This window comes from Perca flavescens, chromosome 2 (assembly GCF_004354835.1).
Source record: "Perca flavescens isolate YP-PL-M2 chromosome 2, PFLA_1.0, whole genome shotgun sequence".
In the NCBI taxonomy this organism is placed as follows: domain Eukaryota; kingdom Metazoa; phylum Chordata; class Actinopteri; order Perciformes; family Percidae; genus Perca; species Perca flavescens.
Window position 1 is genome coordinate 39,680,259 of NC_041332.1, and position 71,360 is coordinate 39,751,618.

The 71,360-nt window shown below is 40.2% G+C and overlaps 5 protein-coding genes across 6 annotated transcripts in view; 1 reads left to right on the forward strand and 4 right to left on the reverse strand.

The window, feature by feature from the left end:
* Window positions 1-4,995: 4,995 nt before the first annotated feature.
* ndufs8a (NADH:ubiquinone oxidoreductase core subunit S8a) lies at window positions 4,996-13,243 on the reverse strand. The gene is made up of 8 exons (XM_028599090.1): window positions 13,123-13,243; window positions 11,697-11,752; window positions 10,725-10,790; window positions 10,349-10,438; window positions 10,119-10,227; window positions 8,512-8,575; window positions 8,076-8,204; window positions 4,996-5,693 (listed from the first exon to the last, which is right to left on the reverse strand). Exons 2-8 carry the CDS (start codon window positions 11,737-11,739, stop codon window positions 5,562-5,564), a joined length of 633 nt encoding a protein of 210 aa, XP_028454891.1. The 5' UTR covers window positions 11,740-11,752; window positions 13,123-13,243; the 3' UTR covers window positions 4,996-5,561.
* A 2,989-nt stretch (window positions 13,244-16,232) lies between these two features.
* On the forward strand, window positions 16,233-28,193 carry LOC114563100 (parapinopsin). Its single transcript, XM_028589898.1, has 7 exons — window positions 16,233-16,343; window positions 16,498-16,561; window positions 16,762-16,887; window positions 26,775-26,913; window positions 26,994-27,158; window positions 27,464-27,548; window positions 27,984-28,193. The coding sequence occupies exons 1-7, from the start codon at window positions 16,233-16,235 to the stop codon at window positions 28,191-28,193; spliced, it is 900 nt and encodes a 299-aa protein (XP_028445699.1).
* A 4,367-nt stretch (window positions 28,194-32,560) lies between these two features.
* tmem187 (transmembrane protein 187) lies at window positions 32,561-34,717 on the reverse strand. The gene has a single exon (XM_028602402.1). The coding sequence runs from the start codon at window positions 34,530-34,532 to the stop codon at window positions 33,747-33,749; it is 786 nt and encodes a 261-aa protein (XP_028458203.1). The 5' UTR covers window positions 34,533-34,717; the 3' UTR covers window positions 32,561-33,746.
* Window positions 34,718-35,525: 808 nt separating this feature from the next.
* Window positions 35,526-43,625, reverse strand: saraf (store-operated calcium entry-associated regulatory factor). Its single transcript, XM_028602390.1, has 7 exons — window positions 43,390-43,625; window positions 41,592-41,770; window positions 39,142-39,340; window positions 38,755-39,048; window positions 38,405-38,558; window positions 36,903-37,000; window positions 35,526-36,305 (listed from the first exon to the last, which is right to left on the reverse strand). The coding sequence occupies exons 1-7, from the start codon at window positions 43,454-43,456 to the stop codon at window positions 36,280-36,282; spliced, it is 1,017 nt and encodes a 338-aa protein (XP_028458191.1). The 5' UTR covers window positions 43,457-43,625; the 3' UTR covers window positions 35,526-36,279.
* An 11,373-nt stretch (window positions 43,626-54,998) lies between these two features.
* Window positions 54,999-71,360, reverse strand: part of galnt7 (UDP-N-acetyl-alpha-D-galactosamine: polypeptide N-acetylgalactosaminyltransferase 7) — a 23,668-nt gene continuing 7,306 nt past the window's right edge. The window contains exons 4-15 of one of the 2 annotated variants that reach the window (XM_028599348.1): window positions 67,743-67,909; window positions 67,526-67,656; window positions 67,261-67,340; window positions 64,855-65,037; window positions 62,858-62,975; window positions 62,608-62,730; window positions 61,680-61,795; window positions 59,559-59,661; window positions 59,358-59,456; window positions 57,719-57,847; window positions 57,587-57,617; window positions 54,999-56,993 (exon numbers count right to left, since the gene is read on the reverse strand). In XM_028599348.1, the coding sequence (XP_028455149.1) occupies window positions 56,887-56,993; window positions 57,587-57,617; window positions 57,719-57,847; window positions 59,358-59,456; window positions 59,559-59,661; window positions 61,680-61,795; window positions 62,608-62,730; window positions 62,858-62,975; window positions 64,855-65,037; window positions 67,261-67,340; window positions 67,526-67,656; window positions 67,743-67,909 (1,387 nt within the window). In that variant the 3' untranslated portion in view covers window positions 54,999-56,886. Of the gene's footprint in view, window positions 56,994-57,586; window positions 57,618-57,718; window positions 57,848-59,357; window positions 59,457-59,558; window positions 59,662-61,679; window positions 61,796-62,607; window positions 62,731-62,857; window positions 62,976-64,854; window positions 65,038-65,295; window positions 65,479-67,260; window positions 67,341-67,525; window positions 67,657-67,742; window positions 67,910-71,360 lie in introns of both variants that reach the window. The other variant, XM_028599339.1, reaches the window with a different exon arrangement.

Genomic DNA, 71,360 nt, shown 5'->3' on the forward strand with positions numbered 1-71,360 from the left:
ATTTTTTCACCCTGGGACCAGGTTTTTATAAAAGTTTTCAGGCAGTGCGTTTACAGGATCCGTTTGGAAGATCGGCCCAAACGATGCAAAACATGTGCGTTTGCATCAAAAAGCGCCTCCGTGTGGATGGCCCCTAAAACTCTTCTCACATTGGTCACACTGGTACGGACCAGTGTGGTCAAGTAGGTGTTTTCTGCTTCTGCTCTAAGGCCCCATCCACACGTACCAAAATCTTTTTTTTACCCGTCTTCCCTGGATTCGTTTCAAGAATAGTTGCGTCCAAACAAATCCACTTGTAAATGACTCAATACGCTACTTCATATGCCAGGCCTATCGGTGGCGCTGTTTCTGCTACAGAAATTCACCAAAAAACGGAGAAGAAGAGCATAGTCACTTCCACTTCCCATCATAACATGAATAGCTAGATTATAATTCTCTCTTAATACGTCCGTGGACTATAATAACTTTCACCACTGCTCATTTTATAAAGGCCGCCGCAAGAAAATGTCTTTGTTTACGTTGTATAATGTGCTGTTGGATTGCTTTTTATTTTGCATGATTGCAGCGCGCTAACGTTAGCGCGCTAACGTTCGCTAGCTCTAACATCGGCAGTCAAACAAACATCAATGATCCATGAATGATGTCTTTTTAATAATCTATACGTTTTTCTTGCAGTAGCCTTTCTACAATAAGCCGGGGTAAAAGTTACTATAATCCGTTTAAGGAGTTGATAAGCAGACAGATTAGCTAGCTAGTTTATAAGTTATCTACTTCCACTTTATAAACAGATAGCTATAGCAGCTAACGTTAAGGTTACGTCAATGGTTACTTCGCTGCTGGAGCGGTCAGCTACTTTAGCGATGTTTAACGTTGGCTACATAACGTTAGCAATATATCTTGTGTAGAATCCAGAGGGAAGGGTCAGGGAGCAGAGACACAGTATTTAGATATAGTGAGCTGGTTTGACCATGGAGATGGGACATGCTCGCTTAGCTTCACCGCAGTTGTGTGCGTCAGCGGCCGTGGGAGAGGGTGTAAAAGAGGGGTGTGGCGATGACATCATTGATACGGATCCGTATTCACCATCCATACGAAGCCAAACGAGAGCCGTTTTTGGATTTTTTCACCCTGAGACCTGGTTTCAAAAAAGTGCGTTTTCAGGCAGTGTGTCTGCAGGATTTGTCTGGACGGTCGGCCCAAACGATGCAAAACATGTGCGTTTGCACAAAAAAACGTTTCCGTGTGGACGACCCCTAAAAGTATCTGGAACTCAGAAACTGCAACACCTACAGACAACAGACTTGACTGACACTTCAGGTGTCTCACTCAGTCAAAAAACCAGATGACTGAATTTCTAAATATGTTGTTGTATCATATGCCTTTGTACATCTTGTAACCAAATGTAAAGATACTGTCTGTTTATGTATGTGTAAGTAAATAAAAACTTCAATGACAAAAGACAAATGACTGACCACATGGTTGTGCAACATGAGGCAATTTTACATTTGGGTCATTAACTTGTGAACTGTACGAACCCAAGAGTTTACGCCCCTGCAACTGGACGAGACAGTGGATCGTAAAGGCTGTTTTATGGTTCTGCGGAGGCTCCACGCAGAGCTTTCACCGTAGCCTACATAAAGTGGCCTGATGTTTATACTTGTGCGCTGGTGTGTGCGTCAAGCTGTATGTGTGTGTGTGTGGGGAGTGTGTGGTAGAGCGAGGGAGAAGTGAGAGAGTGACAGCGATTCACTTCGGAGCGAGTACCGACTCTAGAGTCATAGTGAGAGAAACAAAGTGTCCCCCTGTGCTTTCTGTCCACGGTGGGAAATCTTTAGCAGTGTTGAGTTATGTTACACTATTGTTGCAGCTAATGTTGCATTCGGAGGAAAAGAGACGATAGAGATGAATCATCTTTAGCCGTTCTTGGCATATTTATTTTTGAGCTGCGGAGATCAGTCCCACGGTCAGACAGCTTCCAATTTAACTACGGTAAATCAACTGGAACAAACATAATGATGCAGACGCGTCCTCTATAGACTGCACCTTAGCGCTTCCCTGTGGCATAAACATATACACTATACAGAACAGTACAACATTACATTACATAATATACAACTGAGGACATAATGAACATAATTTAACAAGGAAGAAAAGTTAACCCTCTCCTTGATTTCATGTTGTTTATGGAGAAGGAGAACCAGGGAAATGAGTCGGGGGAAATGCATAGACAGTATATAAGAATGGACCAACAGACCCCGTTGCTCTGGACGGAGACTAGTGAAGGATATTGGAAGCACTTTTCCGGTGAGCGCTGAGCGCAAGACAAGAAGGAGCTGGTTGAGCCATCACTGCAGCAGCGTTAGCACGTAGGCTACTTCCACAATGCATATTCATGACTCAACCAACTCCTTCTTGTCGGTTATTGGCTGGAACACTGTTTGTTATGGTTCGTGGGGCAGGTTGGCGCAGTTTGTTTTTGTTGCCGTTTGTGGAGCCTGGGCTGTCTTCAGAGACCACGTTTTTTTATGGTGTGTTCAGGGGACAGGTAACTAGCGGATAGTGAGGAAATGTTTGCTGTATGTGACAAAAAATGTGTTAGCCAAAAAAACGTGTCACATCACTTAGAGCACCTTAGCAAGTATTATCTCATATTATGATTTTTGGCTTTTTCCCTTTCCTTTATTGTGTTATATATCTTTTTTGTGCATGTTATAGGTTTACAAAGTGAAAAAGCCCAAAGTCCACCCAAAAAGGACTTACCATCTCCAACAGAAAACACTGTTCACAAACTGCTCGTAACAGCTCTATTGTAGTCCAGCCTTTACTTCTTTGTAACACGTTATAATGCTCGCCTAGCTGCTAGCATGGCACGCCTTCGTACTCTGCTTCTGACTGACTAGCAGTCCTTACCTAGGTACTGCTCATGTGCAACTCAGACAGAAGTGAGATGCCTCACTCTGTAGCTAAAACAGAGAGCTCAACACACAGGGTGAAAAGAGGAGCTGCAGCAATGTGCAGTACAACAAAAATATGGTGTTTTCTGAAAATGAATAGTGTCTTGCCCAAGGACACTTTGACATTGGACTGCAGGGCCAAAGATCAAACCACCAACCTTCCAATTGGCAGGCAACCACTCTACCACTGAGCCACAGCTCACAATATATAGGCTTTAATTTAACCAACCTACTAAATGAACGATTACCTTATAAATGAGCATTACAAACCCTGTAGGTCAAAATGGTTTGTAACAGAGAGAAAACCTCAGCACCGTTTACATTTTTTATAAAGTTATTGAGCCCATAAGTATGTGAAAATAAAAATGCAAATTGAATAATTGTCTTTTCATTTTCACTTTTAAAAACACATAAATGTGGAAAATCATAACGCTAATGTGGAATAACATTTTTAAGTGTACATAATCATTTTAATTAAGTCCCCTCTTTGCTTCCATATTATAGACATTGACTATCCCTGAAATAATTAAGCCACTAAGCACAAGACCATACCTGGTCCAGCCATACAGGTTCCAACCTAGATACAGATGATTTGTCACGTTGTTTTGACGTTAAGGCATATTGACGGATAAAAGAATGGGGGGGGGTTAGAGAGAAGCAGATTGGAATCCCTAGTCCGCAGCCAAGCAATTACCGGCTTTAATTCGTTTATCGAAACAAACGTTAATTTTCTTATTTATAAACAAATGATTTATTGCCATGAATATAATGTGCACCCATGAGTTATTAATTATTGATATTACTGCTGCTGTTACAGAAACGAGAATGAATAAAGAAAAGAACTGATGAGTATCAATACAGTACTGCAGCAACAAGTGGCATAAAATCCATGAACTTCATTCCCAAAACCCAATGACTTTATTTATGCACACTAACAATGTTCAACTACATAATGATTGGCATAGGACAAAAAAGCAGGAAAATATATGGCGCACCCATGATGCGGCGACAGCACCCCCCCCACACCTATCCTTTTAGGAAGGCTATATACGGTTTGTTTTTCTTTGAGAGGTTTTCATTTAACGGTGTGGTCATTTAGAAGGCTTACTGAACGCATCTGCCAGACTGTTAGCCTGCATACTAAGCATGCGTTCTTTTCTTTTTAAATATTCCATATTTTAAAGCATCAATCTGATGCATTTTGAGATGCATTTTTTGCCAACCAACAGTGTAATATTTCAGTACGCACTCATTAAAGTTAATTTGACTGGCAAAACAATTAAAGTCCTTCAGACGTTACACAATGACAATGTCAAGGCAGTTTGGGCTTCAGATAGCTTTTACACAGTGGCCATCGTTAATGACAAATCATCACACCGGCACCGCACTCTCACATTTTGGCACAGACCCGCCCTACTTTGCATCTGATTGGCTAGAACTCGTTTCATTGGTAGGTGGAAGTTCGATGATTGGTTAAATCCAGCGCATCAAAACAAATCCCATGTGGACTACATAATTCACGTAGGTCACCTATTTTGGTTTCAAAACGGCAAATTTCGCCGAAAGGTGAGTGATTTTCATGTCTGACTGTTGATGGGTGATTTAGCAAATACAGGCACTTTAGGTTTGATCCTAAGTATTACTGCTACGGGTTTTTTGGTTTTAAATTGGTAACATTAGACCAAGTGACCTAAAATCTGTTTTCAAAATACAAGCAAGAAAGAAGTACATTTAGCCAATGAATGTAGGCAACGCACACACCAACTTTAGTGACATAATGCACACTGTTGAATTACATGTGGGTGGGCATCTTACCTTTTTTACTTATACTTGATTCAATCTTTGACTCGATTTTACACGAGACAAAACATCCCTCTTAACTCGAGGTCCACCTGCTAGCTTTTTTTTCAAGAGCTTTCAACCACATCTCAAGGGGGTCACAGTCTTCATTAATAGATGGAGTCTGTCCAGTTTGGTGACCTGGAGATGATGTTTTAAATTCTTCATCTAAAGTAAACATGGAACCTTCACATTCAACACATTTAGTCTTTATCCCAGAATTTTATTTCTTGAGTCAGGGTGGAAACAGCACAAAGACCATCATACTCTGCACTAGTCATCCAATATAACAACAATAATCTATGTATACTTGTGTAGGCCATCAGAAGGCTGCAATATGCCATCAGTGTACAGCACTGATACTGCCACAACATGACTCAGTCTGCATGCTTTTTAGTCCAGTGGGACTGTGCAAACAACCACATGGATGACTGGATGATCACTGACTGGACCATGCTGAGGCAGCTGGTGTACACTCATCACAGAATGCCAGTGTAGTAATTATCATTCTACAATAAATATGATATCCAAACAATGACATGGTAAATGAAACATATCAAAGTAATATTCAGTATATCAGAAGGGGATGACACTGACACCAGAGGAAATGTGTTGAAATAAAAGCTGCATCTGCAAACCCAAATCCAATCCTGAAGCACATCCACAGCTGTCTTCTTACAGTATGTACAGTATGGACGTATGTGTGTGTCAGAGGTTATTCTGGTATGTGCTTACTGTACACTGCGTGTGTTTGTGTGTGTGTGTTGTCTATCGGTAGAGGTAATCAGCTTGTATGTTGGCAGCTATCTCTGCCTCCCACTTGTCTCCATTGTTGAGGAGCTTCTCCTTGTTGTAGAGCAGTTCTTCATGGGTTTCAGTGGAAAACTCAAAGTTAGGACCCTGAATAAAGAAGGAAAGAGAGAGGATGGAGAGGGGAATGTAAAAGAGAAAGAAGGGGTCAGAGTAAGCAAATGGCTTTTTCTATGACGTGAACTTTAAAAGCTGTAACTTAAAACGTAGCCATTATCATGGGGGCCCTAAACAGAATTTGGTTTGGACTTACTTTACATGGCACTAAACCAACTTGTGTATTGTAAATATTTAGTTTAGCCATTTTTTCAAATATTTGGGTTGCCTGGTCTCCTTTTGTAATAATGCTTGTATAACCTCAACCCTGTTACGCATAATCAGGGTAAAGACATTTCATTTGTTTCACGACAAACTGGGCTTTCAGGATATGTATGCTGCAGGGATGTCACATGAATGTATAAATTGTGATAGGACTATAAAGAAAAACAACTAAACGGAAATTGAATCTCACAGAGATGTATTGAAATCACACAGAACAATAATGAACACAACTTTAGTTCTTTTGAAAATTGTTCTTTCAAGTCTCAGGGGAAACAAAAATAAACACTGTAACTAACACAAATACAAAACTGTTAAGATTTTTTCCTAGAAAAGTCCACACGGTTTCATCCAAAGAGTTAGTTGTGCCATCTCCAATGAATTTCCTGTCTGCTGTGAGACCGAGAGCCACATTTCTTACGCTGCCAGGGCAGCCTCTGACCCCCTGACCTGTCAGTCAGCATTTAAGGCCCTCCTGCTTGTATCAGGTTATTATCTATTGGCTGCCTTTCTCTTGACATTACTCCCTTGTCAATAAGTCAAATAAAATATGTAAAAACTATGGCTGCAAGATATTTAACAATAAAAAAAGAAAAAGAAATCTCCTGTCTGTCCCACCCGCATGCGCAAAACAACAATAACCAAGACGTCACACACAGCATAAGCAGTCATAAGGAAGTAAACATAGGGGCCACTGAAGTCAGCCGGTGCGTCCAAAATGCACTACATACTCATTATGTGTACTATCATTCAACATTTGTGTGAATAAACAGCAGCTCACTTTTTGTAGCTGGATGCTGGATACACTTTGTGGAACCGAAATGTTCTTCTCTTCCGTGAAGTCAATGACAACGAGTGAATAGAATACAGGAACAGCGCTGTTTAAAATCTTTAAATACCTTTATAACGGCAGTGGTTATGTCAAAGCAAGCGACTTTACGCCTTTTTAGCATTAAATACCTCAGCTAAGTGTATCCACCAGTCTTTCTGACTGAGTAGGCACGACTTGGATTGTTTTTTTATGTTTTTTTCAGGGGCAGATTTAGTGAATTCAGTGCCCCAGGCAAACAGCGTCTTTCTTTTACTTTTCACCCTTCCTCTAACTGGGAATGTTGGTATTGGCAGTTGTAGAAGTAGGCATTGTAAAAAAAAATTTAAAACTTTTAACTATTAGTAAAACTATTAGTACAGCACAGTACAAGTGCTGCATTCAAATGTTAACTTAAAGTGAGGAATGAAAGAGGCATTATCAGCAAAATGTACTTACATTTACTTAACGTCTGTTTAAAGGTGGAGCTTTCAACTCTAATATAATGCTGGATAGTTTAATTAATAATAATGCATCATATTTTAATTGTTGTATTTTGTGAGTGTCAGCAATATACAATTGAGAAGCATATTTGAAGTGCTTTGGGAGGACTCTGTAAGTTATTTCAATGAGTTGGAATAGCAACATATTTAAAAAAGAAATCATATCTAAACATCATAATAAATGTTTAGCTGTTTGAGGCCCTTTTAGTTGGGGGTAAAGTCTGTCTTGGGGTTTTTTCCAGCAAACCAGAGTATTCCACTGTTGTTCTGACTGCGAGTAGCTGCAACTTGGGTGTGTCAAGCAATCGGCCCGTTCCCAACAGGCATGTTTTAAACAAGCACTGAACTAGTTGAAAAAAAACTGACATTGCAATAATTCTTTTCCTGCAATATATATTGCGATATAAAAAAAAAAAAAGCCTACAGGAAGTTTCCCCCTCTAGGGCCGTCCATGGGCATGCTCTCCTGAAGAAAATGTTTAACTTTTTATTGTGCACCCTAAAATGTGGTAGCTCTTGTGTCACACTGAGTGCCATTTGTGCCCTTTTTGTCTTGTTTTGCATCAAACTGCAGTTAGTGATGGGGGAACTAAGCTTTCTGAAGCACTGAACCAGCAGTTGTGCAGTGTTTGATAAGACAAAATGGTGACATCTGGATTTGGTGGATAAATGTTAGACCATGTTGAAACAAAAAGTGAAAGCCAGTTGGAAAACAATGGGACCATTTAAAGAACTTACTGACAATAATGTGATATGGCATCAAAAACTGAATTTACTGTACATCTACGTGTTAAGGACCTGCAGACACCCTGTATGTCAGACATCATCAGGATCATGCACGCACCTCTACAATGGCGTCCACAGGACAAGCCTCCTGACAAAAGCCGCAGTAGATGCATTTGGTCATGTCAATGTCGTAGCGAGTCGTCCTCCTGCTGCCGTCAGCGCGGGTCTCTGCTTCAATGGTGATGGCCTGGACACACATTGTTGGAGATGAAGAGACACACTGACACAGTCCTCTGATCTGCTATCTAGCATTGAGATTGAATATAAATGCCTATATGTATTCACAACTGACAAATTTATATACAATCATACATGTCATGCTTTATGCACAGTAAAGACAGTTACTTATGGTTCAAACATACATATAGCCAAAGTGGTTTTCTCTTGTTCATATTAAAAAAGGCAGACATGATGCAATCAAGCCGTGCGCGTGTGCAGGTGTGTGTGTGTGTGTGTGTGTGTGTGTGTGTGTGTGTGTGTGTGTGTGTGTGTACCTGCGCAGGGCAGATAGCTTCACACAGCTTGCAGGCGATGCAGCGCTCCTCTCCTGAAGGATACCTGGTATACATAATTACAAAGACTTCAGTCACCTTTAACAGATATAACATTGGCCTTTTTCCATTACAAGGTACCTGCTCGACTCGCCTGGACTCTACTCGCCTTTCCATTATGAAAAAAAGTCCCTGGAACCTGCCAACAGGTACTTTTTTTAGTATCGTCTTCGTCGAGGTTCCAAGCGAACTGAGGCGATACGAAAAGGTGACACGAAAACCTGCAGACTACGGATTGGTCGGAGAGAATCGTCACTAATCACTGCGTCGTCATTGCTAGTGACAGACGAGGTGTCCTGAACAAACCCACCATTTATAAATAGTTTAGCCAGCTGAGTTTTTGTGGCTGCCTCCAGCTTCTTTTTGAAAATTCTAATCGTCTCCTGTCAGAATGACCGGTGGAAATAATTCCCTCTGCACAATTTGAATTGTGTTAAAAGATGTTACAGTAATTTCCATATATTTCGTTCTATTAACAACTGTAATGATGTCAAAAACATTTAGAAATGACTGTAGACTGTAGCGATAATGGAAAATATTATGTCTCGTTCTCGCTCTGATTGAATCCAGAAGACTACCGTAGATTTACAACAAACGGCAACAAGCAAGCGGGAAGTCAAAGCCCAAGCCCTGGCGAAACAGGGAAATATTGTGAATTACTTTATAAAATCAAGCAGCGGCCGGGCTAATGTAATTGAAGCCAAGAAATTGTCAGCGAGGACGAGTCGGCACCAGCTACAGCCAGTCTCATTAACGTTAACAACACAGACACACAATGAGATACCATAATATGATTACAGCCGTCTGCGGTTCTTATTGGGATTACGGAGAAATCTATCCAGAGTCGGTCAAACTGGCCAAAGCAGCATGCGTAAAACCCGCCTCCAGTGTGCCAGCAGAGAGAAGCTTCTCCCTGCAGAACTGCATCAAAACAGCGCAGCGGCGTCAGGCAGAGGCTTATGCGCATCGCGAGTTGCAGAGACACTTGTTTACAGTTATTTTGATTCTAGTCGGCACGTTATCATTTTATGAGCCAGTCTGTTTGTACTGTAGTTTGTATTGTTTTATTTCCTCAGCCTAGCGAATGGAAAATAGCCCTATTGTTTTGACCTCTCTGCCTGTAGCAAGTAGCCTACATTTCAAAATTGTATAAATCTTCATCCCTTGATGATCAAATGTTTTTAAGCGCAATAAACACAATATTTGACCAGAACATTTTTCCATTTGACCGGTAAAATGAAATCTTACAGGTCACATGACCGGCACCAATTTGGTGTTAATTACTGTGATTTGTAGTAAAAAATAAATAAATATGTGGAAAAATTAAATAAAAAGATTTGAAATAAAATAGAGCATTGTTTCGTATTGCAAAACAGAATATAATGAATTTAACTTTTTCTAAAATCATACTGTTGTGAAATTTACTTACATTCTAACTTCTGAGTAGTTTTTAATCAATTTGACTAACATTACAATGCATGTTATTTATTTATAAACTCCTGTGACCCACAATCCACTAAGTGGTTGATACTGTACGTGGTTCTCCTCACCTGCGTAGTGCGTGTTCTCCTCTGAAGCGAGGCGACAGCGGCCCCTTCTCAAATGGGTAGTTGATGGTGGCGGGCTCTCTGAACAGATAGCTCATTGTCATGCCCAGACCTGACATCACAACACAATGATTCATGTTTAAGTATTTCTCAAACATTGTACAGATCACATGGAAAAAGAGTAGCCAGACCACCTCCAGTGTTTTTTTTAATATGAGTGATGTTCAGCTGACCTCTGAAGAGCTCTGTCCAGAGCAGCGTCTGAGCAGCTCGGTCTGTGATGGACTTCATATCTGTCGGGATCTCTTGGGCATTGACATACTCTGCACAGAAAAACACAAGGCGAGAGGCCTGTTGAACTTTTATTGCACTTGAGACTACGCTCTGCAAGCCACCAACATCACTGTGTTTGCTGCGTTTGGAGCCCCAAAGCTTCTAATCTTTTTTGGCACAAATGGAAAGAAAGCCCCAAGCTTCATAATGCTCGATTCTCCCATCACTACCATAGTAGCTAGCTAACCCAGTAATCTCACTTTCTGGTACAGGCCCTTGAAAACCCTTCAAGGAGACACAAAATGAGTGTCGTTTATGTGTTGTAGTGGTACTTACTGAATCCTTCCCTTTGTGCGGACACACTGAAGGACCTCACTAGATTCTGGCTGGCCACAATAGTGCCTGAAAGGAAAGATAAATGAATAAGTGCATTGTCATTAAGATATTACATCCCAATAACTATACAAATGAATAATACTATACAGTTATCGGATATGGGCTTAAAGAGTAACTACCATTTTTTCAACCTGGACCCCATTTTTGGTCACATCAGTCTATTAGACAAAAATGCATTTTTGTCTAATAGACTGATGTGACCAAAAATCTTTGAATTTGGTCCAGTATTGAGCGAGATCGCAATGGCGGGCCGGCACGAACCGAGCTACAATGTAACCTAATGGGGGAATTGTGGAGCCTCGCTTTTTGTCCAATAAAAGTGATTTGTTTTGCTACTGACAGGTTCAGATTGTCACTAAAAGTGTCTAACATTATCGATCTCAGGATGTGACTTTTTGTCCGAAGACAGCGGTGTGGAGAGTGAAACACGAGACGATAGAAAGGCGTTCAGGTAGTCTGTTGTTACGGAGTAGGCTACATAAATGATGTAGCCTACTCCTACCTGTTATCTAAAATATTTTCAATGTAATGGCTCAATATTTAAAAGGACAATTCCGCCGCAAAACGAACCTAGGGGTTAATAGCAGATGTGTACCCACTCTGTCGTTCTCTGGGATATGTTTTCATGCTAATCGAATGTGTCTGTAGCTTGAAACAAGCTACCACGGACCACTGATTAGCTTACAACGCTAGTATTTGGGGCACAGGGAAAGTAAAAAGAAATCGCTATTTTATACCACTAAAAAGGCTCAAAATATCACCACACTTCAACGGTAGCATAATGAGGGTCCCTAAATGTTAATAGAAGCACTGAGAACATTGTAAGTGTGCAGACAGTTTATTAAAAAGATAGTTTAGAAAATTAGATTTCAACAATGAGTCAGTTGCACTAAAATGATTAGTATGACTTACCTGGCCTTGACACGGAGTAGAGTAAACGCAATGTTGCAGCCATCACGTCTTAGAAGCTGAAACCAGACAGGATAGAACTTTGATAAACAGTTCAAAAACAGCGACCGCATCAAAACATCATAGTATATTTATTATTTGACGCATAAATTGCTCTCTATTGGTAAACTTTTAGGCCAGGGTCCCCTTAGCGGAAAGGGAGACCGAGTAGGGACCCCCTACCACATATATTGTATACAATTGAGTTGCATATTAAACTGGGCAGAATGGATGAAAAGAAATTATATTATTTATGCATTATGTTTTAATGTCCTTAAGCTTAACTGTATGGCTACCATAGTTACCTATAGTAAGCTTATCTTCAATGTGTAAATATTTTTTTTCCACAAATAGGCAAATTTATCTTTGCTATTAAAATATTGCATTCATATTAATGTATATTTTCAGACTTATTTATTTAATTTAAAAAACTCCCTTTTATTTATTGTTTTTTAACATAATTTACAAAACACTAACTGCACTAACTCTGAGGACAACCTAGGGGTCCCGGACCCCCTGTTGAAGCTCTCTGCCCTAGATTATAACCATTCCAATCTTTTTTCCACTTGCCAAAAAGTGATTATTGTTGTTGTTGTTGTTGTTGTTGTTGATGTTGTTTTTAAAATGCCTCAAAATTACTTGATTTGATTCCTGAGGCTTATAGTTGACAGATTATACCCAACCGCGAACTTTTTACCTGCTGAAATACCTTGAACGAGCCAATACAACCAGTAAGCTTTCCAAGTGCGCTGCGGACATATTTAAACTGGGCGATACAGCTTATCAGGATGCGCACCTTCCCACGGACAGCAATCACTTTCTGGCAAATGGTCACTACTTGGCACGACAGCTGTCCGCACCGCAAAAACAACAGTCACTGAATACTGATAACCATTGCTTGTTCTGCACGATGATGTAACGTTACAGTTTCTCAGCTGCTGACACCAGCCTTATCTGACTATATGTTACAAAGTTGTTAACTGAAGCACATCAAACTAACTTAACTTTGATCTGAACTCTTTAACCGTGAGTTCCTGACCTAAGGTAATATGACGCTAGCACTTAACGTCACTAGCGCAAAATACCCTCGCGACCACTTGACTTCGCAGCACATACTATTCTGTAATCTGTACACAATACATGGTAGAAGAATTTGCCTTTAATTTGTGAAAAGTAAAGGAAGGTCGCTAAGCTAAGATAGCGTTAGCATTGATTAGTAGCCAGGTTAGAGCACATACTGTCAAGGACTTTCGCACTGAGGTAGCTTAAGGTGAATTAAGGGTGATTCAAATTATTTCAAGGTCAGGTATAAATAATAATAAAGTAACTATTTGATGTGACGTAACGGAGCTGTGTAATATGTTATAAATTTAAATGTTTTTAAACTCACCGAAACGTCGCTATTTGGCCTTCTGAACCAGAACAGCGGACGGTTTTGCGGAACGGACAGTGCGTGTGAAAGGAAGTTAACCAACGTGATAGCGTCATGAGCGTATTGTTCTTCTTTTTGCTGCTTGCATCCGCTTGCATCCTTTTGCATTACTGCCATCTTATGGATTAAGCTAAGTTATACAGTGTCCAGTACATAGATATGGTCCAGTAGTCATAGTTTCGGTTTTCCGTCTTGCGGAACTTTCTGTACAGGCCAAAAATAAAGAGTTGCCTGTTTCTATGAAGCAAGGCTTAACATATCTTATTCTTAAACCAAACAGAGATCTTATACATCTTGATTCACTTGATTCGGACTAAAAATTATTTGCTGCACTGTAAGATAAAAGATAAACATTTTGTTTAGGATAAATAATTTCTGCAACACAGTCAGGGTTTATGAAAGGTCGGCATATTTCTAATAATATCCGACTTGCTGACATTTTAGATTCCCCAAAATTTGTGACACTTGATGTTATTTTTGGACTTTTACAAAGCTTTTTTTTTGTAATTTGTTTAGCAGAGGTGAAAGAAGTGACACCTTCTATGTCTGTAAAGGGTGGGTACCCATAGAACCAATTTTCATTCAGATATGAGGTGAGAGGTCAAGGGATCCCTGTCAAAATGGCCAATGTTGCAATTTGCTCTTGTCATATAATAACTTGTTCTTTCACCCTTATCTGTTGCACCACCACCACATTTCCTTTGCCTTCTCCATCTGCACTTCAGTATTACATGTGTACAAGTTTCAATATCCCAAAACTTGCGCACATTTTACTTCTCCAACTTGCTCTCTAATAATTTTTGTTATCTTAAACAGATCCACTTTATTTACTCCCCTCTCCCTCAAATTGTACACTACATAAAGCAACCTTGCCTTTGGGTCCTTCTCTGGCCTCACCCTCTCTTCCCTCACTCTGTTCCACCTGTGCTGGCTTGTCCTTTTTCTTTGTTGAAGGAACAGTGTAAAAATATAAGACCCAATGTCCCCCATAATACTCAATCCTATAACTATAGGTCTCTGCAAATCCAAAGTCAATGTTGTTTAATTTTGTTTAGTCTCTAATCTATCTATCTATCTATCTATCTATCTATCTATCTATCTACTGTAGCTTATTTTCCTTACTGTTGTTGTTATCATCACCTACAGGATAATGATAGTAGTAGTTGCAGAAACTGAATTACAGGCACACCGTGCGTCAGAGCCATTCTAGTTCAGTTAAATGGAGCATGTGCATTTTAATTGAAAATGGTTTTGATGACACAACCAATCTGAGCTCTCCGCTAAAAACACCTAGAAACCACTGTTAAAGGCTGTGGACTGACAGCTCACCGCAAAAGTAAGTGTAGCTTTTTCTTTATTAAATGGATGATGATAATAGATTATGTCAGAATGAGGTTTAATGCTGTGTCTGTCATTATGCATGACTAAACTTTCTTAAACCGTAGAAAAACATCAGAGCTGTAAGATACAGAACAAGGTTGGATATCATTAGGCGGTAACCATCTCACCCTATCTTTTTACTGTAATTTACATGCAGCGGCTAGTACAAGAAGCAACAAGGAGAAAACTGCACTGGTGTCAACTAAAACACATAGTCCTGTGCCAGTGTCTTATGCCTACCAGACACTAGAAGACTCTGAAAAGACTTTGACAATACTGAAGTCTGACACCATCTCACATATAAAGACAATCCGTCGTAATGTCTCTGAGTTTTTGTCACAGACTATAAGATTTTACTACCAAGACTTAAAACTTACAATAATATTAAACACGTTTGATTTTATGACTACCTTACACCAAACGATTGAGACCACGGGAGTGTGCCCCAACTCTTGCAAGACTCTCATGATTTCAATTTCATTCTGATATTGGAAATTTGTCTGCGACAATGGAATTGATAGAAAAGTTGTTGGGTGTGCTATTTGTACAATTATGAAAGAAAATAAAATGATCAAAAGCAATGAATATTTCAATATTCACACGTCATGTACATAAGCTGTACATTTAGACACTTGTTGTCTTTGTTCATATATTCTGTTAAGTATGTTACTGTAACATATTATATTTTTCCAAATACTTCACTGTTTAACAAATAGTATTTTACCTTATTTCCTGCTTTGCTCCAATCATCATACAGCCGCTATAGGCCTACTGTCTAACAATAAACATAAATATGGATGTAAATAAGTTGCTTGTACAAACGAGCTATGGGGTCGTTTTTCGGGGGAAGGACAGTCTTTTCCATTTATATATTTGCATTGTCAGTTGTATTGTGTCTAATACCCAGTTCCTGTAATTTTCATTGCGGTATCCTGTAACTCAGTTTATGCAATCTTACTGTTCTTGTAGCATGAATTAACAGAACAGAAGAGAGAGAGAGAGAGAGAGAGAGAGAGAGAGAGATAAGCAAAACATCTGGAATGATGAGAGAAAGAGAGGCACACAGCTGTGCTTGTGGGACACAAACAAATAGAGGGTTCACTTTCCATTCGTCACAGTTTGACCTTCAGTTAAAAAATGTAATGGTTACTTAATGGTTACTTTTGATGTGCAAAAGGTAAGTAATTACCATAAGAACACCTATCCAAGTTGGTATTAATCCTCAAATTAATTTCATTTATAGTGTCAAATCCTAACAGTAGGTATCTCAGGACACTTGTCAGATAGTTTAGGTCTAGATCACACTCTATAATTTACAGAAACCCAACAATTCCCCCAAAGAGCATGCATATGGTACTGCCACAGCGAGGAAAAACTTCCTTTTAATAGGCAGAAACCTTGGACAGATCCTGGCTCTTGGTAGGCGGCCATCTGCCTCGACCAGTTATAGTAACAGTATAGATAATAGAAAAATTACTAATAATAATTGTAGAAGGAGTGCAGGGCATAGCAGGGCGTTGAGCAGGAGTACGGCAGCTGCTGCAGGTGCCACCAAAATCCAAGACCCAGTCAGCAGTACCAGCTCTGAGTTCCCCTAGCTCCATGCAGGTGGTTACTTTATGATAAACTCTGCTGACCTCTGTATTCTTTAAATTTCAGTGAGTGAGTATTTTAATGGGACTGTGTTCATGGAACGTCCGTGGTCAGAGGCAGAGAGGTGGCTGCTGGTGGCTGTGTTGGGACTAGAGATGGTCATAGGAGTTGTGGGAAACTGTCTTGTTCTGCTGGTCAAAGTCATGGTAAGGTGTTAAGGTTGTTCCTTATATTGGTGTGAAATGTTATTCGTGTTCTTTGTGTTTGTAAGTACAGACCATAATGGACCATAGTTGAAATGAATTGTATGTTTTGGATCTCACCAAATATTTATTTCCTTTTTCTGTTTTTCATTTTCAGTGCAGGGGTCAGTTCAGCTGTCGTTATTGGCTTCCTTTCATCAGTCTCACCTTGTCAGATTTAGGTACAATTCACACTGACACTAATGCTAGTGCATTTCATGATTATATGTTATACAATATTTACTTTTTTTGGCCTATCCAATTATCTCTGAACCCACCCTTAAATTTCATTTGATTCTAGTAATGTAACACATCCGTGTTTGACATGTAATGTCAGTGCAGGAAGTCATCATTTCTAATAATGAACCATTGTGCTGTGAAGGCTGCTCCTTCCTCATCATCTCCAGCTCCCTGTTGGCCATGCTGACAAGAGGTCAGAGGTCACCGTGGTGTGAGGTCGTCAGCCTGCTTAAGTTTGCCTTCATCACCTCCTCCATAGGGAGCAAAGGTACAGCTCAGCTCCAAACATACTGATAGAGACCATGGCATTATGAATAAGATTCTCCTAGAAAAGTCACAGTAACAATCTTACATCAAGGCTTTATTCATTAAGGCTTCACATTCATTCTGATTGATCCATGTTTATGTTTAATTATTTGTTTCATGACTTATCTGTAGTTGACAAATCTAGGATCATTAGTCACCATATTGACTCTCATCGCTGTCGGGTGAACACAATAGCTCTTTCCCAATTCCCAGTTTGTTCATCCCAGGTTCCTCTCCTCGATTCCTCTCCTCGCGTCTTAGTCCCGCCCACAGGAGCTCCGAGCCGAGGAGTCGAGGAAGAGCCTTGATAAGAGAAGAGTCGAGGTATTTAACATCATTGGCTCAGTTGCTTCGGCTGCATCAGCTATTCATTGTTTTGTCATAGCTGTATTTTATGATCTCTGTCAAATGAGAAGAAAAATGTTCATGACAACTTATAGTCCAGGGGTCGGCAACCTTAGGCACGCGTGCCACCATGGGCACGCGGGATCTTAACCAATGGCACGCTGGCAATATGTGTGCAAGAGAGTTATTGATGTGTTGAAATCATGGTTGAAATGCTGAAGCACTCTCTCATCCGCATGCCAAATTCCAACGTTCACAGTTGCCGACCTCATAGGTGCCGATACCGTGGGTGCTACGGAGCTTGAGCACCCACGAAAAATACTGTGCCAGACTGCCAGTTCATTTTTATATTAATTTAATATTAAACATTGCAGGTGGTGCTAAGTGGAGCGTCTGTCATAGTGTGATTGGTCATGTCAGTGGCATTGATTTATAATTTCCCACGAAGCTGATTAAACTTCTCATCTCCAATCCTATCTGTGAGAAGTGGCGCTGTCGGCCGCTGTCCATTTCCTAAAGTTCTGAAATGCAAACATTGTTGACTATTTTTTTTTAAACTGTGTGCGCGTGTGAGCACCCACGGAAGAAAACATAAATCGGCACCTGTGTGCGACCTGTTATTTACGGTAGTTTGATTGACTTATATCTCTGACTGGGAACAATACAAAGAGGATTACCAACGGCCGCTGGGGCAGATGAACTAACGCTAGTCTCGTTACTGTAAGGAGGCTACAATTAAACCTTCGTGAGTTAAAAGTCAATACTTATCAATGCACTCACCTGTGTAGACCGGCATCAACATGTAGAAAGCGATATTTCAATCTGCTCTGTCTGCTCAGTCCACTCTTGTCCACCGCACTGTTTTATGCAAACACAGCTCTACTCTAGTCTGCAAATAGCTAATTTTTACAAAACAAGCTAAAAGAAAAGCTGTCGGTTTGTAGTCTATTTTTCTTAGTTTGCAGGGAATCTTGACATTTGGACAAATTCTTATAAACTTAAGCTGTCTGAAGAAACCATCCTCTCCGCTGGAGCGGTAAATATGGACGCATTATTAGACCAAAACAAATACATGTGGCTACTTAATATGCACGTGAATGACGCAATCGTTATGTTCTTCATTCTTGATAATGATGCTGGTTGTGTTATTATTTTGCCACAGCATCGTTTCATTGAAAATGAGACATACAGGACCTGCTTATCAGTCCATTCATCATTAAAGCTGGGCTTTTCCACAACTTTTCACTTCAGGCTCTTTGACAGTGATATTTTTGTCAGCCCATTTTCCACCAATCAGGACTGCATGCTAAAACCATGTTTCCATAATAATAATATACAATAATAATAATAATAATTACAAGGTCCTGATTATTACAGATTCCCTGGATATTACATTTTGATGTGATGTCATAAAAAAAATTAATGTTAACATGGCACACTAATAAACAAGAAATTTTGAAAAGGGCACTTCATATCAAAAAGGTTGCCGACCCCTGTTATAGTCTATTTAATTTGAATTCAATTCACAACATGGCACAATGTGATAAGAATGTACGGGTGTCGTACATCACATTCATATATTTATATATCCACAGCAAATATACATAGGCTATAGGCTATTATACATATATTATGTATAGGCTATTTTAGTGTAAAACATTACAAGTGTTTGTATGAAAAGAACTATATAAATATATACAGTATGTACACACAAACTGCACTGCAGGCTCATATGACGGTTCCCCTGAATTCCTGTAGCTGTAATAATGGCTATATGGCTGTTATTCATCATGTGTATTATCTTACATCTGAGGGTTGTATGCTAACGTTAGTTAGTAGCACAACATAATAATTACATCTTCTTGGTTCTCCTGATACATCCATTGTTCATTTTGATAGAAGCATTAAACGATGAAAACAATGGAAACACGTTTAACGTCAGTGAATATTTTAGACTATGAACGACGAGTTCTTTTCCACGTATACTTGGACAAGCTGCGTTGCTACGACAACTCAAACAAACTGTCGCTAGTCATAGATATATACACCATATATATCTATGGTCGCTAGTGTGCATGTCCATTGTGATGTCATGGGCCAGTCAACGCGGAAGATCCGGGTATTTTCCTAGGGGGTAAGTCTCTCTCCACAACCTATAACTCCTATGGCGCCATTTTGATGCCAACAAGCCATCACCTGCCGTTAGCATTCCATTGACTGCCATTCCTTTTTACGTCACTTTGACAGCTAATAACTTTATATCTGAAGCGTTTAAAGACTCTATTTGTCCATTGTTTATTTCTAAAGAAACACGACAACGTATAAAAGGCTCCATTACCTTGTGCCTCACATTATGGCTCCGTAGCAGACGTTTTTTGTAAAAATAGGCTAATGATTGTGTCATAACCACTCGACTTACTGTCGCACAGTAGAGAAATTACCGCATACAGGATAAGCTCGCAGGTAGTTTTGACTTACATTAGCTGTTTAAGTTTAATTACTAATGTTAACTAGCATTTTAGTTTGCAATAATTAGCCTGTGCCTATGTTATCTCCTTATATACGCTCTCCGTCTCTGCAAGATTTGGAATGATTGAGATTTCTCTTGGCACAGCTACCAGAGGACTTCCAACTTTCAGACAGGTTGCTCACGTCACATCTACGTCTTCAAGCTCAGTTGAAGGCTGCTCAGTAACACTCAGCCGTCACCGGAAAAATGCTTCTAATAGCCTTCACTGGTCTCCGTCCAGAACAACGGGATCTGTTGGTCCATTTCTCTAACTGTCTATGGTATTTTCGAAGTTGTTTTTATTTTTATTTTTTTATTGACAAAAAACTGTTTTTAGAGCTCCATGACTGATTTATGCGCTTTTGAACAACAGTCATTGGAATGAACGGGGTTTTGTGCCGAACGCTGTATCCAGTTCTCTTAATACATCCATGAAATAACTTTTTTCTTTTCTTTCAAAAAACTTTATTATTCAAGTAAAGGTACAATAACACAATGAATACAGTAAATGCATACAGACATGAATGAAAAGGGGTTTATGAAATAAAAATTAAAAAGGTTGTAAGGCATTATGTTGTGATGTTTAGAGTTCGGAAGGCTTTCTTATTTGTCAGTCCTTTAAAAAAAAATTTTGTCAGTCCTTTAAAAAATTTTAATTGGTAAACATTCTGTTTTTTTCAGACCATTTACATTTATGGATAAAAAAAAAATTCCAAATGAAATTAAAAGATTCAAAATCAAAACATGGCATTTATCCAAATAATTTCCTTCATAGTAAAAAATAATATTTCTAGTTATTAATTTTATCTTGTAATGTTTTATCTAATGTAATGTAATGTTATCTTAGAGCCACACAATACATTAAATACATTTTCAACATCAATCCAAAACAATCTGACATACAGTAAATACATTCACAAAACAAATGTGCAATTGTCCCTGTGAAAACACCTCAAAATAAGCAGGATTCAGAAATATTTCTTTAAAATTTGGTTTGTTGGGTAGATATAATGGACAATTTTAAAATACACTTAATTTACGCAACTGTGGGACAATGTGTCTAAAGTCTAAATTATCTATTATTGCACTTTGCATTTTTAGGCCTTTATTTGACAGGAAAGCTGAAGACATTAAAGGGGAGAGAGAGGGGGAATGACATGCAGCAAAGGGCTGCAGGTCGGAGTCAAACCCAGGCCCACTGTGTCAAGGAGTAAACCTCTATATAGGGGCACCCGCTCTACCAACTGAGCTATCCGGGCGCCCCTATTATTGGACTTTTTATCCTTTATATCAAAGCCATTTCATAAAACTTCTGTTCTAAATATTGACTGGTCATTAGACACATTACTACCCTGCAATAGTCTTACAAAACATGTAGGTACAGCATCAAATGCTATGCTATATTCTCGTGCAATTATTGGAATATTAAACTTCATTAAGAATTCTGAATATGTAAGTAAGTGACTGTTGTCATTAATCAATTGTGAAATCATTGTTTTGGACCCATTTGGGATAACATATTGACTTGTTTTTATACTTTACATTGTTATTATTCCATATCAAATCAAAAGAAGCCATCATGAAAGAATCTGCCTATGAAAGTTAAAGAAGGGAGCTTATCAACTTTAGTAAGAACCACCAACTTTAAAAAGAATACTACAGTTTCTTTATTTTTTGTATAATGTTTAATCCAGTTCACCTTGAAATTTATTAGATATATGGAAATCAAGAACATTCAAACCTCCTTGATTGTATGGATTGCATAAAGTATTTTTATTTAAATAGTGAGGCCTATTTTTCCATATGAAATTGAATAATGTAGAACCTATTTTGTTGATAAAAATGAGAGGTTGGAAATTTGATTTCATCCTTTCTGTTTTTACAATTTTACAAAGGTTAATTTCTAAGTATGTTACTTACTCTTTAACATGAATATCCTCAATTCTGTTGCATGTATATTCATTTCTTTGAGTGGAAAAAGGGTATTTTTTATTTTTATTTAGAGCAAATCCTGAAATTTTAGAGAACACATTAAGACGATCAATAACTTTTTTAACTTGAAATTCATCTTTTAAGAAAATGGTTGTGTCACCAGCTAGCTGGCAACATTTTATTTCTTTTTTATGCCTTGAAAGTTATCATTATAAAATATGTAGGGCCATTTGCATTACTAAAAGAAACAAGAATGGGGCTGCAGGATCTCCTTGTTTTATACCAGGATACGTTGAATTTATGAATTGTTCCTCACCAAAGTTTAACCGAACTATTGTAGTCACTATGCAAAGTTTGTATTGCTCTTTTGAAGTATTGACCAGAACCAAAAAAATCTAATACATCAAATAAAAGAATATGCTTCACAGTATCAAAGGCTTTATCTATGAATAAAGTGTAACTGTTGTATGTTATGTAATCCTTAAAGTCTAGACATACCTTGAGTCTTCATACAAAGATGTGACCGAATCCTTTTGTATCATTATTAATTAGGGTTAGGGGTCTCCAATTATCAAGCATAAGTCTATCTTTATTAGGTTTAGGGATCAAGGTAATTACACCCTGGCACATAGTTTGTGTAAATTTACCAACTTCTATAGCCTCTCTGAAAACAGATATATGATCTTGAAATACCTTGTAAAATTCACCGGTGGGCCCATTATCACCTGAGGCTTTATTATATTTCAGTTTACTTATATTCTTTTTTCATTAATAAAATGACAATGCTTGATCACATACGTCTTTTTGAGTTTGGTCAATACTGTGTGCCTGATTTATTATATAGGAGAAAATTCTGTTGTGTTATGACTCTTATTTTACTCAGAATATATTTTTTTTTATAAAATTCTTCCACAAAATTAGAAATTTCAGGGGGGGATCTTTAGATATCTGCTCTTCAATCTTAAGTTCATGTACAATATAATATAATATAACACTGGCTTTTGTTTTTTTCTAAATTATGAAAATATTTTGTGTTCCTTTCACCATGTTCCATCAATCTCTGTCTAGACCTGATAAAAGCACCTCATACTAAATATTGATGTACATCTTCCAGCTCAGATTGTAATTCAGTTAATTTATTGACATCTGTTTGAGACAGATTGTCTTTTTCATAAATAGAAAACTATATTCTTAAGTATTCCATCTTTTTCATAAATAGAAAACTATATTCTTAAGTATTCTATCTTGTTCAATCTTTTCTCTTTTGCTAATTCTTTAGCCCTTTTAATTGCCATATTCCAAATCTGAAATTTTTAATATTCCTAGTGTTGACCATATATTTTTCTTCTTGAGCTTTCCTCCAATTTTCATTAATAATTTCCTCCGCTTTTCATTTAAAGAGTTTATAATTTAAAAGTGTATTGTTCAATTTCCAGAAATTTGGATTACATCTAATTAACTGGTTCCTTGAATTCAATTCAATTCAATTCAATTTTATTTATAGTATCAAATCATAACAAGAGTTATCTCGAGACACTTTACAGATAGAATAGGTCTAGACCACACTCTATAACTTACAAAGCCCCATGCAATGTTAAAGAGATAATTTTGTGATCAGTGAAGATTGAAGGTTATATTTTGACTTCTTTTTCTTTATCTATTAATTAATTTGATATTATCCAAAAGTCAATCCTGGATCTTTTTGATAAATCTTTGTTGTTTCAAGTGAACTGGATTTGATCTGGATTATTTAATCTTCATATGTCGCAACAATTTAGATGCAAGCATAAATTATTAAATTCTCCAAGGTCTTTGAGGGTGGTACTGACAATCTTTTTTTGATGGTCATCGCTGACCATTGTAATCTCTTCTTTCGTGTCTACTTCTTGGAAAAGTAACTCAGATGTTTTCTTCAGATCCTCAATGGTATCAGTATCTTGTTTATCAGTATTGCAGGTGTACATGACGCTAAGTCATGGAGTGGAGTAACTTCTGAGTTAGCGTTAGCATATGAGTACCTTGGTCTCTTGTTCTTTTATCCGACATCGTTGAGGGAGATGGCTAATCAGACAGCCCATCTCCCAGGCTGTCATCTGTTCTTTTGGCAAATAATTTTCCCTACAGTGGGAGCGGAGCAGAGGCACCAAACCCGAACAGCCTGCTGTGGGCTAGTTAGCTAACGTTAGTTTGCTAATTCTACCCACCCAACATGCCTTCATCATACACTGGTTACTGAAAATTAGCCCGAACAAAATTGTCACTCATCTGGCGATAGCAATGTGCTTTCCTACGATTTGACAAGAGTTTGTGAATAAAACATGAAGTTGTTACATTTTACTTATTTAGAGGTCGGTATTACAATTCTCTAAAAGACGTGTTCTTCGATTTCTGGAGGAGGAAGGAGAGGCTGTGGTCGAATTGAAAGTTAAGCAAAAGGTTTAATGAAACTGCATGAAAACGACAAGACAAAACACAATCAAACATAAAACATAAAACACTGCAGCTGACAGTGGACTGATCTCATGCTTCTCCTTGCGGAGTTACAGAAGAACAGTCATGCGACATGACAAACAATTACACTGTAAACAGCGGACTCCATCTGCTTCCCTTGCGGGTCACAGATTGAAGTGCCGAAATCACCTCAGTTTCCGAATTATATTCCTGTGGAATTGTGGGTGTTTCCCTGAATGGAAACTGTCCCAGGTTAAAGACACACCTCTGATTTTAGGTTTACTCCAGGTCACAGACAAAGGTCGATTCTGTTCAAGTTTACAGAGTTTGCATTTCCTTTGTTCTAATCACGTCTGGCCCTGCAGGGAGTGGCTCTCCAAAACCAGAAACAATAGTTACCTTTCCTGTGGGGACAATAAGTCTTCTTCATATGCTAAATGTCAGACATGACCTGATTAATTCTTTAGAAGCTAGGTTTTGGGTGAGGCAGTCAAATGCTGATTAGTGTAGTTACTTGATTAAATTTAGCTGCAAGCCCCATTAAACATTGTTTTCCAAACAAAGCCTGGCTTTAACTTTTTTAAACCTCTACATCGGACAGCTGGCTAGTAAGCTAGCTTGCTTGCTAGGAGGCTAATTGTTTAGCGGTGCTGAGAGCGCAGAGAGGAAAGTCTTTTACAGTCTTTATATTACATTTTCGGAGTAGGATATTAGTTTATTTAAGATTAGTTTATTTTTTAATGTGTAAGTATTTAGATATATTTTTAAAGACAGTGTTGAAATAAATATACCTACACAAGTAGTTCTATCTCGTTTTTCATTTACGTATGGACATATGCAAAAATAGTTATTTATTCCAATCATTCGAACCTGTGTTTTTATAAGGAACATTCCACCGTAATTTTTGGCCAGTTTTGACAGCTCTTATTGGATTGATCAGATGAGATTAAAAATGAGAAGAGCCTTCTGTGTGCGCTCTCACGGTCGTTTGTTTGCTTTCCTCACCACCGTTTTCAACCTAAACAGCTGACACCGAAAGGCAGACGCGTGGCGACGGTGTGGGACACACCTCACAAACTAGGGCGACAGTCGCTCACTGGTGTCTCCTTGGTGTGTCAGGGCCTTTAAAATCATCCACCCACCTGAATGAAATATTTTCTCAGATTTAGAGACCCGCATGGACATTTACCTGCCCTCTACAGTGGTAGATGCTAGATCAGATCCGCTAGACGTGTCTCCTGGCATGCCTTATTCTGCGTTATTCTCCCTCTGATTGGCCCACCCTGGTATTCTTACCTTACCCACTCCCTCTGCCTAAACCTAACTATGTCGACCATTCTAGCAGATCCAATTAAGGATCTACCCTCCACAGTCCCTGTAGGCTATGTTGCTGTATGTACGTCTATTGTATTAATGTATGAGTGTTTTCTACGTCTCTCTCTCTCTCTCTAAAAGACTTCAGCAGAAGATATATCGGCATATCCTCGATTATAACTCCTCCAGGGAGCCTCTTTGATCCTCATGTGCATTTTAGGAAATTGGACGTCCTTCAACATGGCGCACTAAGAATGATTTCTGGGTCAAAGCCGGAGGATTGAGGAGGCAAGGAGTTGAGGAGGTACAAATTTGGGAATTTGGAAAGGCTAAAACAGCTCATTTGAAAACATTTTATTGAGCTATTTACCTGAGATGAAATCAGACAAAATCGCCTCGTTACTGTATAAATATTTGTAAATCCCACAGACAAAGGGTGACTAATAGCATTGATTTATGAAAATAAATAAATAATGAAACTACAGTTAGTGAAAATTGTAACTTGTGTTATTGTGTTAATAACTTGAATGTCACAGTGTCAGGACCCAAACACAAAAGAAGAGACGAGGAGGTAGCACGGAGAGTTTCAATGATTTAATGACGGAAAACAAAATGTATAGTCCTAGTGAGGCAGAAAATTCAATAAACAGGAAATACCCCCTTGCTCACCTCTCCATTCATCCAGGCTTCCTCGTTGGGGAATGCTTTTCTTTTCTAAGTGATCACCACATCATCACATTTGTTGATGTACAGTACAATGTCACTGTTGATGTAGATTTATGTGGTTCTCCTGGGCGGCGGCATCTCTAAATGTGCCAGTATGTGCACTTCAAACAGTCCTGTAGAACTGCTGTAGCTTCATCTGTCCATACTTGAACTGTTTCTGATGTTTTGACCATTTTAATCTGTTTTAAGACTAAATCCTTATGGTGCAACCCATCTTAAGTATACTGAACATACAGAGAGCATACATACATACAGTATGTACAATGTGAGCTGATGCCACCAGTTCACTTTGCACCCAGAAGATTTGAAGGGAACAATACAGAATTAGAAATGGACAAGCTGCCCTTCACAGAGGCCAAAAAACACAAAAACCTACTCTTACTGAATCAAGCTAAAACTGTAAGCAGCAGCGATCTTTCTTAATAGATCTGTTAACACTAGCCTCTGATGCATCTATCTACTCAAACAGAGCTATTCACCATAGCTATCCTTGCATCAATACTACAGTAGTAGGCATAGTCCCGTGATTCCTTTGATGCTGTCAGTGTCAGGGTTTCTTTTTTCCTTTCCAGCTATCCTCTGTGTGCAGCGAGTGATTGGAAAGGCCTCCACAGAAAGTGCTCTCTTTGTTGTCATGGTGACAGCCCTTTTGGCTTCTTGGGTGACAGGAATGGTGTTTGGGAGCATCCCTGTTGTCTACGCCTGGATCAGGTATGTAGTTAACATAATGCTTGCAGTCCGAGGAAGTTGTTTCTACTCTGTTCATCTCCTTCATGTTGTCTTTACTCCAGGTATGACCCTGCAGAGATGCTGTGTGCTGTCTTCTGGGAGAACAGCTACTCAGACATGTTGGTCTACATTCTCTGTGCTTTCTCAATCTGTTTCTTCCTCCCCTTCCTCCTAATCTTCTTCTGCTCTTTACTAAGTGCCACCAGCTGCTGCTCGAGGTGCAACAGGTAAACTACCTGAGAAAAGATCATTTCTAATGATACCACACAAGCTGGACACAGGTCAGATGATGTTTAGCCATATATACTGTAAATACAGTACAGTACTGATGTTGTTTATGGCAGGTACAATTAAATTGTACCCTTGGATGTAAACAGACCAGACTACAGCAATGACTCCAATAGTCAGAAGTAACTGTTTCAGTCACACTGGTTCCATCTTTTCCTAATTGTGAGGATTTTATGCTTTTTTATTGCTTGTGATATATATGATACGATTTATACTTGCTCTTCTCTCCATCTTGTTTCATCAGTGATGATGTAGCAGATCTTTCTGCAGTCACTCCTCTGCTGGTGGCCTCCTACATGCTCTGCTACACTCCCTTTGTTCTGTCTGAGGTGACACATGCACTCACTCGCTAGAGTTACAATCTGAGCGCACCTTGTGGCTTGGTAGTGAAGTGAAATGAGAATATGGTATCTAATTCTTTTGACTATTTTGTCCTTAGCCACAGCCTAAAGAATCCCCTGCTTTTTTGTCAGTTTGGGATTTATAAAATAAACATCATGCTGTATTAAAGAAGACTTGAAACTAGAAAATGTTTATTGAGGTAATAAATCAAGTAAAAAGTAGGGTCATTTTCTCAATGATATAGAAACTGACTTATTTTTGTAACCAGTGGCTCCCAATGTAACTCGAACCCTGCTCACATGGAAACAACACATGATCTATTGTATCTGCATGTACACAGATGTAAAAGCCACAGATTGAACACATATTTGTCCACTCATAGACTGTCTTTGTTTCTTTCTTTCGATTGACCTCTCCATCAGCTGATCATGCTGGGCAGGATGGACCTGTCACCGTCACCTGATTGGTTAAGGACGCTGTCATCAGTAATGTCATACCTGGACTGTAGTCTAAACCCTCTTATTTACTGCTCCCATCAAGACTTCAGAGAGGCGGGCCTGGCCCTGCTGTGGACCAATAGGAAACCACAATCAGAGCCTGTCCTCACTTCTATCACTAAACATGACGTGTGAAAATGTAATGGGTTCCACATTTATTCCCCAGAAATTTCAAGAACCCAACAATGACACATCTTATAAACAGCTGCATTCATCTGAGGTCACTATGTAATTACTGGCATGTTTTTTGGATTTCAGGGGAATTAAAGCCCCCTTCTTTGTTTCCTTATAATAAACAGCATAATATCAACTAATTTATTTTTTCTCTTTTCTCTTTAACGTGCTGAAAGTAGAGTTTTTGAAATAAGGATGTCTGCAATACATTCTTAATATGGATTGTATTAAGAGCATAATGCCATTTATGTAAGGCAATTACTTACTTAATACTTAATTACTTTGTAGTAGGTAATAATAATCACACACTTTAACTGATTTTTTCACCAAATTTTAGTGAAACATTGAAACCCCAAATTGATGTACCAGTTAGAAAGCAAAATGGTGACAATACTCTTTGCCTGTGACTTATGATGGTCATCCCTCTGGAACACCCTCCCTGCAGATGTATGAAATGCTGACATTTTCTTAAAAACTCCTGAAACACCACCTGTTTACCACAGCCTACAACCTCCTTTAGCTTAGCCACAGTAATTCTGTATAGTGTCCTTGGGTTTCTTGAAAGACACTATATTAAAGTTATTATTATTATTATCATTATTATTATTATTATTATTATTATTATTATTATTATTATTATTATTATTATTATCATCATCAACTCAGTTAAATTACATATTGCAGTCAACCCAGGAGCAATTCAGTTAAGTTGGCCACATATAGTCAATAGTATTAATAGGTGTTATTTTACTCTCTGCTGTTCATGCCAAATATGTTACTATTTGTCTGAATGTCTGAGAGAAGACTGACAAAGTGTTATGTGGTTAACAACAATTCATCAGGGAACTGATGACCAGAAAGGATGTAAGATTTACAGGATCCTATATGGAAGTAAATCTGTTTCATCGGATTTTTCAATTAAAAAGCCATTGAATATCTAGCACTGAATATTTATGCATTGAAATTATGTACCTGAATATTTTGCCTCTGAATTTTACTCTTTAAATTTTCAACAACAAATTTTCACCTTTATTTTTTAAGTTCATAAATTCAGAATCAGAATTTCAACTTAAAAAAATGCAATATACCAAATTCAGATGTAAAATACAATGTATAAAATCCAACTAATATATTTTAAACTTGCTCAAATTCAACAGGCCAAATTCAGCTGCAAAATGTAATGTGTAAAATTCAGTGTTAACATACTGGAACCCAAGGAAAAGCAATTGATTCTAGAATCTAGATCGGTAGTTTGCCATTGTAGCTGCAGCCAACAACTGGAAGCTTTTTACAATTTCCGTCTGCTATTTCACCACTAAATTCACTTTTGAGACATTTTTATGCAAGAAATCAACTGTGTAGAGATCAAATATGGGCAGTTTTACGGAAATTCTTTGCGAATTGCACACTACTATATAAGAAAGCCAACTTGCTGGAATAGAAACGTTTTTTTTATCGACTACAAAGGGCATAAGTAAATTTTATTCTGAGATATTGTTGTACATTGCTCAAATGTGTGATAGATAACAGTGGTGGAAGAAATATTTAGATTCTTTACTTAAGTAAAAGTACTAATACCACACTGTAAAAATACAAGTAAAACCCCTGCAGCATGTAAGTATTATCAGGAAAATGTACTTAAAGTATTAAAAGTACTCAATGCAGAAAAATCCTCACATTTTAGAAACAGGAAAGGATTAAAACCATTCTGTCATTTAAATAAGTATTTAATCAGTTAATTATTTCAGCTGTATCCTACTTGTAGGCCTGGCATATATATTGTTGGATAGTTTAATTTATAATAAAACATTTTATTTTATAAAGTACATGTGTTTTGTGTGCAAACATCTTAATTTGAATAACTAGTAACTAAAGCTGTCAGATTATTGTAGTGTAGTTAAAAGTAAAATATTTCTCTCTAAAATGTAACGGAGTAGAAGTAGAAAGTGGCATGAAAAGACTCAAGTAAAGTACAATTACCTTAAATGTCCCATATGGTGAAAATGGGTTTTTATGAGATTCTGTGTGTCATATAGGCTCGGGGGTGTAAATTAAAAGCTGTGAAAATGTGAAATCGCTCACTGCTACCATTTCTCCAACCCCCACAAAACTAGTACTTGAGTAAATGGACTTAGTTACATCCCACAACTGATGGATAATGATGTGTGGGATGAGATCCTGTGTGTGTGTGTGTGTGTGTGTGTGTGTGTGTGTGTGTGTGTGTGTGTGTTTTACTCAAGTAAAAGTGTAAAAGTACTGGTTTCAAAACTACTTAAAGTATAAAAGTAAAAGTAATGTAAGAGGAAAAAATGCCATTAAGGACAAAAGCTTAGGCCACGCCACAGGGGCCTATAGTGCACTACCCCACCTCCACAAAAAAAGGAAGCACCTTGTTCCATTGTATTTGTCTGTTCTGTATGTTCAAAAATATAAAAGAATAAAAAGTTGATCTAAAAAAAAAAAAAAAAAAAAAAAGGAGCACAAGGCGACATTAAAGAACGGCTTGTATATTGCTATGGCCACAAGGTCAAATTTAAATGATTTATTAAAAATGTAATAACAATAACATAACAATAACTTATTTCAGGCTGAGTCTGTGTTGTTTTTCAGACGGCAGGTATAGTCTGGTGTTAGAATCCTCTCCAGTGAAATACAGACACACTTTTACACCGTTTAGCTGTCAGCATTTTAACCGTGTTTACTCCAGCTGCTAGCTAACGGTAGGCTAACGTTACCTGCTGTCGAGTGTTAACTAGCGTCCTGTGCGGCAATGTTTCAGTTCCCTCTAACGTCCGTTTTTGGAGCATCAGAGAGAAGCGCAGGCATTTAAGAGGCACCGAACTCTATCCGGATGGCGCAATTTATCTGAATAGGGGTTTTTTGTGTGTGTTTTTTTAAACGATGACTAGTGTTAGAATATATTTTGTGAAAGTGTGAAAGAGGTTTTAGAGTTCATGAAGCTGACCTTCTTGTCTCCACTTCTCTGGGTTATGAGAGGCCATCTGGTTTTAAAGTGATAAGACATTATAAAGGGAGTGTGAGATATTGCCTGAAAAAAGGTCTTCTCTGATCGGGGGAAATGGAGGCAACAATCGAGCAATGTTTTGCAAGCGCGGGATTTGTAACACAGAGTATGGAAATGACCTTGGCTCTCATGAAACTCCTTAAGTTTGCAGAAGATTAAAAACACACAGGTGTTCAAATCCAACAATAGCGACTTGTCTCTGTTGACCTGAGAATAGGGGAAGCCGAGGTCATGTTTTTCATGCAGTGTGTTACAAATCGTTAGGAGCCGGCTGGAGCCAGAAGATCTGGACTGTATCCAAACTGATGACAGCACCACCCGGTAGGGGACAGAATTGAATAAATAGACAGTATTTTAACTTAGCGGGATCAGATGCAGGGGGAATCTTTGTCTGATGGATAGGTGAAAGATAGACCTGTATTGTATCTGATCCGTGTACACGTAATTATGGATTGCAATATCATTCTTCACTAAAGCTTGTTATTAACTTTAAAGGTCCAATATGTAATATTTGTACTGTAATAAATCCAAAAATGACACCAATGCCTCATCAGATATTAAGGAAACATGTTAAACTGAAATACTATCTTTTCTGACAACAATGCTAATGTCAGTATTTTTTCTTTTTGAAATTTACATTCCGTGACGGAATTTATGTTTATGTTTTGATCTGTGTGTTGTTATCAACGGCCCAGTTTGACAGGCAGGCCGGGTTGCCAGATATACCTGTAAAAACGTAAACCCAGCGCGCTACAGCTGTAACGGTAGTACAGCCATGAAAGCAGCAAACAAACAAACAAACAGGATCAACGGAGATAGATTCTACATGACATAAAAAAAAGAAAACAGCATGTTTCTAACAGTTGCGTGACCAGAGACGTAACAACCCCCTGGTAAATAGTCAGATTAAGTCTGGCCTTTTTAGGGCCAGACCGATCATTGGTCACATTTTTAGAATAAATGCCTACACAAGCCGGAATGAAAACAAGCCAAACTGAAATAGGAGTAACGAAGCTATTTTTAAAATGTAAGGAGTAGAAAGTACAGATAATTGCGTGAAAATGTAAGGAGTAGAAGTAAAAAGTCTGCTGTAAAATAATTACTCCAGTAAAGTACAGATACCCAAAATGTCTACTTAAGTAAGGTAACAAAGTATTTGTACTTCGTTACTTGACACCTCTGGCAAAAGATATAAATAGACTGCATCTATATAGCATTTTTTCTAGTTTTAACGACTACTCAAAGCGCTTTACACTACGGGCACCATTCATCCCATTCACACGCACATTCATTTAACACTCTATTTAACAATGTAAGGAAGTGGTTTAATCACTTATTATGCTGTCAAGGAAAGCCATCATGGTGAAGTGGGTCATGGAATTCTTTTTATGCAGACATGTATTATTATTTTTTTGTCCAAAAAGCAAATGTGTGAATTTTACACATGTCAAATGGTTCTTCACAACAGAGGAATGTGAACATGCTCCATCTCTGTGGTCTGTCACGTGAGATTCACAGAAACATCAAAACATTTAGTACATGACATGAGCAGCATTTGCTACAGTGAATGTGAAAGTCACTTTTTATAGATCAGACACAAATTCAAACTCAGATGCAGCAGATGAGATGTAGTTTTACCAGTATCATGTACTTTCTATCAGTATGGTCTTTCTAAGCAACAGCAGTCGTGTTTGTACAATTTGTAAGATTGGACAAAATAAGTTTTAATACATTGATTACAAAAAAATAACTAATTTAAATATAAAACATTCTTAATCATGGTTTATGGTTACATGTATAAATGCCTAAATGGCCAGGCACCAGAATATTTACATGGGTTTGAGTGTATAAATGAGGCAGAGTCAAAAAATATTTCTTTTGGATCTAAATCCTTTCAGTGTGTGGGGGCCAACATTTGGAAGTGTATACCTGTTGATGTCAAATACTCTGAATCTTGTAGGTGCAAACATTTTTTTATAGAAAATGGAAAGAGGAGAGATGGGTGAATGTATTTCATATTTTAATAAATTTGCATATTGAGTAATATATAACTATTAACTACTATCTATTATGTCTGCACATTGATTAGAGTTTGTACTGTATAAATTTAGTGGTCTGTTTCTTTATTTGGGTTTGTAAGGACTACTGTGGAAGTAACTCATTTGAACTTTTTTTATCCTGTTCCTCAGTTGTATGCAAAACTCCTTGGTCATTAGTTTGTACTTTTCTCTTCATGTGTCTGTGTCCCATGTTGGATTGAATCAGTATTTTTTTGTTTTATTTTGCTTTCTCGCTATGTCATTATTTGGACAAGGCTGTGTGTATCAAATCCAACCCGATGGAGAATTAGTTGGTGGTAGGCTATGATAGCCCACTAAACTGCTATCTGCCAGGCCTGATAGTCAAAACATTCTGTATCTGAGATTAACGTAAAATGTCTCTTGACGTTTCTTCTTCTCCAACACCACCAGGGCTCCTCTCGTTGTTTCTCACTCTTGCTGTGCTGCAGTCTTTCCCTGTGCCCTCTGTGTCAGTGTGGTCAGGAAACAGAAGCTGAAGTGGAACTGCAGCACGTCGCACACTTTGGACCAGAAGTGTCCGGTGAGCCGCTGAAAGAGCCGGTACCGAGCGAGCCAGTGATCCAGCAGCTTTAGCACCACGAACCCTGCACATGACAGCACCGCCAACAGCAGATAGCCCCGCGTGCGACCGTCCCCGTGCGCCAGCTGCACGCGAACTCCCTTGTACACCGCGATGATGACGTGACAGCCCAGAGCCAAATCGAAACCCCGCTCGTGCGCCAGCGCGAGGCCGTAACTGAGAATGGACAACAGTGCATGCGCTGCCGCGTGCATTGCGCGCCACTTCTCTGGCCCGCGTTCTACGAAGCTGATCCACACAGGAACCCAAGCAAAAATCGGTAGGGTGAACCACTGGTCGAGCACGGCGGGAGCACGCCGTAGCAGCGCCAGGCGTGTCCACTGCACAGGTCCGTACAACACAGCCATGAAGGCGAACACCTCTCTCATGTACCGGCCCTGGTACGTTTCTTGGACGCCTCTGTGCCACAAAAGCCAGTACAGTCCCATGTAGATATAAGTCAGATTAACCAGACAGTTACAGGGCATGGCCAAGAAACCGGGCAGAGAATCAACCGTTTTCTCTGCATAATGGTCAGAAGACAAGTCCACATCAACTTCGTCGAACAGGCTGGTGTTCGCCAAGGCGACACAGACCACAAAAGGCACCGATACGTGAAGCAGAGCCGACTTCATTACAGATTATTATTTAACATATTCTAAAGTAAAGCTATTGTGCAATGACCTGGAATCGCAGGGATAGTTTATACAGAGACTGGGATCAAAAGTCCGAACTGCTGTTGTTTTTCCGGATTTTAACATCACATGATTTAAAATGGAGAGTTTGGATTGGCTGCTCGCCCTAAACACACACACACACACACACACACATTACATTATTGTGCAGCTCAGTTGAAAACAGGGTGAGACAGTTGAAACTAAGATTAACGAGAAAGATTTTGTATAAGAATGAGCCAAGGTATTTTAAAGATTATTTCAAGTTTATTAGAAACTCTCATAGCTACTCAACTAGAGGTAGTGCCACAGCCATAGTTCCGTGTAGATTTAAGACCTGTTCTGGGCAAAATACTTTTTTTGTACATGGCGGCAATGGAATGGAACAAACTCCCAGTTGAGATTAAGTTAAGCCAGTCAGATCGTTGTTTTAATCGAGCATGTGGTTGTTGAATGTTAATTAGATTCGATTTTATTTATTATTCCAATGTATATATTTGTATTTGGATATGGTTGAGTGTACACAAGGTACCTTTTAGTCAGCTGTAGCTTGCCTGGACATCTTTATCAGACTACAACGAGGACCACAATGGAAATAAGTTTGTAACTTTCTTGTGTAATCCTCGACAGTTCTGTTAAATGTGCAATGTCACTGTGATGGCATCTTGTTATGCATTTATTTCTGTTACTGTCTAATAAATCAAATCAAAAAAAAAAATAAGACTGCACCGGTCTTATGAAGATTTCGCCTTCAGACAACAGGACCAACCAGTTTTGGTCACAAAGACTGTAGCTTTTATGCTTTAGTTTGTGGACAGCAAAGGGTGGCAGACAGAGCTGCTCTTTATTCTGCTCTCACTGATATCTATTGAAATCCAACCAACTGTTTGTCAAATACAATATGTGTTTCTACTTTTGGGGATTAGAGAGAAAAAAAAAAAAAAAAAAAAAAGACACTTTTTGGGTTCTCTTTTTATTAGCTAGTTACCAAAATAACACCCACCATGTGCTCAAAAACAAATATGCCCTATTAATAAAAGACTTCAAAGCTTTAAACACATTTTAAACTTCATTAAATAAGGGAAGAAAAGGTATGAGGGCTAGCACGTAATAGCAAATTTAGATAAGAATGATGAATGTACAAAATTTTTTTTCTTCCTATAAGCCTTTACTGATTTCGCACTTCTAATTATTTTTGTCATGATTCTTGCCTCCGTTGTGTGCATATTTTCTCCATATCTGCCTTTTGCTTTATGTGAATGCAAAAGTGATATCTCAATGTATCTGTAAACCCTAGATCGCTATTTCCTCAACAAGACCACATGAATAAACTGTATTTATTAAAAAGTGGATTCCTATTGAAATATGCCATCTTGCCTACAGAATGCTGATCAAATCAGTGAACTGCAAGATCATCTTCTAAAACCACATACAAGTAATGCCATGCTCTTTTAAGGAACACTGAAGCTCAAACCAGGCATTCATAGAAAAATACAGTGCTTCCTGTCAGTAGCTGACATTATAGTGACCTCTCCAGAGGAAGATAGAACTAAGTAAAATATTACTATGTTGTTGGACAAGTTCATCTCTGCATGAAGAGAGTGTCTTCTCATGGTGCTTTCATCATGTTTGACCTTTCCCCAGCCAACACTGAGCTTGTCTTTTATTCTTCTCAGTGCCATCCATCATCTGTCCACCTCCACAGCTTCTATCTTCTCTTGGTTCCTCCAAAACCTGACAAACAAAGATGGTAATCAGCTGTACCTACAGCATGTCTTTGGATGCTGGTGAACTGTTCAGACAATAATTGTGAACACACTGCATTCACCAAAGAACCAAATTGAAGGCATTACCGTGTAATTATAAACTATTAGATATGGATCTAATTTGCTTTTATTTCCTCCTTGGTTTGAAACACTTGGAAATATAAATGTCACTGAGTAATGTGGGTGGTATTCTTATCAGTGAGGTAGTCTTTTCTTTAAGTAACCAATTAAATGTCCTGATGACATAATGCTGTCATGTACATACGGGTGGTTGATATGTTGAGAGATGTGAAATAAAAAGCGTGAATGCTAAGGAAATAATAAAAAGCAGTATTCTCTACGCATTGTTGCCGAAGATTTTATGCGCTTGACGCAAAAGCCCTATTCTCATGGAATAAAGCCCTATTTGCACAAAATAAAATTTGATTTGAATGAGAATGTCTGCTATACTCTCATTCTATTTCTATGGCATTTTTCATCAACATATTTATATCAGAGGTGGTAAAAGGTTGATGATATGTGCAAACTGCATGTGGCTCCGTTAGCTAACATGCAGTCCTTCTACCTGAAGCAGTGCGTGTCCCAGAGGAAGAGGTGGAGTCTCCAGCAGGAGGACGTCTGCTGTCAGTGTAAGCCGATTGGTTATAATTGTAGGGCTGGCTTCTGCAAGGCAAACATACAGCACAAATATCCAGAATGGAGTGGTAGTGGAAGAATTTCGGCTTCTACAATATAAGGCATATAGTCTCTATTAGGGGTGGTACGGTTCATGAAAAAACATTCGAATCCTTCGGTCCGCTTGTCTCGGTTCGGAACGTGTGTGTGCCGCACGGTTCGACGCATGCACAATGTAGCCTCGCCTACAGCGAAAGACCGTGCAAAACATTTCAGGCCGTCATGCCAACCTGTAAACATTTTAATATCAATGTACGCTGGAACGTTTTTTCACTCGCTGAAGCGGCTGCCGTTTAGATCCTGTCGGGTCTCTGCAGCGGGCGGGGCTGCTCAGTTCTCCTGACGACACACACACACACACACACACACACACACACACACACACACACACACACACACACACACACACACACACACACACACACACACACACACACACACACACACACACACACACACACACACACACACACACACACACACACACACACACACACACACACACACACACACACACACACGGTGGATGCAGGGAGGGCCTGACAGCTACGGTCGTTATTGTAAGTCCAATAAGTACTTTTCAAACCGTATGTGTGTCCCAGCCCAGGATAGGAAATGAACTAACAATGTAAACTGTTTTTATGTTTAACGTATTCTGACTTATTCAAAAGACGGAGCTTTAAGAGTTCCTCTCTTTTTCTTTTAAAGGATACATTTTTGTAACAGCTACACTGAAGTTGGCAGTTTGATAAATGCAAGTTATTTCAATTGATATTCTGTAATATTTCAATCTTCAGGTGCAAAAAAAGGCACATTAAGTTCCTGTAGATGGCAATACACATTCTCCTTTTTTTTTGCCAAATAAATGAAAAGCTTGTTGAAATCACGACAATGTCTTCCCTCTTGCTGTATCAAAATCTCAGCTAGCTTTCCTCAGAGATGGTCTTAATAATGTTGAAAAAAATCAGATAACGAGATTGTTTTTCGTTTTTTAATATCAAAACAAAAAACGAATAATGGGTTGTTTTCCGTTTTTTGTTTTCCTATTTACTAATGGTAATTGGGAAACTGGCCGTTTTTCGTTTTTGTTTTTTTCCTTTCAAAACCAAAATCCGTTGGCTGCCAAGGTGCTTAAAGTCAAGTCAAATTCAGTTGGTGCATGATTAGGCTACATGATATAACTATATCATTATTTAATACTGTACCCTATATTGTGGATAATTAAGCTATATACCGTATGCTGAAGTATATTTCTGGAGTGTTAAAGATTAAAAGAAAAAATATAGAACCGTACAGAACCGAAAACCGTGACCCTAAAACATTGATACGAACCGAACCGTGGGTTTTGTGAACCGTACCACCCCTAGTCTCTATTTTTATTTCTTTACTGACCTCTGACGGCCAAAGAGATATCCCAGCACCCCTCCTGTTCCCATGCCGGTCCAGAAGCCTCCGCCTGTGCCAGGAGGAACTTGGCCTCGTGGGTACTGTTGTCCATGAGTGTAGTCACTGTGGAAACCGTAGCCTGGGTTTGCACCAAAATTGCCTTAACACAAAACAAGAACAGATTTAAGATTTCAGCAAGGTAGTTTTAATCTTATTTCATACTACAGTGTTTATTTTGCAATCGGGCACATCCTTAATAACAAAAGGTGATGTATTTCTTTAAGGACGTGTTTTTCAGGGAGAATCCAAACCAGACAGGCTATTGCTATTGTGCTTAATCATTCTGCATCAGCTACCTGTGAAGTCAGGTTTAAATCCTGGGGGTGGTGGTCCTGCGGTCGAGCCATAGTGATTATCTCTGGGGTAACCCGCCTGTCTGCTGTCCTGCCCCGACTGGGCTGTGTTCCCGCTGAGGAACAGCTTGTAGACGCCGTAGGCTAAGACCAGAAGTACAGCGACCAGCAGCAGGCCTCCTGAGTCCTCGCTACCTGAGGGGTACGAGCTCTGGTGGCTATGCTGGCTGTGCTGGTGACGTTGATGCTTGTTTCCAGAGAAACCGCTGAAGAAACTGGAGGCAAAGCCCCCGAGATCTGAGACAAAGAAACAGAAAAATGATCTCTCTTAATATCTACGTAGTCCTTTTAAAATGAAGCCTCATACATTTTACAACTCTATCCTCCTACCTCCAAATCCTTTGAATCCACTGTCGGAACCCCTGCTGCCTTGTTTCGTCCTCTGGCCCTCTGTGGTCAGTTCCATTGTGTACTCCAGCCCACAGGAGCCCTTTAGTACGTAGGCATCAGCAGGGTGACTATAGCCCTCACAGCTCACCTCAATGCGACCAAATCGGTAGGCATTGTCCATATCAGTCTTACACTCCCACTGAGAAGGGGTGACCACATCATTCAAAACCTTATTCTCATATTCAAACACACCAAGGATTAGGGTTCGTCACACAATTACACAAACACACTTTTTTTCTGTGGTATATAGAGATGCACAGATTATAAAATTATGATTATAAAATTATAAAATAAAATGATTTTGTGGTTTGTGCTCTTCACCTGCTAGCTAGGTTGCAGGTGGCTGTTGATTCGATATAATGGCGATTGCTGAACTCACGTTTGTATTTTATGTGCATTATTTACATGCTACAGTAGTTACACTGCATTAAAAGTCCCATGACATGGTGCTCTTTGGATGCTTTTATGTAGGCCTTAGTGGTCCTCTAATACTGTATCTGAAGTCTCTTTTATATAGGCCTTAGTGGTCCCTTAATACTGTATCTGAAGTCTCTTTTATATAGACCTTAGTGGTCCCCTAATACTGTATCTGAAGTCTCTTTTATATAGACCTTAGTGGTCCCCTAATACTGTATCTGAAGTCTCTTTTATATAGACCTTAGTGGTCCCCTAATACTGTATCTGAAGTCTCTTTTATATAGACCTTAGTGGTCCCCTAATACAGTATCTGAAGTCTCTTTCCAGAAATTCAGCCTTGGTGCAGAATTACAGCCACTAGAGCCAGTCCCACAATGAGCTTTCCTTAGGATGTGCCATTTCTGTGTCTGTAGATATTGAGGAGGAGAGAGGGGGGTGTGGCCTTGACCAACTGCCACTTTGCTCGTTTGAAAGCCATGATGTCTCTCTCTCATGGGTGGGCCAAATTCTCTGGGCGGGCAAAGCAGAGAAAGGGGAGGTAACCTTGCTCCTTATGAGCTCATAAGGAGTAAGATTCCACATCGGCCCATCTGAGCTTTCATTTTCTCAAAGGCAGAGCAGGATACCCAGGGCTCGGTTTACACCTATCACCATTTCTAGCCACTGGGGGACCTTAGGCAGGCTGGGGAACTAATTAATGTTAAAAAACCTCATAAAGCGACATTTTCATGCCATGGGACCTTTAAGATAATGTAATTAATAGTGGGTTTATTGTTATTATTTGCTAGCCTATATGTAATTCCTATGCATTGTGTATGGTAGCCTTTACAATGTTATTTATTTACGTACAGCATTTGACCAGCATAAAATCGGCATATGTCAGACTGACCGGCCAGTCATGACCGATCACGTGAAAATCGGCCAATTCCGGTGAACAGTCAATGAATTGGTGCATCTCTAGTGGTATACAACTCTTTGTTTCCAAAATCAAGGAATTTATTATCATATATGAGTTATATTAAAAGTATACCTAATTTTAAAGTCAGTCACACCTCCTGGCACTGGGGGAAATAAAAGAGTCTGCCATGATTGATATAATGTAACTCGCTTTGCAGGTGTCCTGACCAATAGAAATGACTTGTATGGCAACAAGGACAATATCATTCTAATCAGCAAATACAGGCTATTGTGTTTGTTGGAGTTATAGCCTAATGGATACTAAATGTTTAAGGCTGATGCCAATATCAATTTTTGGGAGTTTAGAAAGTCAGATTAGATAGCCATCATGTGAATGTAAGCATTTTGGCACGCTGAATTGCTAACTCTGTCAAATAAACTGCGCTCGACTTAACCACACCACAGACTGGAAACTGCTGCTGCGGTAGTGGGCCAATCACATTGCATTAAACCAAAGAATGCTTGTGGTGAATTGGCTGCGAGCAAGTCTGTCTAGAGAATTTTTGATACTACTTAGTACTGGGTTATTTCGGTACCAATACCCAGCCCTATGTACCACATGAACTCTATCCACAATGGAAATAAGTTTGTAACTTTCTTGTGTTATCCTCGACAGTTCTGATAAATGTACAATGTCACTGTGATGGCATTTTGTTATGCATTTATTTCTGTTACTGTCTAATAAATCAAATCAAAATCCACTTAGTGTGTAAAGCAAAAAGTCACCAAAGTTTGAATATCAGGAAAATGTTTTTGACCAATCCTATTACCAGGGATTCAATGGTTAATTTTTTTTGTCAGTCAGCTAAAGTAGCTATTTCTTTGAATACATCAACTTGGACTTTGGGAATTATGATGGTCATTTTTCGCTATTTTGTTACATTTTAAAGCAAATGATTAGTCAAGAAAATAATCTTCAGATTAATCAATTGTTTCAGCCCTACTGCTGAGCAAATATCATATTCCATACACTTAATCTCTCTGTCCTAGCTGCCTACCAGAGCCTCCCTCCTCACCTGTACATCCACTCCATCCCAGCCTTTGTTCTGACATTGGATCACCTCTGGGACGAAGGCCTGGCATCCCGCAGAGCCTCCAACACATTGGAGCTGGGGCACTGGGCTGGAGCGCCTCGCCGTGGTATAGCGACCCTTGTACAGAGTCAACACCTGGACGTCCCGCAGCAGCACGCTGCCTGTAGAGGGGAGAGGAGAAAAGTCCCTTCACAAACATGCTCCATGCTAAAAAAGGCAATTACTCTGGAAGCAACAGGTTTTCCAGAGAATGGAGTTTTTTGTATTTTTTTTGTAATTTTTAGTAATGTTTTTTGAAGGCTGTACTGGTGCTAAATAGCATAAAAACAGAACATTGATGCATCTTTTTTAACATACCTTTCCCAGTAGGAGACAATAAATTATAGAATTTTTGTTTTGTTTTCATCCTGCGAGTTTCGTGCAGCTTTTCAGGTAAAGAATTAAAAATATTGTACAAAAATCACACACAGGACTACACCCACCCACCAAACCGCCATTTCAACATTCTTCCATCTGGACGCAAGTGCAGGTCCCTGAGCTGCCACTTTGTGTTATCTGTTTTTGTTATTTTGTGTCATTGATTCTGTACTTCTGGGTTTCTGTAAGCGTCCTGTCCATAACGTACAGTGGTGTAAATGAGAATTTCCCCTTGGGGACCATAAACAACAACAACATAACCAGAAGGAAAAGAAGGACGCAAATGTAAGTTACAGTTAGGGCTGAGCAATATATCGATATCGTGATATGAGACTAGATATCGTCTTAGATTTTGGATATCGTAAAACCGTAATATATTAAGTGTGGTCTTTTCCTGGTTTTGAAGGCTGCATTAGAGTAAAGTGATGTCATTTTCTGAACTCAACAGACTGTTCTAGCTGTTCTATTATTTGCCTTTACACACTTTGTCATTAAATCGACATTTCTGATGATTATTTATCAAACATCTCATTGGGTAAATAATATTTTGTTAAAGCACCAATTGTCAATCCTACAATATCGTCATCAAGGTATTTGGTCAAGAATATCGTGATATTTGATTTTCTCCATATTGCCCAGCCCTATTTACAGTGTTCTACTCACAGCTGCATGAAGTCATCCACAAAATACAGAATCATTGCAGTGAACGGCCAGATGGATTTTCTAAGATATTTAAGAGATACAATTAAACGAATAAGTACCATCATTATTATTAGAAGTAGTAATTATGCTATTTACCTGTGACGCACTTAGCAAAATGTAACTTCCTTAATGTGAAATATTGCCACTGGTGACTGAAATTGTGAGTTTAACTAGCAAGAAATAACAGGAATTAACGTTACTCGACTCTTACATGAGCATGAACGTCACTGATACGGACATTTCTACAACACTAGCTAACGTTACATGCCTTCCAATTGTGACTACCGTACGTATTAGTCTAGCAGAGCAACTTGTGTCGTGGATTTTCTTTGCAGGTTCGGTACCTTACGCCTAACGTTAGCCTGTTCTTACTATGTTCCGTTAAAACGAATGTTAGAATTGAACATGTATCGCTACCGGTATGTATTTCAGACAGCGTATAAAACTCTTTAATTTACATAGTTTGATTTTACTTTCTTTTAAATGTAGCTAAAGTTGGAAAGCTGTCGGAAGTCGTGGTGTTTTGTCTGTTTGGTTTCCGCTACATGGTTACTGATTGTCTGTTGTTGTTAACGTTACTTTGCTACTGAAACATAGATATACTGACTGTCAGTATAGCTATGACTACTGAAACAGGTCGAAGGAAGGAAGCAATACTTACCATCATCCCAACTATTGATGTGCCCCGCCAAGAAAAACTGCAACACAACTGTAATATACCGTTTCATTTCCTTGCTGTGTAATGTTCTCCACAACTAATTCAAGTTATTATTAAAATGGAAACAGTCACTCTGCATTACATTAACATTACTGTCCCTCCCTCCAAAACACGTAGGCTACAGTCTCCAACACGGAAGTTACAAAAGTAACTTCCGTGTTGCGTCAACTGTTTTTGCTGTCGCAACCAATGAGGGACGAGCACGACTGCTACATGGCTCTGAATTTATCTCTCTAAAAGCGGGAGTGTGTGTGTGTGTGTGTGTGTGTGTGTGTGTGTGTGTGTGTGTGTGTGTGTGTGTCTTGAACACATCTCATGAACAGTTTATTTAATCTATTCACACTTAGTTTCATGGGGTTTGGAAGTGCTCAGAGCATTTCGCTAAGAGGAAACCTTTGCCCCCCCACCACCATCTCTCTCTCTCTCTCTCTCTCTCTCTCTCTCTCTCTCTCTCTCTCTCTCTCTCTCTCTCGATCTCCAGCAACACACACTCACATTTCGGTGACTGTCTCTGTTGTGCCGAAAACAAACTGCCTGCCGACATACGACTGCTCGCCGCTAGAGGGCAATGTTGGTCAGCCTAAGTAGCGCCCTTTAGATTTATATAAAGGGCGCTACTTAGGCTGACCAACATTGCCCTAAGTATAAGCCTAAGTAGTTATGTGCACCAATATTAACCAGGTCATTTTTGCAGGGCTTTTATTGTAGCCCCGAATATCATTAGCCTAGTTTTAAAGTTTAAGTTCCCGTGTTCCCGTGACGTTAACAGTCGATATGGTGTAGGCTCAAACACTCCGAGATCTGGAGCAGACCCGTGCGTCGCTTTGTGTCCGCTCTGTAAAAATAAAGATGAGCAGCCCGGCTGGTCAGCATGGGCGTAAATCTGATCTAACAGTAGGGGGGGACAATAAACATAAAATTTCTGAAGAAATTTTTTTTAAGGGGACACAATTAATACAGCCTCAATTATACTCGTAGAGGACATGTGTACACAGAGAAAAGCCTTAATACTATCTTTAGTGTAGCATGGAGACTGTAGCCTACCATTATCCTTCTTTTCAGTGTTTCTCCTGATTGAATAAAAAAAGCTGTCTATATTGACCAAAATATTCTTCTTTAAAACCATTTATTATTATACCTTAAAACATAATGACTTATTTTGAAAAAGTGTCCCCATATAAAAGAAATACAATACTTTTGTACACTTGTTAAATTAGTTGATCATCTTTCTGTCTCCTTTGCCTTTGACATAGTGACGTTAGTATTTCCATAAGCACCCATTCTTATAAAGATGTTACCAAATCAGGGTGCAATCTACGGGGGAGCTCGGCGGAGCTCGGCTCCCCTTAATAAGACATGGGCTCCCCTGAAAATGTGATTTGTGAAATTTTGAGGGGTCTCTAAAAATATTGACAATGTGTCATTTTGAAGTGAAATTTCAGTTTTGTGTAATGTGATCATCGTGGATAATTATGTGTAAAACTGCAAAAATATCATTCATGCATGTCGGCGATTTGAACCTAATTCACTTCAATAAAGATAACTATACATGCTATTCTTGTTATGAGCATCAAGGCGTGGCGGCGCTGTGGTGCAAATTCAACTCATGTTTAGTATACATGGCGTGTTATGGGCAACAACGACTCACCCTATAAGAAATCAAAAGGACATAAGTACTCGTTCATTCAACTTTTGGGCGAAAAGAGACACATTTAGCCATCTAGCTCCATAGAGTCCCATTCATTTTGCACTGGACTGCGATCACCCCCAGTGGAACTCTGGTGGAACTGCAACCAAATTCGGTACAATGGGGCTGAATAGGGAGTGGAAAGGCTTTCCGTAGACCTAAAAACTGCGGCCGCCTTGATCTCGTGAGATTATTGTTGCCCACGTGTGCATGACGTCAGAGCAAGTCGAGATCAAGTCGGACACAAATCTAACCGGCATGCATTGGGCGCCGATTGCTCCAGTTTAATTGCTGATGTAAATTGCAGTGTTTTCTTCTTTTTCAACAAATGATCAGAAATACATTACAGTACAATACTATCATTGTAAACGACTGTAGAATCAAATAAATTGCAGTAACCAATTATTTGGAGCAAATTGTCATCATTCAAATGTGCGTAAGAGTGCTCTTGAGTGTTCGTAAATTTTGTTCTTAGCTATGAACAAATTCAAGATAAGAAAACCTTAGTGAATGTCAGAATCTTCGTAAAAAGTGCATAAGTGGGGTTTAAGAACACATTTCTTCGTAAGAACGGTTGGTGAATGAGGCCCAATGTTCCCACCACAATTCATGAACATCAATGGAACTTTATTCAAACCATGGCTTGTGTTTGTGGGCACTATGGAGCACACTGGCCACGCTTGAGCCAAATCACTACTTGCAAGCCTCACACCTCACTGTCAGTAGGGATACATTTTGCACATCGCTGGTGCTACCAATGATGACATGAGTCACAGGAAATCTGAACATTTTACAAAAGAGAATTAGACATAAATCAACATATATAGTGTCCATAGGCTTTCTCTTTTGAAACCTTTTGAAATCCTATACTGACAACAAAAATGTTGGGCTACCCAGGAAACTCATCCTGGCCATCCTCCACATTACCACAGATGCGGCAGAGTTCACTGAGGTCATCTGACAAAATCAAAGAACCATAACTCCTCAGTATTATGTTATTGTTATAGGACTTTGTAATGGAAGTTTCCTTTGCAGCAGGGGAAGAGTTTTGCAAGTTTAGTAACGTGAAACAAATAAGACAGTTGAAAGTAAACCAAGTTTAGGTTTTTGTATTTTATTAAAAATATATATTTTTATATTTCCCTCAAATGAGTGAACAGAACACTAGGCTTCTATGCATCTTCAGAGTGACAGCACACACGCACTTGGCTTATTATGACGCTACAGTTTTTACATGCAATCTGATACACATGAAGACAATCGAAAAACACAAGAGACATCTCGGAGCCATTTTGCCTCCGCCTCCTCCCTGTACGACTTTCACCCTCCCAGTTACATCTCAAACTGGCATGGGAAAACTAGAGATAGTTTTAGGGTGACCTTGTAGCCCCTATCTGTTCAGACAAACAGTGCTCACATTATGTTCCAGACTGGATGTCTCACAAAGTTAGAATCAAAATCTACATGTGGGAAATGAGATAAACTCTTGCATTTGTGAGAGAATTAAGGTAGAAATATAACATAAAAAATATAATATATATAATTGATTGAACTAAAATAAGCTATCCATGCAATACTCCAACATGTCACCAACATACCACTGTTAGCGTATTTTCTAGACATAGTTATGCTTGAGCTCTCTACAGCAAGGATTAACAAAGCCAAATCATCAACTATCAACCTACGGAAAAGCACAGCAGCACAAGTAACAGACCTAATCAGCACCACAAGAACTAGAGGATAGTGACTAGGCAAGGTGTGATTTCTGTTTGTTTTGTTTTCCTCAAGACCGCAGAAGGTGGGGGGTGGGAGAGGGTTTTTGTTCTTGTTCAATTTGTGTTTCTCTGTTCTGTGCACCATAAGATATTACCTGGCACATATTGTGGAATTTGTTCTGTATGTCAGAATGATAAATGGTGCTAATAAAAAATGGATCTAAAAAAAAAAATGTACCAACCCTGTTTTTTTATTCATGCAGATAACAAACTGTGCTAAAATACACCTGCTACAGACTGAATGAATGAATGAGGAAATGAAAGAGTGCTGTGTCAGAGAAAGGAGACTGAGAGAAACACAAGGTTTATTGAAGAAAACCTGCTCCCGACCAGATTAGGTTTACAGACTCAGTTACCATAGTAACTGACTCTGAAGTTAAGTACCCTCTCTTTCTGAAACGGGCTGGAGTTATGGTGCGTTCTTTTTGTCCACCGAAGTCGATTTACGAGTCGTTTTCCGGAGTTACGAACCGGAAGTTGCAAAAAGAACGCCACCGAGGTCGTATATACGACTCGTCAAGTTGTCTGAACTCAGAGGACCCCGAGTTCACTTTCAAAGATGGCTACGTCGTGCATCACACGTAGTAAACATTGTGGTTTTCTACAATTTTAAGCACTTTTGTCTTTGTTGTAACCAAATGAAGAAGTCGTACACATAGCACTGTATACTGCTACCTATAGGCATGTCGCTATAGTCTTATTAGGAGTTAAATACCGCCTGATTAGTTATTTTGTAGCTTGTGCAGCTGAAATTGGCTAGAGACGCTCGGTTGCTATATGACAACAATGGCTTTAAGCCGAGTCTTGAGCAGAAAGCAGAGCAGTAGCCTAACGTTAACGTTAATTAAAACGTAATTTTCATGTATCAAACTGTGAAATATATTTGTGTAATATGTCAATAACTGGGTGAATAGAATCCTAAATGTTACTAAAAATGTTACAAAAATCCATCTTTTCTCCGACTCGTAGTATTGTGTGACAAAAAGAACGCAACAATCCACGGTTATTCGTTCTTCGTCTTCTGACGAGGTCTCCCACCTTTTCATAAAGCTGGTGACGGCCCTCATTCTGTAGACGTTCTGCGGACAGGGAAGTCCACATCCTTGGCTAAGAGCAGCCATACAGGGTGTGGAGTCTGGGGATCTGCAGGCTGGTCTATTTCTTTACCCCCTGGGTTGCAAGATGTTGACGGCAATCCATCACGACAGGTGTTTGGTGTGCCGCCATCTATCTCAGGAACCCGCACTCCCAGATACCTCTCTGGCATTGTCACTGATTTCCTGAGGTTTTACTTCAAGGGACGGATGTTGAGTCTTAAGTCTGCCTTCGGCATTTCGCTGGCTCCCCCGGTCCTCACTGTATGGAGGCAGTTATTGCACTCACAGGCAGCGAGGGCTGATTGAGGGCCTCGAAGAGATGATGCCGCTATGCCAGTTCCAGCCGCATTCTCAGGTTGACTGGTGGCTCTGCCTTTACCTCATGGGTTTTAGGACGTCCAGATAGTTCCCCTCACCCTCCTCTACTTGAGACCTGTGCACCGGACTATGGTTGGTCTCATAGAGGCATGGAGCCTTCTGCTGGTGGCTGACTTTGAAGCATAGCAAAGAATTGCACTGCGACCAGTGGTTTACTACCAGCTGATCTCCACAGATGTGCCCCAGGCAGGTTGGGGTGCTGTCCTCACAAGGCAGCCGGGTCAGCGGCCGTTGGTACAGCCTCTAGGTGACTCAGCATATCTCTGCCCTGGAGCTAGATCTGTTCACCTAGCACTCTGCCAGATCTTGCAAGCCTGAACTGAGAAGTCATCGTCTTTGTCAGGATCAACAGCACAGTGGTGGCAGCCAATGTGCAAGCTAGCGACCAGGCTGTAGCTGCGGGCATATCCCCTCTTCGGCTCGCTCATAGCAGTGCATATGCCGGGCTGCTAACTAGAAGGCATAGCAGACATTGTGCTGAGGGAGTGGAGGCTCCACCCTTGGGTGTCGCTTCAGCTAGGGACAAGAGGACAGACGGTGTCTACTCTTCTTCTCCCTAGGAATGTCAGTCCGCCCCTGGGTTGGGACGCTCTGGCATGAAAGTAAAGGAAGTTGCCCTTGTGGCTCACCTGGTTGAGCGTGCAGGCTGCAGGTGTACTAAGGCTCAGTCCCTGCCACAGGTTTGATTCTTGCAGGCCTATGCTGCCTCCTATGGCTTACTTTACGCCTCTCCTCCTTCAGCTTTCCTCCAGCCTCTTCTCTGAGAATTCAGGCTGACGGAGTGTGACTACATCTGGCGGCTCGTCTTTGGCCCCTCATGATGTGGTTTTAGGCTATACCTCCCATCTTGCACAGGGCACCTTGGGGCCCCCGCCCCAGAGGGTCTTGCTGTGTGGGAACAGGTTCCACCCCTTCCTGAGTGTGGTTCTGGGCTTGCAGTTGGGAGGGTGCTTACCACATGTGTAAGTTTAACAGGTGGTTCCCTACTCTGCGACAGCAGCGTGGCCTCCTGTCATTTCTGCTGACCCAGCTGGAGGCGGGTAAATCGGTTGCAACCATCCAAGGAATTTTGGCAATGGTCTAGGCAGTGTGTGTTGTGCTTCCACACTGCATGAGTATTACTGCTTCCTGATTTCCTGATTTCTCAGGGGCTTCTTAAGGCTGGCGGTCATAAGTCCAGTCCTTTAGTCTCTCTTTGGGTTTGACCATGGTCCTTGGAACACTTCTGCATCCTTCCTGATGTGAAGTATCTCTCCCTTGACACTGGGTTACTTTGGCATACCTTTGCCTGAAGAGTAAGCAAGCTCTACGACCTGCCTGTTTAAAAATAGCAGTTAAGGCTGCACGTTCTTGCAGGATAGGGCCGGTTTATCCTTTACCCCGATCCAGCATTCCTGAAAGAGGTTCCATCTGGGTTCCACTCACTCTCCTCTCCTGAAAAAGCTTGGATGGTAGAGTGGCCCCAGTCCACATTTCACCTGGTCAGGGCCCTGGCAGAATACATTACGTGCACATGGGCCCTCAGGAAGACTGTCCAGCGGTCATTCTGCTTCCGGTCGTCTGGGCGCACCTTTGTCAAAGCCATGGCTGTCCCACTGGGTTGTGGACGCTATTGAACAGGCGTATACATTTCCGGGTGTGCCTGTCCCATCCTGGGTAATGGGGCACTCAACCCTTGGCGTTGCTACCTTGTGGGCTTATGGTGACAAATCTCCCACGCTGCTATATGTACAGCAGCCACGTGGTCATCTCTGTCCACCTTCATTTGCTGAATGTGGCAGCCAGCCCCTCCTTTGTGAGTGTGTGCTGGGGGTGTCACATTGATGGATTACTAAGCCTTGGTGGTTATGTGTTCATCTCACCGGTTTGTTGTCTCCCTGGTCAGCTGAGCGCTTTGCAGGCTGACCGGAGTGGCCTTTTTCTTTAGGTGTCGGCCTTGAACAAAGAAAAGGTGCGGACCTCTATGTGTTCCTTGGGTCAGTCTTTCATCTTGCAACCTACTCCCAGCAGCCCCTCTGCCTCTCAGGCTTGGCCTTTGCGAATTACAGGGCCTTGGTCTGGTTAATGGTTCATAGTGTTCTTTTAGAACAGTTCATTACAACTTCTTTTTACACTATCAGGGCTTGGGCAGCACTGTTTCCTCACAGGGTGTCTTAAAGAGTTTCCCGTACATATGGAATACGGTGGAGAGATAGTCTTGATACGATAGAGAACGTTTGTTTACGTTGTAACCTTGGTTCTCTGAGTGAAGAGACTATCTCTCCAGCTGCAGGCTGCTCTGAGACGGTTCTGATCAAACTATCAGTGATTCCACGCCAGCACAGGTGCTGTATAGGAAATAGCATAGAGCATGGCCGGGCAAGCCGGTGTGTATCCACCTACCTGACCTCAGGGGATCATCCGTGTATATATGGAATATTTAACGGTGGAGAGATAGACTATTCACTCACAGAACCAAAGTTACAACATCGCTTTTTGCTCGCAGGTTTCTAGGGTTGGGCATCGAGAACCGATTCCTAATCGGAATCGTTTCAAAAATTACGATTCCATCGGAATCGTTTCTGTATTGGAATCGTTTTGGAATCATTTGGAAGATTTGGTTTCAAATCCGATCATCACTTCCCAATTTAACATGCGCAAGTTTGGGTTTCCATAGTGGCCAGGTGTTTGTTGTGTTGCAGCCATGGAGCACAGTAAGCGGCGCTCTAGTCTGGCTTTATTTTACGTTGAAAAGCTGTAAAACTGCAAACCACCGTTGAATCAAAATTAAACTTTCCTCTTATTTGTGAAAGTAGGCATGTGACCCGTTTCAACTCCACCCCTCAGAGAATCGGAATCGAGAATCGATTTGACCGGAATTGAAAGGAAGAATCGGAATTGGAATCAGAATCGTTAAAATCCAAACAATGCCCAACCCTACAGGTTTCTCTATAGAGCTCCACCTACAGCTTCAGAATAGATATTTGGCAACACTGTCGTAAAAACTTGTTCTTCTCGCTTTAATGTCTGTTTAGAGAGACAGCAGACCTTTTATTTATTCCTTTGCTTCATTCTGTCTGGTTGGTGCGTTCGTAAGGAAAATGTGAGTATTGTACATGTGAAGTTTGTTATGTGACACCATGCAGAACAAATATATGTGTTAGTTTAACTGTATAGTTTAACTATTTAGATCGAAGTTATTGCAGGAGTTATCATGAAAGCCTTTTCCTTTCTCCACGGCTCGCTCATTAAGAGTCTACTTAGCTAATCATCGCCGTTAATATGTTATAACGCCGGTTTATATCACATTCTGTGTGTGCTGAGTGTTTATGTTTAAGTTCACTTTTATAATATAATGTAGGAGGTTATTGTGAAGTGAATCTCAGTTTCTGTGCTCTGTAGGCTATGTGCATTTAATCACCTTGGGATTTATTTAACACTCCATGTCTGTAGCCTAATTGTAACCACAGACAGTTAAAGAAATGGACCAACAGACCCCGTTGCTCTGGACGGAGACCAGTGAAGGCTATTAGAAGCACTTTTCCGGTGATGGCTGAGCGTTACTGCGCAGCCTCCATCTGAGCTTGAAGACGTAGATGTGACGTGAGCAACCTGTCTGAAAGTTGGAAGTCTTATGGTAGCTGTGCTCATTCCCAATCTTGCAGAGACAGAGAGTGTAGGTATATGTAAGGAGATAACATAGGCACAGGCTAATTATTGCTAACTAAAATGCTAGTTAACATTAGTAATTGAACTTAAACAGCTAATGTAAGTCGAAACTGCCTGCGAGCTTCTCCTGTACTATACGGTAATTCCTCCACTATGCGACAGTATGTCGCGTGGTTATGACACAATCATTAGCCTATTTTTACAAAAACGTCTGCTACGGAGCCATAACGTGAGGTACAAGGTAATGCAGCCTGTTATACATGTCGTGTATCTTTAGAAATAAACAATGGACAAATAAAGTCTTTAAACGCTTCAGATGTAGTTATTCGCTGTCAAAGTGATGTCAAAATGAATGGCAGTCAATGGAATGATAACGGCGGGTGATGGCTTGTTAGCATCAAAATGGCGCCATAGGAGGTACGCGTTGTGGAGAGATGCTTACCCCCTTGCTTGTAACCAGTGGTGGAAGAAGAGCTGAATCTCAGTACTTAAGTAAAAGTACAAATAACCAGAGACATATTTACTTTATTAAAAGTAGAAGTACCACAATGACAACTCTACTTAAGTTAAAGTAAAAAGTACCTGATTTTAAAGGTCCAGTGTGTAACGTGTTTATTGTTCATTATCAAAATCTGTGTTGCCCGTTCACAAACCTTTTTCATGAATATTTACCACCACCATCAATTCCAAGTATTCCTTTTGGCTTGAAATTTTACATTTGTATTTGCATAAACTGGGGTAGACGCTGCATATTCATGCGCCATCTTGAAATATGTTAGCTGGTAAGGGACATACAGGACATACTTCTCCGCCTTTCGTGTTTTCGCTGTCACATGATAAACTCACAGGTGCTGCTAATGCTGCTAATGGGTATCGTAGCTTCCCGGCCCCGGCAAGTTGGAAGAAGGAAACATGGAGGACCACACATATTCAAAATCCAAATTTCAGGAACAGGAGTCTTCTTCTTCGCCCAGAAAAAGAAAAAGGGTGTGTTTTTGAAGCGTTAAGGCTACCGTAGCTGTAATACGTACTTTGAACTACCTGCGTGGTGCGACAGAGTTGATTGCGATATATGATCTCAACGCTAGATGGGAGAAATTCCTACACATTGGACCTTTAAATGTACTTTAAGTATTAAAAGTAAAAGTGCTTGCATAACGATTTATTCTCTTAATCGTATTTGTAATAATATGCAAATAAGAAAAAAAAGTTCATTAGTTTGTTAGTTTGCACCTTGGTCAGTGAGTACTGAGCACTGTATCTAGCGACACGTGATTTACAAAGGGGTGGTTCAGTTACTTTGATGCTGAGCTTCGACAGTATCCATACTGTCCACTACCACAAACAAGGCCTGGCTTTTTTTAAAAGTTCCTATCCTAACCAGCATAAAACAGAAATGTGTTGTTATAATCAGAATGCGGTTGGTTTTATTAATGGATGTATTTTAAGACGGTTTTATTTCCTTTAACCATTGGAGCGTAAGTGTGTGAAGCAGCAGAAATGGGGAGGCTGAAGAGGTCCAGCCAAATAAATAAGATATGAACGCGTCTTACGTAGCCTGTCGGAGAAGTAAACAACGCTGTAGAGATAAATAGATGGCAACTATGATTTAAAAAAGGGAATAATAATTAAAAAAACATTTTCACTTTTACCGGAGGCTGTATTACAGAGGGACAGCGGCACTGCGCCCGGTCTCTGGAGCACCGGAGCCGGCTTGGAAGCTGATGAAGAATTGGTGGTGCCCCATTTATATCTATGGCAACCAAACTTCACTGGTGAGTAGAAAGTATAGATAATTGCTGCAAAATGTAACAAAGTAAAAGTCAAAAATATGCACTATTGATTCTACTTAAGTACAGATACGTGAAAAAGTATTTTTACTTTGTTACATTCCACCACTGCTTGTAACATTGGTAACACCTATAGCTAATATTATTGTCCACTGTAAGTTTATAGCTGCTGCTTAGTTAATTTAGTAATTATATTAGCCACTGTTGATTCCTATAATATTCATAATTATTAGTATAGCTCCTTTATCATTGGCATCATTATACTGCAGCTTAAATTGATATTCTTATTATATTTATCTTTGTTTCTTGTAGACCACAAACACCAAACAAACATCAACTCAAAATAAATCTCTGTTAACCATATACTCTCCTCTGGAGCCTGATTCTTTGACTGGAGTCAAGTCCATATCTGCCGCCTCAACCAGTTTAATTGTGTCAGACCCTCCGTTTCAGCGACCAATGACCGCTGATGAAAGATGCCGTAGGTAGGAAGTGAAGATCCAAAATGAAAATCGACAACTTCTTAGACCATCCCCCTTTCTGCTAAAGCCCAAAACAGTCTGCTAAGCCCCCCCCCACAAGGGATAATGAATGCGTGTGCATGAGCAGTGATTAACACACAGTTAGACACCCCCCTGGCCCTGATTGGTGCATCTGAACAGGGAGCTGTGGATTTTTGCATATCGCTCTACAGGCTGTAGGTGGTGCCAGAGGAGCCAATGTTTTTTTTAAATGACCTGCTTCATGTAGTTCTACTGGAACATAGGGTCAGTTTCAGCAAATATGACAGAAAGTTAGTTTTATAAGTCTTACCTACTGCACCTTTAATGTAACTTATAATCACATTATAATGCCTTACACAGCAGTGATAATTAGGCATTATACAATTATGTATCAAAATTTGATAATTATAATACAGAAAATGGTATTTTATACGTATTATAATACTTGACCTAAGTCATTATGGTTTATGTGTTATAATTGTTATAAGGCATTATGATGATTTACAAGTGCTTATAACTATACTTATACATTGCTATAAGCAGATTATATACTCATAAATGCATTATAGACACAAAGTGACCAGCAATTATAGAATATTATGATACTTGACCTTATAAGTCATTTAAAAAATGCTTTATAATGAAATCACAATATCAAAGAGAAAACACAGTGGTGGTAGTAAAAATCTGGTCTTTTATTCACTCAATCACCCACTGTTCAGCCCATATTATTAAATTTCTGCTATAAGTTAGATATTTACATCATTCAAGGCCCTTCACAAAATACATCATGATCATCTTAACAAAGAAATCTATTTACATTGTACAAAACATTGCATCCATGATCACCTATACACCAAACCCTCTTTCCCTTACAAAAACAAACCAAAAAAACCCACATTTTCTTCATTTGTTGTTTTCCCCACCATAAGCTGTGTATTTCTCACTGGTATCAATCCCCACCCAAACAACCCAGTGTCATATTTTTATTTTCAGACAGGCAGTAACTATATCACAGATAACTGGTCAGCTACTGAATTACTGATCAAGACTGTCAGTAAGGCAGGCAGTTCATAAGTCCTTTGTCAGTCAGATCCCTGTTCTTAAAAATGTGCTCTCAACATGTTTAAGTAACTCTAAAGCATCTCTGTGTTTGTAGAAGTTGATGAAAAGGAATTCAAACCAATGGAAATGAATTGAAGTAAATGGCAACTAATCAAATTGAACAAAAGAAAGACGAGTTACTTTTATTCATGCTATTGTGCATTTGAATGCTTTCTCTAGGTGGGATGGTTTCAGGCAGGGCATAGCGGGAATGGACTTGAGATAAATGAAGCTTTATGTAGGACATAAGCATTGCTTGTAGGGCTGGGTATTGTTTAAAAAATTACAATACCAGTAGCCTTAAAGTGATACCAATACCAATAGAGTACTTCATTTGAAATAATCCTGCATTTTACGCAATAGCCATACTTTCGAAAGTTTGGTGGCATTTTTAATTGGTGATGTTAAGAATGCCTTTCACAAACTCTGGAGTGCAAATGTGAAGAAAAAAAAAATACAATTCAATATCAGAATATGTCAGTGTCCAGCCTGTTTACTATGTGCCTATTGGAGCTTTACTTACATCTCATTGGCATCTGAGGATGGCCTCTCCCTGGCCCCAGAATAAGGTTTGTATGTATTTTGGCTGACATCGCAAAATTGGCCTATTGGCGAACATGACCGTGCAGAGAAATAATCTTTACATGTTGATTGTTCCATACGTGCCGGGATGATTGCTCTATAAACAGATTTGGCTCATCGGAGTCTTTCTTTAATATATCAAATAAATGCTTAGTTTTTGACATCCTATTTTAACTAACTATTTCAGCCTGGAAGCCATTTTATGCCCCCAGCGTATGTACAGACTTGGTTAAAACACCTAGTAAAACACACTGATGTTTCATAGACTCCACCACTAAAAAGGACTCCTTGGTTGATTGAAAAAGTCTAATAAGAGCGTGACTGTTCAATAGTCAGAGTTGATGTGATTAATTTCATTAATCAATTTAGTGGTTTAAAAAAAGACCAAAGGAACAAAAAAGAAAGACAGTGTAAACATAACCACTATGAAGGACAGAAACAGAAGGACAGAGAAGGAGTCCACATGTCTTAGTTCAGTGTTTATCCAACAGGTCAATCGGAGGACCAGTAGTTTCAGCCCCCATACCAACCAGTTCTTCTGTCACCTGGAGTGTCTATGTGTCTGTAGAATGCATGACTGTATGGACCAACAGTACCAACCAACTTTTGGGTTGAAACTGTTAATAGTCGATACTCTGTATTTTAACTCCCTCATGTTGGAGGTACACTGATACTGACTGGCTCATATAAAAAACTTTTTTTCTTTAAAGGACAGTATCAACTTGATATATCTGTAAAAGTAGTATAAATGTATTTATTGGTGTGTGTGTGTGTGTGTGTGTGTGTGTGTGTGTGTGTGTGTGTGTGTCTCTTCAAACAGCCACCATGTTTCTCTCCAAGCTTCCAGTGGTTTTCTTTGTGCGAGTTGTTCAATATTCAGACAGCCACTATGTTGTTCATCTCCCATTTCTGGGTGGTTTTACTGTTGTCACAGTCTGATATGAAGACTTTGTGGAGCAGATCGGAGCGGTCCAGACATTTCCCTGTTAGGAGAACACAGATGAACATTACCATTAGCAGTTGTTACAGGGATTCAGAATCCCTGCCTCCCATATGGATCCCTGGAAGTGGAGCTTTTCCAAAGGGGTTTGTGTTTGGAGGTACTGTTCTCAAATATACAGTATATTTGACACTGTACTGTACTGCAAGTTCTTGTTACTAATCTGCTAATACTGATATATCTGGGTTAACTAAAGTTTAACTACACACAGGCTCTATGTGCCTAGTGGTTGCTTCATGCACTGTCTGATCAGGTGGCAGTGTTTTCTCCTCTAACTATACCAGAAGGACTACAGAAAGGGGTTCCCACACATTTTTATGGACAAAATCCCAAAACCTTTCCATGACTTTTCAGGTTTTTTCACCACTGTGGAAACCCTTTACAGACCATACTAGCAGTAGTGTGACACCATCACCACCACTGATAGTTTTATTGAAATTAAGGCTTCCTAATTTTCCTTCCACTGGTGATATGATGATTGTCAGGGACACTGATGACAATGAATCACTGTGTGAAATATATAAAAACAGAGTGAAAACTAACAAACATTCTGTGTTAAAATAGTGCAGATTTTACCTGTTGGTACATGAGTGAATCGATGGAGATCCTGGATAAGCAGAGGGAAAGAGAGAGAGAGTGGGTGAATTTTTCTTTATCCCAATACTTTCAACTTTCTGTCTAGTGTGAATGTGTGTGTGTGTGTCTCACCTTAAAGTACTTCCACTCAGTGTTCTGGTTCTGATCACAGTGTGTGATGATGACCGCTGAATTATCACTTCCTCTGGTCAGGCACTGGTCATACTGCATCAACTGGTTGGCTTCATTGATACGGAACAACTACACCCACACACAGCACACACACAAGACACACACCACTAATTAACACATCACATAGACCCAGTCCAGTGTAAAGTACTAGCTGCCCTGAGGCCATTAAAATCTTTATCTGGCAAAACTAGCAGGGGTTTGTTCCAGAAAGCGGGTGTACTGACAACTCAAAGGCCCTGACACACCAAACAGATGGCCAAGAACTAGTCGAGGCATAGGTCAACTGTGGCGTTGAGTTAAACTTGTTTTCTGGGACATACCCTTAGTTGTGGAACGGTACACAGAAGTCACGGTTCGGTTCATACCTTGGTTCAGAAATCACGGTTTGTTTTTTTTGTTGTTTTTTTTAAATTGTGCATGTCTCAGGCTGTACCACCTAGTGTCATACAGTCTTTCCCCTGAGCTAGCTGCAACAGCCTGAAGTGTGTAAAGTGAGATGTAAACAGTAAACAATAAGTACCCCACATCATCTCCAGACTCCATCTGGAACTTGTAAACAAAATAAGACAATCAGCTAGTAAACTGAAAATACAGCATCTCTTATTTATGAAAGTGCAAATTACATAGAATAATAACAAACAAAAAAAAATCTACTTAGGCGAGACCTCGCCCCACAAAAGATAAAAGAAAGTATTCTTGCTATTAAGTGCGACAGGCATACCTTTGCCACATCCTTCATTTACCGAACCGGAGAAGCACGAGCGGCGCCGTGAAGTCTTCACACATTAACCGGAGAGGATAACACACAGCACTTACATTCACCGTAAGTCATTTCCACGCATTTTAAATGCTTGTTTTAGTCTAATTTTGTGTCCACGTGGAGGTGAAGCACATCCACTCCGCATGGCAGCGGCTGAGCTCAGTTTCCAGGTTTACAATCTTTGTGTACACGGCACCAGTCTGGTGCAGAGTGCATAAACCCAACTTGTGACTGTTTACCTCCCTGCAGTGTTTGTGTTTCAGATTAGACACGTGGGGCTACAGATTAGGTGTCCCTAAAAAAAATGTGTATCTCACAGTAGTTCTGCATTACATTAATTAATGTAGTTAAGTAGTTAGTTTTTATACTGTGTATTCTCTGTGTAAATTCATGCACCGAACTGTGATGCCCTTACGGTTTTGGTTCAATACCCCTACAGACCCTGCATTGTTTTGTAAAAACTTAACTAAACAATTTTGTTGTGGTGTTGTTGTTGCTAAATAGTTTGGTTGACAGCATCTCCCTTTAAAAGCTCCTCATGTGCAGGATAAGATGAGAAAGAACTGGGACTCTAATGATGACTGGTAATAAAAAAAAAGAAAAAAAGAAAAAGACTGTGGTAGACAGCAATGCACACCAATACTTGGGCATCTGAAGAAAATAACTTGTCTGACAAAAACAAGTAGTTTTCTAGTGTAAACATTAAGGATTTCTGATGGAGCTTGGCAACTTGAGACATGGACAGAATAAGAAAAAGCACTTCTTTACTAAGGGACATGGAGTCTGTGTGTGTGGGTGTGTGTGTGTGTGTTTCATTACCTGGTTACCCCCCATCCTGTGGCATGGTCCAATTTCCACATTGCCTCCATTGGTGTGTCCCATACTGTCAATACAGTAACTTGTCTCAAAGCCTCGAATCTACAAACACATGGACAGGATACACACACAAAGCCTTATAACACAGGATATTAAAAAAAAAGTGCTGTAGTGCTGTGTGTGAGTGTGTGTCTGTGAGCCTACCTCTCCCCATTCTACATTTTTTGGAGGCAGAGGGTAGTACAGTGGAATGTCATACGCTATTTCCTCCATGAACCACTTGAAGCTCTTGCATCGATGTTCCTCCCTGACAAAAAGTCCAGCCAACAAACAGAAAACCATTATTCACAACCAGTGAACATAGTTTGACTGTAAGCTAATTGTGTCTTCATTTCTAACCAATTCTAAAAATAGAGAAAGGAATTGCATGGATCTTCATCTTATTTGAAAAGAAAAAGAATAGAATAAAGAATATTCAGTGTGTCTAAAGTAGTATACAAGGCTTAAGACATAAATAAATGGATAGCATGAGTATATGAATAAATATATACTATGACCAATTTCAAAACTGACACGAACATGAAAACAAAATCTATTAATGCCTGTATGTGTGTAAATGTAAATTCTGAAACTGACACATTTGGATGATTTGAGATTATTTGATGTCCAGTGAACAGACTTCTCTTTCTTTACAGTGATACTTTACTTAAAACATTATTTAAAACATTTTCTAGCAATACACTAGCTCTATTCTGTGTCATTTCATGCAATACTCTGATCATGAGCCACAGCAGCGGTCACAGTGTGATAATTAGGTCGTAACTTCTGACACGGTCAGAATTTGGAAGCAGACTGTTTTTATTTGGTCACCAAAGCCTCTTAAGGAAAAGGTGGGTATTGGATCACACAGAGTTATTTGCAACATTGTGCAAACAGACGTTTCAACACCACTGTGTTTTCATCAGAGTCAAAATCAACACAGGCAAACACATACAGTATATAGTGTGCAATTGTCATTGGATAATTGGTTGAACAGTATTTCAAATTCTTTTGGATACTGGATACTTAGGGTGGGAGATGCCATAGTCAATGTCTGAGTGCCACACCCCACTAAGCCACACCACACTAAGTCACATCAAGAACAAACCTGCAGGCTTTTTTTTACACTGTGGCCACTGCACAATGTTCTAACTCAGTGTTTCCCAAAGTGGAGTGGTTGAGGGGATTCCAGGGGGTACAGAGTAAAAGGGGAATCACTTTTTCCCTAAGATTTTCATCATAATTCCATCCATAAGTGAAATACCCTTTTGATCATGGGTTTATTAAACTTTCTGTAATAAAACATCTGGTGGCAAAAATTCAATCAGATGGGCAATCCTGGGATGAAATCTAATTAAACTGGGATCTTTGATGTAATTTGTGTCCGTTTAGGGGTCTTTCATGTGACAAGGTTTGGGTACCACTGTTCTAAATTGTCAGACAACAAATGTTATGTACTGGTAAAAAATACTCCATACAATATTTCATAAACTGCAGCAGATATGATAAAGTACTGCATTCATCACGTGTAATTAGAGTAAACGTGACAAATACAGTTGTTCATTTAGGCCAAAGGGCTCAACTGCGTTACGAATATGACCCAATATGCCTCTCTGCAGAGCGGATATCTGACATCTTTTCTCTTCCCCAGAACTTTAATGACGCTGCCGAGCTACAGTTAGCCTGTGCATAATATGGAGCAATAGCATAATCCATGTTTTCTGTGTGTGTTGCTTGTTTTAAACTTTAAAGCTATTTTGTTTGTCCAACATAAGCCAGAATTTCATGTGTTCTTTTGTTCCTGATGGGACTGTAGTGCATGGGATGTGGCACTTGCACATTGACTATGGCAATTCCCACCCTTGGATTAATTTATACAATATATTGGAAATCCTGTTCAACCAATTATCAAATGAGACTTATACACCTGTTCTAGGTTAACTATTTATGCATTTGCCTTTGTCCATTTTGACTCTGATGAAGACAAAGTGGTGTTAAAATTGGTTTGCACAATCAAAGGCTGCAAATCATTCAGTGTGCTCCAGTCCCCCTTTTTTTCCCCTTGGAAGTGTACTCAGTGGACTTTTCTTACAGTATGATCTCTCGATTGTCAACTTTAGTCAGGGACAGCCTAAAAATCAGACAGTGTACAGGGTAAGGTGTGTAACAAGCAAATATATGAGAAATTCAGAGATGTGGAAAAGTGTGATAAAATAACACAAAAGAATAAGTCTTTACATTTATCAGAAATAAATACAAAGTATGCATGTTATATGTTTGTTATACCTGAAGCGTTTAAGCTCGCTGATGTCTCCGTAGGCTAGAGTGAGAGTTTCAGGACGACTGGCGTAGAAGTAGTCCTTATATTCATCCCACCATACCTCTACCACACGGACATAGTTCTACACACACACACACACACACACACACACACACACACACACACACACACACACACACACACACACACACACACACACACACACACACACACACACACACACACACACACACACACACACACACACACACACACACACACACACACACACACACACACACACACACACACACACACACACACACACACACACACAATGGGATTTATAAAGGACAAATGTGATGTGAGAATGTGGGCACCTCACGCAGACTTAAGAACAGGCGCAACATTATTTTTCTACTAGAGCAATCAGGGGGTGATATATTAAGGTGCAGACTAAATGGAATGGAATGTAATAATAAAATTTGTTTATTTGGGTTGATAACCATTTTCATTGATTGTGTGATTTTTTTTGCAGTGTACACAAAGATCTGTAAAATTGCCAATCAAAATCACATTTATGTACTTAAAGTCACTTTTGTGATAAATTTTACATTGTATGCATCATTTTATTTTAAAAAGACTGAAAAGTCTGTTTTGACATGAGCATGTAAACTGAATCACAGATTACCTTTTGGACATTTGGAGCCGGTACAGGTAGTATGCAATATGCAAACAGGTAATTAAGGGCATGTCTGCATTCATTTTAGGGCCAACTGCGTTAGTGGAAATGAGGCTTGTGGATGTGTGCCCATTTCCACATTGAACAAGATTGAAATAATAGAACCATGCATACACAGAGATTTAACATTCTGATATAAAGAATGCATGTGCATATTTCTGTCTTTGTGTGGACAAAGTCTACACAGAGTTTCAAAGCATGAGCCACTCTACCTTCAGAGTGGGCGATGATCCAACATGTGCAGGTGGAGGGTTGCCTTGCCATCCCTGAAGTCTGTAGATATGTCCGACACGAGAACAGGGTACAAAGAGCAGCTGCCCACCACACTGCCAGATCTACATAAAAACATAGAAATGAAACTAAGTATAATGGAAAGGTAAATATTGCTATAAACTCTTTTTAAATGATTTGTTTGTGGCCATTTAGACTCAATGTGTATAAACTGGTCCATTCCATGTCTACCTTGTATGATATTTCAAAATTCTCTCCTCCCCATATCTGTAGTCCGGGGTCATACAAACCCAGCTCAAAGAAGAAGTCTCTCTCTATAGCAAAGAGACCACCTGCCATCGCTGGAGACCTACAGGTATAAAGACAGACACACACATCCACATCCAGAAACAGACATATAGACACATACTCAAACAGGTGCATCACTGTCACTCTCATCACATCATCTTTTCTTATGAGGTTGGTCTGAATCCCACATTAAAAAGTTAATTTCTGTCTAAACATTGGCATCTAAATTGCCTTTACTTAAAGGTGACCTATTATTCTTTTCCGTAATCCCGTCATAACTTAAATGTTACAATGTCAGGTTGTGAATGTATTTCAGAAAAATCCCCATGAGCAAAAACCTCAGATTTCCCAATGTTCAGAACGCTCGGGTTTCAAAGTTTTTTCTACTTTTGGCTCCGTGTCACATCACACAGAGCTGGGTTTCTATGATTGGTTATCTGCTCCAGGCAGGCTACTGAAGCGTTTATTTGAGGCTAACGCCAGAGTAATCTTGGCTGCTGACATTGTTAATTTCTCACCAATTTCGGGTCACAGCTTTAACATGTTAACAGGTTACTGCTGGAACATGTCTGGTTGGGTAATATGTTATTTAAAAGCCTTTATCCATCATTTTTGATGGTAGAAAGTGCTGCTCTATTCCATTACAATCCACTGATGACTACAAGTAGCTGCATGCTAACGCCAGAGAAAGTTGTAATCTTGGCTGCCTTTGTTGTTAATTTCTCCCCAATTTCGGGTCACATTACTGCTGTAACATGTCCAGTGTAGTATTTGGTTTAGAATAATTTATTGGTGATTTTTCACAATAAGAAAGTCCTGCTTTATACTCCGTTGCAGTCAGTCTCCAGCCACAACGTAGCAGCGGAGTTGTCCGGAAACTCTGAGATTCAGAAACGCTGACCAATCAGAGCAGACTAGGGTTTTTTGGGAGGGGGACTTAAAGAGACAGGCGCTCAGACAGAAGGTTAATACAAGTGAATATTAAAGCATGTAAATGTGTTCTAGTAGAATCACAAAATATAAGAATGAATCTGAAACTGTATAATAGGTCACCTTTAAAGCACAGTCAGTCACTTACAGTATTAATAACAACAATGACAACACAGAGAGCATCAGACTGACAGAGAAACAGAGTCCAAGCACAATAACAAATTAGTGGAAGCAAAGTGGAGAAAAAAAGACTGACAAGAAGACATGAATGAAAAAGTGATTGGGGGAAGGTGGGGGTGATGGTGCCCCAGTCCGAACCCAATTCACACCAGAAGCTCCCCTGTAAACCCAACAAAATGTCCCAACACTTTCCTTTCCTTTTAGGATCAGGCCCAATCATTTCTCACTGAATGCAATGCCGTTATGTTAACATAGCCCTTTAGTCCCTGCAGTTCAAGATGGGTAAAAAGAAAAGGTAGATTTCAGAGTACCATAAAACAGGAAAGGATTTGCTAAATTGGCCCAAATAACCTTAGTTTCAGCAAAAACATCAGAAAGTCAGACTAAGAGTAGATAACAAACGGGAGTAAATCCCACTAAATTAAATAAACAAGCCCATAACACAGTTGGATGAAACCAACACCGATTAACCCCAGTAGTAGAAACATTGAAGCACACAGGCAGTCAGTGGACAGGACAGGAGTGAGCTACTCCCCATCAGAGGAGTGAGATAGTTTTGGTTTAGTTGGTTAGTTGTGATATGCAGTAAGGTTTGACTCCATTATATATTTTTTATATTTAAAGTTGGTATTACTGTAAATATCAGCTGATGGTACCCATACACCCTGGTCTTTTTTTTTTTAGGTTCTACTGAGATTAGTTGTTTTTCTTTATTTTCACCTCTCTGGTTTAAGATTTCTTAACAGGTTAGTTAGGGTAGTGATAGTCTTAATGTCAGACATATCATTAGCATTTGTCCAAATTAGTCAGGAGGCATTGATTTTCTGTACCTATATGGCTCAGTCTGAGTTTTTCTGATTTTTTTTTCTCGGTCTCCCAGAGGTACTCTCTTCCAGAGCATGCTCCAGTCCCAGGCTCCTCTAGCGAAGCCATCCTGGTCTCCTCCACCCTGGGGCTCGATGGTGAACTTCTGGCCGTGGATGGAGTCGATCAGAGGCACCGTACACACCGTTCTGACAGAGTGGGGATGGGGCCAAGCATACAAGATACATGGGGGGAAAGAGGTGTAGGGGTGGTGTACATGAAGGAAATAAAAACAGGCAAATACGGACAGCAGTGCCAGTCGAAACACAAAGACATTGGGTGGGGTGTCAGAGACCAAGACAGAGCAAGACACAGTGGAGGATAGGGCAGGTGGGATGAAGGAATGGGAGATGGAGACACAAACAGAACAGGGATGAGTGTTAGCATGCTGGCTGTGGTGTGTGTACCGGTACGGCTGGGTGGTATGTTTTCTCTTGGCCTTCTCTCTCTGGCTAAGCGGTACTCTCTTCCAGAGTAGGCTCCAATCCCATGCTCCTCTAGCCAGGCCATCCTCATCTCCACCCTGCTGGGGCTCCATAGTGTACTCATTACCATCTATATAGTCTATCAGTGGTACTGTACATGCTGTCCTACACACACACACAAAGACATACACACACAAGCCTTTGTCTGTATTGGGCTGGGATGATTAGTCGAACAATACTCACTAGTGAATTCCTTTCAATGCTCTGTTCAAAATTTTGCAGAGGAGAGGTTTACAGCTGAGATATGGAGCTAAGACATGTGTCTTGAAAGCACAGTGTTCAGGCTAAACAGTTCTGTGGCTCACACAGAGAAATCTATCGTAGAAGCTATCCAGGAGAAAATGCCTGGCAAATTAAGGTGCACTTCATATCACAGAATTATTCCTGGAACGAGCAAGAGTCTTATACAGTACATACAGCCTGCAGAATTGGTATCAGCAAATACAGTCCTCCGTGCTGTAGTAATGGTAGATATTATAAAGCAGAGCCATCTCTAGTTTGCGTCTGGCATGGTACAGAATCCTGCAACAACAGTGTTTTAGTACACTGTGGCAGCTGAGAGCAGAAGCAGATTAGATACAATGACCGAAATGGACACAATCTCTGACAAATCTGTAAAATACAAGCAACCCAGGAATCTCTATCACTGGATCAGGACAGAAAAGAAATGCTAAATTGTGATATTTATGCCTTCGAATAGGCTACACAGTGAACCTTTAGTTTAGAATAAAGGTAAGCACAGATCTGGATATTCCAGTAAAGATATTGAAGTACAACAGGACACCAACACTGATTATTGCACCAACAATAGATTACTGATAAACAGTGTTGGTCATCTTACTTTAAAAAAGTAATTAGTTACAGTTACAAATTACTTCTCTCAAAAAGTAATTGAGTTAGTAACTCCGTTACCGCAATTGTAAAAGTAATTAGTTACTCAGCAAAGTAACTGTGAAGTTATTTTTTATGTTCTATAACGCTATTACGTTCTATAACATCTTGAACGTCAAAGATGTTTATATAAACTGATTGAAGAATAAAAACACTATATACAGTATTTTAGAACATTTGGTATTTATTTGACCTCAATAGATTGCAGCCTGCCATATGAAATGCATAGAAATAAAAATATATAAAAAATAAATATTGAAAATAAAATTCAAGTGCAAAATTTCCTGGGGCATAGCATGCACGTTACATAAACACTCTTGCCTTTAATTTCAATGAGCGAGAAGTAGTGCCAGTACTTCCAGTTCGAGAACGCTACCTTTGAATTTCCCTGGCTAGTCACCATTGTCTCTGTCTTGTGTTTAGTGGTAGTCAGAGCGTGCAGTGAGACAGCGTGAGCAGGGCATCCGCCCACCCAGCCAATCATCATCGCATTTGCAACGGTGTCATCATCCCCACCCCTGCTCTCTCCAGGCAGCTGATGTGTAGCCAAAGCCTGACACCTCGCGCTTCATTGAACCAAATTGTAGTAACGCGCCACTTTACATTCTCAGTAACGATAACGGCATTGCAACGATGGGAAAAGTAATTAATTAGATTACTCCGTTACTGAAAAAATAACGCCGTTAGTAACGCCGTTATACTTAAACGCCATTACTCCCAACACTGCTGATAAACTGTATAAAGAAAAGGTAGCATAAAATGATTAATCTACAACTAAATAACGTTTCCCGTTTGAACCATACTATACTGCCTAATACAAAAAGTACCAAATGTATAGAAATAAGAAAGCTGTGCTGAAAAGAAAAGTTATGATTTAATAAACAGACTGAAATTGAGTATTAAACCAGTCTGTCTCTGTTGGATGACAGCCAGCCTTTATAAAGTGTGTGTGTGTGTGTGTGTGTGTGTGTGTGTGTGTGTGTGTGTGTGTGTTACCTGTCTTTTGAAATAGGGGCAACTAGTGGAGCATACCAGTTGATTCCAACCTCACAATGAGCATCCAGGTAGATTAGCACCTACAAAACAAACACACAAACACTTAGATGTCTTTGTTCCGTACGGTTTAACGAGAAGGCCATGGTGTCAGTCTGATCAATGCAACAATTGATCACCTAGTATAAGTTGAGGGCACACATTTTGAAGCCACTGCCAGTACTACTAATACAGTAATTGTGGTAGGAGCAGTAAGATAATATGATACCTGTCCTTTAGTGGCCTTATGGGCTCCTATACTCCTGGCCTGGATCAGTCCTTCTCTCTTCTCATTTCTGAAGAGTTTTACAAGACCGTTCCATTGCTTGATGTAGTCGTCCAAACGCTCCTTGAGATGGGCTACACACACACACACACACACACACACACAATCAGATCTACCTATTCTTATACATTGATGGTGAATTGTTGGAAAGCAAACCCACCTTTGTTGCTGAAGTCATCTATCATGACAATCTCAGCCAGGTATTTCCTGGGAGTCCTCTTGATGACACTGTGGATGGTTCTCATCAGTGTAGACCAGCCTTCATTATGGAAGACTATCACCACACTGGAGGTCATCAATCTGTCATCATATTGCCAGTACTTACACCTGGAGAGGTGGGACAGAGTGCAAGACATCATCATCATTATAGTGCTGTACTTGAGATATTTGTTCCATTTGTCTGTGGGCAGTAAGACTGAAGTGTCTTATAAGAGAATGTTCAATATGAGGTGGAGTGGATTTAAATAATTGCACAGCCCTACTTTCAATGTAAATTCAATAATTGCAACGTCTTTCTAAAAGTCATTAATAATCAAGTTAAATAATCGTGATTTCACTGTTGACCAAAAATAATTATTATGCTTTTTCCATAATTGAGCAGCCCTAACTGAAAGGTGTCAATATTAACGTCTAGTATAGCCTGTTTGATCTGCAAATTCTGGATTGGGCGGGACAATTTTATGTGTACTGGTGTATAGGTACAATTATTGAAAAGAACGCCATGCTGGCCACCCCTCTCTTTAATAAAAGGAATCTTGAATCTTTACATTGAGGAAATTTAAATGTTTTTTGCCAATACAAAACATGGAATAATTACATAGCTGAGTTACTGCTGATGGGGAGGGATTTTGGTAAAGGATGTGAACCATCACCTTATCGTGGTGGAGAGGTTTGTGTGTCTCTGTGAACCTGAGGGCTGTGTTGTCTGGAGCTTTGTGCTCCTGGTAGGGTCTCCCAAGGCAAAGTGGTCTCAGGTGAGGGGCCAGACAAAGAATGGTTCAAAAACCCCAATGAATAAACAAGGTAGAGATGGAGCGACCCTGCCCGGAGGAAGCCCGGGGCCCCCGTCTGGAGCCAGGCCCAGACGGCGCGCTTGTCGGCGAGCGCCTGGTGGCCGGGTTTGCCACGGAGCCCGGCCGGGCACAGCCCGAACAAGCTACGTGGCTCCCATCTCTCCAGCCCATGGGCCCACCACCTGTGGGAGGAACCGCTGGGGTCGGGTGCGCTGCCACATGGGTGGCAGTGAAGGTCAGGGGCCTCGACGGACCAGACCCGGGCAGCAGACGCTGGCTCTGGGGACGTGGAACGTCACCTCTCTGTGGGGGAAGGAGCCGGAACTGGTGCGGGAGGTGGAGCGCTACCGGTTAGATCTGGTGGGGCTTACCTCTACACACGGTCTCGGTTCTGGAACCGTACTCCTGGATAGGGGTTGGACTCTTTTCTTCTCCGGAGTTGCCCAGGGTGTGAGGCGCCGGGCGGGTGTGGGGATACTCACAAGCCCCCGGCTGAGCACCGCCACGTTGGAGTTCACCCCGGTGGACGAGAGGGTCGCCTCCCTACGCCTGCGGGTTGTGGGGGGGAAAACTCTGACTGTTGTTTGTGCATATGCACCAAACAGGAGTTCGGAGTATTCGGCCTTCTTGGAGACCTTGACTGGAGTCCTGCATGGGGCTCCAGTGGGGGACTCCATTGTTCTGCTGGGGGACTTCAACGCGCACATGGGCAATGATGGAGACACCTGGAGAGGCGTGATTGGGAGGAACGGCCTCCCTGATCCAAACCAGAGTGGTTGTTTGTTGTTGGACTTCTGTGCTAGTCATGGATTGTCTATAACGAACACCATGTTCGAACATAGGGATGCTCATAAGTGTACCTGGTACCAGAGCACCCTAGGCCAAAGGTCAATGATCGATTTTATAATCTTTTCATCTGATCTTAGGCCGCATGTTTTGGACACTCGGGTGAAGAGAGGGGCAGAGCTGTCAACCGATTACCATCTAGTGGCGAGTTGGGTCAGGGGGTGGGGGAAGACTCTGGACATACCTGCGCTTTGTCACCAATCCTGTTTGTAATATTTATGGACAGGATATCGAGGCGTAGTCGGGGTGGGGAGGGGTTGCAGTTCGGTGGGCTGGGGATCTCATCGCTGCTCTTTGCAGATGATGTGGTCCTGATGGCATCATCGGCCTGTGACCTTGAGCACTCACTGGATCGGTTCGCAGCCGAGTGTGAAGAAGTTGGGATGAGGATCAGCACCTCTAAATCGGAGGCCATGGTTCTCAGCAGGAAACCGATGGAATGCCTTCTCCAGGTAGGGAATGAGTCCTTACCCCAAGTGAAGGAGTTCAAGTACCTTGGGGTTTTGCTCGCGAGTGAGGGGACAATGGAGCGGGAGATTGGTCGGAGAATCGGCGCAGCGGGTGCGGTATTGCATTCAATCTATCGCATCGTTGTGACGAAAAGAGAGCTGAGCCAGAAGGCAAAGCTCTCGATCTACTGGTCAGTTTTCATTCCTACCCTCACCTATGGTCATGAAGGCTGGGTCATGACCGAAAGAACGAGATCCAGGGTACAAGCGGCCGAAATGGGTTTCCTCAGGAGGGTGGCTGGCGTCTCCCTTAGAGATAGGGTGAGAAGCTCGGTCATCCGGGAGGAGCTCGGAGTAGAGCCGCTGCTCCTTCGCGTCGAAAGGAGCCAGTTGAGGTGGTTCGGGCATCTGGTAAGGATGCCCCCTGGGCGCCTCCCTAGGGAGGTGTTCCAGGCACGTCCAGCTGGGAAGAGGCCTCGGGGAAGACCCAGGACTAGGTGGAGGGATTGTATCTCCAACCTGGCCTGGGAACGCCTCGGGATCCCCCAGTCGGAGCTGGTTAATGTTGCTCGGGAAAGGGAAGTTTGGGGTCCCCTGCTGGAGCTGCTCCCCCCGCGACCCGATACCGGATAAGCGGACGAAGATGGATGGATGGATGGATGGATGGATGTTGAAATCATTTGACCAATGTTTGATATACTGTAACTGTATGGCTAGGTAATAATAAAAGTTTAGGGCGTTCAATCCTCCAAGAGATTCTAGAAGTTTGTTTGACTTATGGTGGGTGCACTGGGGTCAAGGATAAAGATGGTTGATAGTTGTTAGCTCATTTCTTGTTATTGGAGGGTTTACGTGTTTTCTTTTGCCTTAAAGCTTTAGTGCGTAACTTTTTGATATTAATGAACGTCCGTTACATTCAAGCCATTGCCAAATGAGTTGCGATCATGGAAGGCTAGTATCATGTGGACGCGCCAACAGTGTTGTGGTCATTACTTAGAATTCCTCATGGGGGCGACAGAAACTACGCACTATAGCTTTAACCAATCAGTATTGAGTGAAATATCCCTCCCACTAATGCCATTTCCAGTCAAAAATAACCTGTAGTAGTGGTTGCTAGAAGCACATGTTGTAAATCTTTGACGATGCTGATTTATTTGTTTTTTTCTGCAAGTTGACAACAATCTGTACATTTTTGTCGAACTCATCCACGCTTCTTAACTTTTCCGTTTCCCTTTTTCAGTTACTATTTTTTCATGAGAAAAATACTAGACAGTAAGCTAGCTATAAAGGAAGATCACATCCCTATGGTTATTCCCACTTACAGGCTCTGATTGGTTGGTCTGTTGACTGTAAATTATCACAAAAACAGACCTATGCATTTGAATCACTGAACAAATCAGAGAACCGGGCTACTTTCACAATTGCTTTCTGTTAAAACTGGTCTACCAAGACCATAAGAGGTGAAAGTTG

What these genes read in the sequence shown, in the direction of transcription:
- ndufs8a (XM_028599090.1), bottom strand. Translation starts at nt 11,739, where the DNA reads ATGGCTGCAACATTGCGTTTACTCTACTCCGTGTCAAGGCCAG. An exon ending in CGCACAAAGGGAAGGATTCA is followed by an intron (nt 10,439 to 10,724) that starts GTAAGTACCACT and finishes TTTTCTGTGCAG; the next exon opens with AGTATGTCAATGCCCAAGAG. An exon ending in GGAGAACACGCACTACGCAG is followed by an intron (nt 8,576 to 10,118) that starts GTGAGGAGAACC and finishes TATGTATACCAG; the next exon opens with GTATCCTTCAGGAGAGGAGC.
- tmem187 (XM_028602402.1), bottom strand. Translation starts at nt 34,532, where the DNA reads ATGAAGTCGGCTCTGCTTCACGTATCGGTGCCTTTTGTGGTCTGTGTC.
- LOC114563100 (XM_028589898.1), top strand. Translation starts at nt 16,233, where the DNA reads ATGGAACGTCCGTGGTCAGAGGCAGAGAGGTGGCTGCTGGTGGCTGTG. An exon ending in TCTCACCTTGTCAGATTTAG is followed by an intron (nt 16,562 to 16,761) that starts GTACAATTCACA and finishes TGTGCTGTGAAG; the next exon opens with GCTGCTCCTTCCTCATCATC. An exon ending in CTCCTCCATAGGGAGCAAAG is followed by an intron (nt 16,888 to 26,774) that starts GTACAGCTCAGC and finishes TTTCCTTTCCAG; the next exon opens with CTATCCTCTGTGTGCAGCGA.
- saraf (XM_028602390.1), bottom strand. Translation starts at nt 43,456, where the DNA reads ATGAAACGGTATATTACAGTTGTGTTGCAGTTTTTCTTGGCGGGGCAC. An exon ending in GGGATGGAGTGGATGTACAG is followed by an intron (nt 39,341 to 41,591) that starts GTGAGGAGGGAG and finishes ACCCCTTCTCAG; the next exon opens with TGGGAGTGTAAGACTGATAT. An exon ending in TATCTCTTTGGCCGTCAGAG is followed by an intron (nt 37,001 to 38,404) that starts GTCAGTAAAGAA and finishes TTTGCCTTGCAG; the next exon opens with AAGCCAGCCCTACAATTATA.